The sequence below is a fragment of the Papaver somniferum genome, unplaced genomic scaffold, assembly GCF_003573695.1.
Source record: "Papaver somniferum cultivar HN1 unplaced genomic scaffold, ASM357369v1 unplaced-scaffold_114, whole genome shotgun sequence".
NCBI classification, from domain to species: Eukaryota; Viridiplantae; Streptophyta; class Magnoliopsida; order Ranunculales; family Papaveraceae; genus Papaver; species Papaver somniferum.
In genome coordinates this window covers 4,596,974-4,669,062 of record NW_020620381.1, presented here as the reverse complement: position 1 = coordinate 4,669,062, position 72,089 = coordinate 4,596,974, and the positions used below count along the sequence as shown (strand labels likewise).

The following is a 72,089-nucleotide window of genomic DNA, read 5'->3' as shown; positions in this document are numbered from 1 at the left end:
ATGTAATTTGTAGGATGAGACGTTGGATCATCTGTTTGTTTTTTTCCCTGTGACTTGGAATATTTCTTTACCCTATATGAATATTTCTCTGGCTGGTATGCTGAATACTCGTTTCTTTTCTGGTATTAGTGATATTTTACCTTGGTCGTCTACTTTGTATCCTATATTCTTTGGTATATTCGGAAACTCAATTTCTTTGATATGTTGCGATTGCATCAAATTGAATGATTAAAATCAAAATTTGGTACTTAATAGCAATAATTTTGAAAGCAATATAGAAATTCTTAAAGAAAACGGAAAATGGGTCATTCATCCAAATATTTTTAAAACATGGTTCAAATGGACGAGTAAAAATTATTACGGGTAAAATGGACAAAAAAATTAGTAAGGATGAAACTGGATTCATCCTGGCTTAAATTTAAAAAATAGCGAGGATGAAACCGGATACATCCTGATGTAAATTAAAAATAAGGAAAAGTTTTTGAAATGGGTAGGATGAAACTGGTTACAACCTGGCTATTTTAACATTTTTGTCCATTTAAACAGTATCAAAACCTAGATGTCTTTTTCACCCAGGAATTGTTGATTTTGGTCTTTTTAACCAATTTTGTGTAAATAAAAATCAACTGAATTTGATGAAATTAAAAAAAAAAGGTGTTGGTCATGGAATACTTTTTTGTCGACATACAAGATGATAGCACTTTCGCAGCGCTGGATAGAAGATAAACCCAAGCTGGTCAAGTAAATGTAATTATGTGGTGCATTGGATGAACTTATGGCGAAACAGACTATTAATGCAAGGGATAAACTAAGAACCCAAATAGGACAAATCAATAGTATGTAGTGGATTGGATGTTTTTGGTGAAATTGTTGGATTAAGAAAAAACGACATCAAAGTTTAACGAGTTCGAGTAAAAATTAAAGAAATTAGAAATTCAGTCCTTTTGAGTTGTTGTGATTGCATCAAATTGAATAACTGCAACTAGAATTTGATACTTTGATAACAACAAGTTGAAAGCAGCTTCAAATTTTTTAAAGAGAAATAAATCGAGTATAATGAAATAGACAAACAAATTCTTTAAAGGCGTTAGTACATATGGATTTTAGTAATAGTAATCGTATTAGATTACCGCTTTCGAGGTGGGTGACAGATGAAGAACCCAGATTGGACAAATCAATGTCGTTATGTGTTGAGATTGGACGTCTACTGTGAAATTGTATGATTAAGAATACCTGATATCGAATTTGAACAAGTTCGAGTAAAAGATGAAAAAATTGAGTAAAAGTGAAGAAATTGGAAGTTAACTTTGAATATGCAATTGTCTACCCGATATCTCTGTAACTAGTTTTGCCTTGTTTTCTTTACTTAGTATATTTTTTTCTTCGAAAAAAGAAAAGAAGACTCAACCCATCTGATTGTCCCTCATTTTTCAATCTGATACCAATGTCAATATGTGTAGGAGACCCTTTTATTATTGTTAAACACGACTAAAAATATGTGTTGTCTCCAATTTACTTGAATTTGTTTATATTTGATCGATGTTTTATCTAATATTTTAAAATTGATTTTTGTTTATCACAAATCAAACATATGTGTTTGATTACAATCACTTAATTTGATGCAATCGCCTCAATTCACTCATTTGCGCTCGTCTTTGAACCTTGACATATAATAATTGGACAAAAACCCTGTAAAGGAAGTCATTTTTCCCGAGGCACTGGCCTTCCTATGAACACTATCATCTTTTAAAAAATTTTGGAAAACTTTTTCTTCTGTTCTACCTAATCAAATCCCTTGGGGGCAGTTTCCCTTACATAATTTTGAATGTATATAGTTGATTAACACTAGTACACTTATGGATTGAATAAAATATCTTACCCAACAAAATTACATCTACAACAGACAGAGTGACGCAAAAGTCAAAAACAAAGTTGTAAGCAAATAACAGACACACGGACAGACAAACACATTTATTACCCAACTAAAACATCTTACCCAACAAAAAGTACATCAATAACAGACAAAATGACACGAAAGCTCATAATGTCATGGAAATCACATATACCAGTGGTATACGCAAATAAAAATCATGGACACATGGACGGAAGAACACGAATAGGGTTGAGTTAGGTATGGTTCTGTAGACAGAGTGACACGGAAGCCACAAATATGAGTGGTGTGCACATATTATACGCAAACCAAAATCATGGAGACGTAAACGGACAAACACATATAGCGTTTGAGCGGAATCTGATCTGACTCTGATACAGTGATTAAAATTCAGGAATCTAACTAACCTCGAAAACCGATTTACAAATATATAATTGTCGAAGATTTATTAACCATCCAAGCTAAGCTAGATTGGCCAAGTCAATGTGGGATCATTGAACAAGAGGCAGGTGCCCTTACGTAATTTTATATACATATGTCTAACTAGCACAAGATATGCATTAAGTACTTGTACGACCTCTAAAACATATAGCCCAGCAAATGTTTTTTTCTCCGACAATAACAAAGACATTATTGCTACGTGTAGCATTGTGAATGGGCCACGTCTAAAATCCTTCTTGTTAATAACGACATTTGACATTTAGAATTCAAATTTGTTTACACTCCTCTAACGAGTGTATATTTCACATGTTCTTATGATTGGTTGATTATATAACTGATGGCCCCATTACCCTCCATGTTTAAAATCACGACCCTCATTACATAACTCCCTAAATTAAATCAATGGTACAGATTGAAATGTGAAATATACATTCGCTAAGGAGTGTGCATGAATTCGTACTCCGACATTTATGTCTTAAACAGTATACGTGTCAGCTTCTCCACTTCCATATGCTCGGTGTAAGTAATGTTTAGTACAGGGAGAAATAATCAACTACAATTAAAATTAAGAATCCAAAAACAATGGAAGTCCGAGAGATCGAGAAGTAGAGAAAGTGAGAGATGCACCACCAACGAATTTTTTTTAGCAAGACTTCTCTGTTGATCTAATCAACAACAACAAATTACAAGCCCTAATAAAATCACCATCAAAACCACAGTTTCCGAAGAAGACGATTCAGCTGGTCTCGCTCCCATTAACTGAATTCATCGAACGATTCTTTACCCTCTTAACTCATTACTTCTTTCTCAATCGTCTAATTTCCCTATTTCAAGGTTTCTCTATGTTTCTCTTCGAAAGGTAAGTGATACAGAGTTGTTGATTATTATTGTTTCCCTTTATTTTGATTGAATTGAAGCTGTTCGGTGGTTGTATTTTTCTTTTATTTGTATTTAAATTGATTAAATTTTGATATCTTGCAGGTTGGGATGAAATTAACTATCAAAAATCAATCAAATTTTAGTCAATTCAAATTTGTATTCAATCAAAATTCGCAGGTTGGGATTTTTCTTTTATTTGTATTCAGTAGACGTGGTAATGCTTTTGTGAGTGATGTTTTCTATTGAACGCACTAATAGTGTTTGATAAAATTACTCATCCAACTGATTTTTCTTTGATGTGTAAAATATTTTAAGTGAATTGCTCATCTGAATTACAATTAAAATGGCTCTTTATGCCTAAAGTAGCATCATTGTTTTTTTTTCTTTCTTCGTAGTGGTGTTTGAAAGATTATCAGTTGAGTAGATGTTACCGTTTTTGTTTTCTTTGTCTAAACTAGCTAGTAGATTTTGAAATTTATGTTTCTAAGGATGAAGTAGTGCAACATAGTGGGTCATCTAATTTTGGAGAGCTCTGCTTAGATGACAGACATTATATCATGACAGTAAGATGGTTCTATCGTTTGTCCTAAAGCCAATGCCAATGGGACTTCTTGGACAGACAATTACAACTTAAATTATAATTGCAGTTATATCTCCTTTTCAACATTATCTAAAACTTCCATCCATGCTTATTTATGACTCCTGTGGTGTATGATACAGTTGGAATCATCCGAGAGCTGATCAAGATCTGAAAAGTGGACACTGAATGTTGCTTCTGTGTTTTTCCTAGTCTTGGCACATGATAAAGTGAATTTAAAGGCTCTTTTTGGAAAGAGACAAGCTTAACGTATGGATTCACGTGACCATAAATGTTGAAATGTTTAGCTAATGTCTACATATTGCATCCATCTGATTATCTAAGTTCCAAAACTACAATCACCATATCTTGGTTAGTACATGAGTCGCCTAGTGGATTCTAAAGTTTCTCAGCTTAATATGGTTTTGCATATTACCTCTATTTGACTAAAAAGAGGTTGCGGTCTATTAGTTTATGTTGTTGCAGAATGCAGACACATCGGCTGATATCTATTTGTTTATTACTTGTTATTTAACAGGTCATTTCAGAATATTTCACAAGTTGATCTCGACAGTCTGGTGGCTTTGGGTGGTTCAAGTGCCAAAGGTGTGTTACTAGACATGATTAAGACTGCCTCAAGCATGATTGGCCAGATATCACCCGAAGAGCTTTAGAAGATAACCCAACTGGCTACCTCATTTCAAGGTAAAGTTCCATTTCCATCTGTTACTTCATCTCAAGCCAAATCCAATGCCAACAAATACTTCGACCACCCTCTTAGATAGACAGAAAAAAGTGATCTTTGCATTTCAAAATTTTAAGACAGAGTAAGGTTTAGTAAGGAACTCATGTGTCTATTATTGCCCTTAGGACTTCCGATGTTCTTTTAGTAGGTAATCTCCTTTTTATGTTTTGTACTGCCAATTTTTTTTTTTTTGCAGGTGCAAATTTTTTTTTTTCCAAGCCACCCCCGGTCTTCAATCCTGGTTCTGCCCCTGTGGGCGTATATTTTTTCAGGTCTCTTTACTATTTCAGTTTCCCTGTAGTTTCTTTCTTGTCGAACAGAGCTACGTAAATTTGGGTTATGAATGCAAATAGACTCTTGAGAGCATGGGCTTAGGTTTGACTTTGTTGATCTGCTTAGCTCTAACTTGACTACAACTTGGCATCTAAATCTGTAATGTGAATATCATCTAAGAAACAATCAATCAATTGGAAAGGTATAGAATAAATTAAAAAAAAAACGCCTTCTCAATTTCATATGGGTCATAAGGTGATCTGTTAAACTTGAACATTTGTATTTGATGTCCCTCTTCAAGCTACAAAAGATGAACCTCTTTTCATTTTCTTTTTTTATGTTTAGTTTAATTCTTTATGTATCATACATTTGAGCTATCAACAGTGTTTGTCATTTGGTTCGAAGACACTATCTCATGAACAGTCCTACTCATGTGATGTCTCTGTTGGAAATCGAATGAGTCTCTGTTACTTGGCGAGCCTGTAACGTCTGCATTTTAAGTTGCCACTTTTAATGATACCATGTTGCTGGTTGGCTAATTTGACTATCATCTTCAAGCTAAAAATGGATAATCATTATGTTTTGCTTTAGTACTCTCGGATTTTGTAACAAAAAGTTATATAAGACCGTTTAACCGGTACCTTTCGCGTCGTGTATAACACAATATTCATGAGGATATTTTGTGTGTTGCATTGATGTTTTAGCCTCAAGTTACATGCATCAATAAGTTCATGTTTGTTTTCTTTTCATATAATATAAAATAGGTGCAACACATGTTTCCTATCCCGTTAGGTTTAGCTAATATTTTCCAAAATAAGCTCAAATTCCTAACTGAGATGCACGTACCTACACAACTTTTGTCATGGGAGAAGATGATGATTACAACATGCCACCAGAGGATGACCAATGGGATAATGAGGTGGATTTTGAGGAAGAAACGATGGAGTTGAACGAGAGTCAATATGACATTGTAATTCAGATGGTGGTGATGATGAAGATATGGTCCGCACTGATGGATTTGTAGAATTAACAGGTAATGTTCGAAATCTTGTACTTACTTGTTTCTACTTAAATATCACATGGTTTCATATTTTTCCTCGGTTATTTCCAGAGACAGACGAATCTGAAAATGAAGATCTCGAAGTGTTAGAAGAAAAAGAATTGGAAAATGCTCCAGAAGAAGAAAAGCAGCGACAACATGAAGACTCTACAGAAGTTATCAGAAAAGAGAGGGGAATGACAAGAATGTTGAAGCTGCATAGAGACTTCTCGAAAAAAGAAACTGAAAAGGGATATTGAATTTGACAAAATGTTCCGGCCTATTGGTGGCCATAGAATTGAATTCAGTAGTTACCTAGGCTATTTGGCCCGTGATATGGTTGGCATAAAACATTTATGTTGGAAGGAAGTCCCTGCAACAACAAGACAAAATATGTGGGAGAAAATTCGGGAATGCATATGCGGTTATCAATTCGTCGTTTCCGTTGTTGAACAGTGAGTCTGTGATGAACATACATTAGTTGTTATTGCAGTTTCATTATGAGGTGCCCCATGAATATAAGCGAGCGGTCATGAAGCGTCTACCTGTTCATCTGTGGGACTTCAGAAGGAAACCTTACAATAATCATGTAAAACCCTTCCTGGAAAGACCGGACAAACTAAAAACTTTCCCCAAAAAGTACGAAACAGTATTAAACCAAGAAGGGTGGGACAAATACCTTAAGCATGTACTAAAATCGCCTATATTTAAGGTATGGAATACACATTGCTTTTTCTAATTTGTGTTTCGTTCATATTGTCTATCCCAGCATACTAATGAAATTATTTTTATTTCCTCTGCAAGTCGAATTCGGAGAAGGGTAAAGAGGCAATCTTAAAATCCAAGTTCCCACATCGGACGGGACGAGGAGGATACTCGGGATTAAAACTAAAATTAGTAAGTCTGTTGTCTTATTTATTATACACTGCACAGTAAAACCGGGCATATCAGATACTTGTTTTTTGTATGTCGTGTTGCATTAGATGCTTTGGAATAGGTTTTCTGTTTTACACAGTTAATATCTGTGCGGATGTAAATCCTTACTTGTTTCTGGTAACTACTAGGTCAACGATGGAAAGGTTGCCGAAGAAGATCTTGAAGACCGGTGCTTCATGTGGGCAAAAGCACGCGAAAACAAAAAGAAATTATACCAGACGAATTTGTCAGGGAGAAGACAATTGAAGTTGTGAGAAAACAGAAACTTTATAGTCCTCATGTTTTTAACCAAAGTAAATGCGCAAGGTTTATATCAGAAATTAACACATTATTTGAACAGGTAGAGAAGGAAGATGATTCAAGGGGAACTCTATAGGTTGGTGATAACGATGATGCCCTAACAGTTGTGATCGGCCCGGATAAGGGTGGACGTGTCAAGGGGACTGGCTTTGGAGTGACGGAAAAACTTTACTTTACAAATGGAAGAAAACCAAGACACTCGAAAGAGAATGATGAACTGCGTGAAAATCTGAAAGCTAAGGAGAAAGAATTAGAGTCTACTAAAAATGCGTATCAGAGATTAACAGATAACTTGTTATCTCAAGGTCACGACATTGCTAAAATTGTGGGCAACAGTATCAGCAAGTCTGGAGGAGAGGTAAGTGAACTGAGTTTTGATTAGATTGTTTAATTTTTTTTTAAAAACTGGCAGACAGTATCTGATTTTTTCAAACAATGTGTTCAACTACAGTCACGGGATGCAGGACCTAGCAACGCCTCCAATCCATCTAAGAATAACATAGATCAAGAATCAGTTAAGCAACTTCCAAAAAAACATGGGAAATCCGGTCCACAAAAGTCATCTGAAAGCATCAAAGGGTCGGCGAAGCGGGACTCTCCTTGTACTAAAATGCCGACCATTTCTACCGAATCCCCGGTGTCTTTAGTATCAAAAAAGAAGTCTATGTCTCCTCCATCCACTGGGAATCTCAGAATGCGCCATCTGAAAAAGTTACCATTGATGTATGGTTTTCCAACGCATTTAAATTTTTAATCTTCCATTTACTATCTCTCATGCGCCTAGTGTTTCTGCAGGGCATATGATGCAAACTTTGGTCTGGAGTGAAGGACAACATTGTTTCCATTAGTAGAGCTTACTCTTTAAAGAAGGTATCTTATAACATGAAGTCAGGAATGAGGGCTGAGGTTACATGCTATAGCGTCCGGGTTAGTGAAGTACTAAATGAAACCATCAAATTACCCTTAGGCACATCTTCTCGGATAAAAACTTTAAAAGATGTTGGTGATGCTGAAATTCTTTGGCCATCAAATCAAACCATCTTGGATCAAAAGGTTGGTTGCTATGCTTGTTTTCTTTATTAACTCATTGGATATGTTTTTACACAAACCAGTTGAACCTTATAGAACGAGATATGTGTTTAGCTACTTGATTGTGAGTCAGTTGTGCATTGTGCTTAAATGGTTTCACTGCAAAAAGAAGGTACAACTTTCATTTCAATTAAGACCATATGAGTCTGAAATATGCTATCAACTATATGGATCACGGGCGCTAGGGTATATTTTGGAGAACCTTGTATATTTGTTACCTATTCAATTCATCAGTGTTTTCGCATTCACGGTAGAATTTGATATATTTGAATATTACTCTACTGCTGCAGGTAACTCAACAAAATTTGGGGGAACATACTCTGGATGTGACATCAAAAGCTACATCTAATCGGAGCAAATCTGAGATCACGACAACTGCAGCAGTTCATCCGGTATCTGTTTTATTTTTACATGCATTTTAAATCTCAAATTTGCTTTGAAGTTTTCGCTTGAAGATGTTCATATGCCATATATTTCCGCAGGGTAGAAGGTGTTACCTTTTTGACGAGCTGTCTATGGCGAATGTCCTTGTTAGAGGTAGAGCTTTTCTGTTAGCAGGAAAACAAAAATTACATGGAAAGGACGGGGGGAGGTTGATTGCCATAAAATCCTGATTGAGGAAGTAATAAAACCGAATTATTGTCTACCCGTACGATTTGATGGTATGGAAATTTTAGGACAAACTCTTGGAAAAGCGATTCCTTGGCCAAAGGATGGTGTTAAGCTTACCGAGCCTGCTAACAAGGTTAGTTACTTAGCTTGTTTGATTGGTAAGTCGAATATACATAAACCAGTCTATCAATTATATGAATCACCGATCCAAGTGTAAATTAGAGAACCTAGAAAAATAGAAATATGTGTAACTTTCAGAATTAACTAATAACTCTTTAATCTTATGCGGAACCCTACCAGTAATTCACAACCAATTACTTCTCTGCGGAAGTCTCTTTCACATAGCAACCCTTCTGATGAATATAAGAAGCAGACTCCTAATCTTATGCAGAACTTTACCAGTAATTCCCACCAAATCTTTCAATATCTCTAGAGATGTCGTGCACATCTATGGCAGAACCTCTGGCTAAGACATCTAATGGAGTATGTTTTTTTTTTTGATTTTTTTCCTTCGTAAATCTATATTGCTAATTCTAGCATCTTCTTTTTATATGATGTTCATATGACGTATCTCCGAAGAAAGCAAAATACGACTTTTGGAATGGATCTAGGGGAAACGTCGTTGCTAGAGGCAGTATTTTACCTACGCTGCCTAACCTGAAAATACATGGACAAGATCTTCCTAAAAACTGTAATGTTGTCAACATTCTGGAGGTTATAGTTCCATCGTTCGTGTTAACCGAACCAAGTGGTGAGTTTAAGTTATTAGGGGAAGCTAAAGATGGTTTTGTGGCATGGCCGAAAGATAACTGTTCCATCTCTGATGACAAGGTTAGTTTCTTAGCTCTTTTGCTTTGTTAATCAAGTATATAATTTTTTTTACGTAAATCAATTGTGTATTCAGTTTGATTAAAGAATAAGTATGAAATATAAATATATTAACACCTAAATGGAACATGAATGCCAGTGTAAAATAGAAAATTGATATTTGCTTACCGATTTTATTATGGGCATCAGCTGTGAAACATGGCGCGGCCTTCAGTGAAGTTGGCTTTATCACATTGTTGGAAAATGACTTTTGTCTGTCTCTTGTTGAGAATTCACATGACAGTCGAATTCTACTTGGATTTAGAATATATATAATACATTTAATCTCTTGCTGCAGGAAACTCCACAACATGGAAAACCTCATGAGCAACCAAAACCAGTTTTAGATTCTGAGAAGAAATTGGACAGTGAAAAACTGAATGAGGAGCACCTAGCAGTCAATCCACATTCGGGGAGTCATATGCAGCCTCTGAAAAGCTTTCTCATAACACTAACAAGACGCGGAGAAGGTTATATGCACCAACTGTGCAGAAGGCATTGCAACTTTCAGCTGCGCAACATAGGAAGACAAGGTCTGGCGCGCCGAGAATGTCACAACCTGATCCATTGCAAGCAGAGACACCACCATCAAAAAAGTTGAAGAAAAACTGATGATTTTTGGAAAATTGCTCTTTAATTTATTTTTTTGCGTATACTTTGAAAGTTGTTTCATTTCTTGTTTCGTTTGCTAATTTTGTCATTTAGAAGAAGGTGATGTTTAAGAATTCTTTTATTACTTAGGTATTGGAATCATGAAATAAATCAGATAATTATTTACAAGTTCACAGACTTTAAGAATGCAATATACTCTTGCAAATTTATTTATTTATGAGGTGTGCATTCTTTAGGAAAAATAAATATAATTAGCTGAAATAATGAAGGAAATGTAGAAACATACAGTTGTTCCCCCTGTTAAGAATCAATTTATCACTTTAGGTCCGATCTTATTATCTCCTTGCCAATACTTTTAACAAAAATACGATTTTGAACAAGTAAAGTGCTATACGAGGATGTTAATGATAATGATCTTTGCGTGGATTTGGATGAGAATGAGAAACCAGACTAATCTGACAAAGAACCTGACTCATCTAACAAGTTCTTTACTTTTTTAAACTGGGTTTTTGATGTGTGAACTTTTAGTTTACGTATTTTTAAATATAAAGCATTTCGTCTGACCATTTTGTTTTCAATGGTGGTTGTATTTATTTATTAAGTACTGAACTAGATACATGCTTTTTACGCTGATAGATAGGTTGACATTTATGTGATGAATGATTCACGCTGAACTTTTATGTTTTCTGGAAATGATGAACATGAAAATGGATGGATTTAGAATAATATGTTTCCTGCATAGGTGCCACTAATAATTCATACGTTTCCTCCCTAAACTAAGAATACTGGAGACAACCCAGCTTAAAATTATTAAGGAAAATATTATTCGAAATAGGAAAGTACTATGGCCTCTTCACGAGTTGGTTAGAGATAGAAACTAAATTTCGAAAATTTTGGGAAACAATTTTATCATAACTGTCTACGATATATTCTCTCATAAAATAACGAAACTAACCATATTGGTTACACATCAAAAATTTGGAAATAAAAAAAGAAAACACCAAAAATCTTTTGTTTGGCGGGCGATGAAAATGAATTTTACTGGGCGGGATGATTTCAAAAGGAAAATCAATTCCCGCGCTGATGGTTTGGTTAAATTCCAAAAAGAAAAAGAAAGTTGAGTTCGATCTACTTTTTCAGTTTTTATTACTCGATTCCTTCTCTCTTGGAAATCATAATTCTGCTACTATCTCTAATCTTTACAAGGAACTTACCTCTTCAGACTCGATCTTTGTTGTTGATATTATTTCTACAACCAATTATCGAATGAATATTAAATTGATGTTAGATTTTTTATTCGATCTCATGGAATCAGATGTTAGATCTTATAGGTTTACTAGTTAAAGCATGATTAAGATTTTTATTCGGCTGTATCAAAGAAAAAGTTAATGACAATCATGGGTTGTACGATGAGATGTGATTTTATTTTGTTACAACAATACTGTTTCAGGCTTAAGTTACATGCATGAACTATTATAAGATTTAGGTAAGGATCTTTCTTTCATGTATAGGCTTTACTAGTTAGTTAGGTTTTACAAAACTTAACGATGATACTTGTTTTCTCTGGTTTTTGCTATTGTTTGGGTTGGATTTAGATATAACTCTAATTTGATCGACGATGTTGTGTCAATCATATATATATATATATATAAGGCTTCTCAAGATTTAATAATTTGAGTCTCTGTTACTTGGTTAGCCTGTAACATCTGCATTTTAAGTTGCCACTTTTAAGGATACCATGTTGCTGGTTGGCCAATTTGACTATCATCTTCAAGCTAAAAATGGATAATCATTATATGGTGCTTTAGTACTCTTGGATTTTGTAATTGTATAAGACCGTTTAACCGGTACCTTTCGCTTTGTGGATAACACAATATTCATGAGGATATTTTGTGAGTTGCAGTGATGTTTTAGCCTCAAGTTACATGCATCAATGAGTTCATGTTTGTTTTCTTTTCATATAATATAAAATAGGTGCAACACATGTTTCCTATCCCGTTAGGTTTAGCTAATATTTTCCAAAATAAGCTCAAATTCCTAACTGAGATGCACGTACCTACACAACTTTTGTCATGGGAGAAGATGATGATTACAACATGCCACCAGAGGATGACCAATGGGATAATGAGGTGGATTCTGATGGTGGCCATAAAATTGAATTCAGTATTTACCTAGGCTATTTGGCACGTGATATGGTTGGCATAAAACATTTTTGTTGGAAGGAAGTCCCTGCAACAACAAAACAAAATATGTGGGATGCAATTCTGGTATGCATATGCGGTTATCAATTCGTCGTTTTTGTTGCCGAACTGTGAGTCTGTGATGAACATACATTAGTTGTTGTTGCAGTTTCATTATGAGGTGCCCCATGAATATAAGTGCGCAGTCATGAAGCGTCTAGCTGTTCAGCTGCGGGACTTGAGAAGGAAATTGTACAATAATCATGCAAAACCCTTCCTGGAAAGACCGGACAAACTAAAAACTTTCCCCAAAAAGTACCAAACGGTAATGGACCAAGAAGACTGGGACGAATACCTTAAGTATGTACTAGAATCGCCTATATTTAAGGTATGGAATACACATTTCTTTTTCTAATTTGTGTTTCGTTCTTATTGTCTTTCCCAGCTTACTAATGAAACTATTTTTATTTCCTATGCAAGAAAAATTTGGAGAAGGGAAAAGAGGCAATATCAGAATCCAAGTACCCTCATCAGACGGCATGAGGAGGATACTCGGGATTAAAACTAAAATTAGTAAGTCTGTTGTCTTAAACCAGTTACATGATCTTAAGACCATATGAGTCAGAAATATGCTATCAACTATATGAATCACGGATGCTAGGGTATATTTTGGAGAACCTTGTATATTTGTTACCTATTCAATTCATCAGTGTCGTCGCATTCACGGTGGAATTTGGTATATTTGTTACCTGAATATGGTCTAAGAAGCAATCTCCTAATCTTATGCAGAACTCTACTAGTAATTCCCAAACAAATCCTTCAATATCTTTAGAGAAGTCGTGCACATCTATGGCAGAACCTCTGGCTAAGGCATCTAATGGAGTATGTTTTTTTTTTTGATTTTTTTTTCTTCGTAAATCTATATTGCTAATCCTAGCATCTTCTTTTTATATGATGTTCATATGTCGTATCTCTGCAGAAAGAAAAATACGACTTTTGGAATGGATCTAGGGGAAATTAACGTTGTTGCTAGAGGCAGTATTTTTCCTATGGTGCCTAAACAGAAAATACATCGACAAGAGCTTCCTGAACACTGCTATGCTGCCAATATTCTGGAGGTCATAGATCCATCATTCGTGTTAACGGAACCAAGTGGTGAGTTTACGTTATTAGGGGAAGATAAAGATGGTTTTGTGGCATGGACGAAAGATAACTGTTCCATCTCTGATGACAAGGTTAGTTTCTTAGCTCTTTTGCTTTTATATAAACTGTTATACATAAATCGTGTATTCAGTTTGATCAAACAATAAGTACCAGACATAAATATATTAACACCTAAATGGAACATGAATTCTAGTGTAAATTAGAAAATTGATATTTGGTTACGGATTTTATTATGGGCGTTAGCTGTGAAAAATGGCGCGGCCTTCAGTGAAGTTGGCTTTATCACATTGTTGGAAAAATGAATGTTGTCTGTCTCTTGTTGAGAATTCACATGACAGACGAATTCGCCTTGGATTTAGAATATATATATATAATACATTTAATCCCTTGCTGCAGAAAACTCCACAGCATGGAAAACCTGATGAGAAACCAGAACCAGTTTTAGATTTTGAGAAGAAATTGGACAGTGATAAACTGAATGAGGAGCACCTAGCAGTCAATCCACATTCGGGGAGTCATGCATGCAGCCTCTGAAAAGCTTTCTCAGAAGACTAAAAAGGCGCAGAGAAGGTTATATGCACAAACTGTGCAGAAGGCATACCAACTATCAGATGGGAAATAGAGGAAGACAAGGTTTGGCGCGTCAAGAATGTCACAACCTTATCCATTGCATGCAGAGACACCACCATCAAAAAAGTTGAAGAAAATATGATGATTTTTGGATAAATGCTCTTTAATATTATTTTTTTGCAAACTGTTAGACCAAAGCTCAACATTTTTTACTTTGTTATTAATAATAATATGAATTTTTGGCATATATGAATTTCAGATTTAACCACAATTTATAAAGTATATAAGATAATTTGGATAGTGCCAGGTGGATGGTTTAGATGCGCCATATCTGAACGGCTTAGAGGCATCACACGCGTAATACACACGCTTCGAGATTAATTGGCGTGGCTAAACATAACATAAAGACACATTAAGAAGATATAAATTGGCTTGGCTAAATATCATATAAATCCACGCTATATGGCGTGTCTATAGGTTCTCCGATGAACGGCTCCCAACGTTACACGTGGACGGTCAACGTTATATCTGAACGGTCAATATTGCATCATCTTAAACGAGATCCAATGGTACCTAATACATCCACGTGGATGAAGGTACTTGTAAATTGGCGTGGCAAAATATCACATATAGCCACGCTATATGGCGTGTCTATAGGTTCTTCAATGAACGGCTCACGACGTTACATGTGGACGGCGTAGGATGCATATAATTCAACGGTCAATATTGCATCATCTAAAATGAGATCCAACAATTCCTAATACGGCCACGTGGATCAAGGTAATTGTAAATTGGCCTGGATAAATATCACATATAGCCACGCTCTTTGGGGCGTGTCTATAGGATATCCAGTGAACGGCTCACAACGTTACATGTGGACTGTGAATGATGCATATAATTGAAAGGTCAATATTGCATCATCTTAAATGAGATCCAACGATTCCTAATACGACCACGTGGATCAAGGTAATTGTAAATTGGCGTGGCTAAATAGCATATATAGCCACGCTATATGGGGCGTGTCTATAGGATATCCAATCAACGGCTTACAACATTACATGTGGATGGTATTCAACGGTCCCTAATGCAACCACGTGGATGAAATTAAGTGAAATTGGCGTGACTAAAACATAACATATAACCACGTTAAACCTATATGGCGTATCTATCGAATAACCAATGGCTACGCCAAAAAGCAATTTGTGTGTCTAAAGTGAACCAAATAGCCATGCCAAAAAGCAATTTGCGTGTCTATAGTGAATCAAATAGCCACCCCAAAAGCAATTTGTGTGTCTAAAGTGAACCAAATAGCCACGCCAAAAAGAAATTTGCGTGTCTAAAGTGAACTAAATAGCCACACCAAAAAGAAATTTGCGTGTCTATAGTGAATCAAATAGCCACGCCAAAAGCAATTTGCGTGTCTATAGTGAACCAAATAGCCATGCCAAAACAATAAATCATGTGTCTATAGAGTACCAGTACTTAAGGTTTTAGGTAGCTTATAGCAACGCCTATATGGCTCTGGCGTGTCTATTTCATGCAGAAATAGACACGCGTGGAAGGCGTGGCTATAAGCTACCTAAAACCACGCCTTGCTACCTAAAACCACGCAAGCAGAAGTCACGCCAAGTCCAAACCAAAGTGGCGTGTCAAAACCCCTATGGACAAGCCAATTTAGCGTGGCAAAAGGGTCTCTGTGTACTAGTGCCAATATCCAACAAGTTAGCCACATGAACACTTTCCTATCAACCATATTAATCTTAACCATAATTAGTTCAAAGGACTCAAATGAAACCAGTTCTAGAGTTGTTCAATTGTTTATATTCTCAGAGAAGTATACAAGACACAATTGAAGCAAAATCGATTTTGATTCACTCGAATCAATTCATGAACATTATAGTCACGGTTTGAAAAAGATTGCATTCCTTGATATATAAATGTATTAGTTCACGAACAAAGCGATTTTAGAACATAACCTAATCAAGTATGCAAAAGGGTATGCATAGTTAAGTGGCCGGACTAAGTTTGGGTTCGCCAGTATGCGAACGGGTATGCATACCTTCCAAACTCAGTTGAATCCCGGAACTTGAACCTCACGCCAATACGCATACTGGTATGCTTACTAAGTTCTCGGACTTTCATTAACCAACCAGTACTCATACGGGTATGCATACTATGGTTCCTGGACTTGGAATAACACGCAACAGTTTAGCATACAAGTACGCATACTGTGTAATATCCAATCATGGTTAATTGTTCTGAACTCTCTTTCCAATCATTGAAACATTCTTGGAAGACAACAGTAGCTGTCTCACACAAACTATTACCTCCAATTAAAGCAATTTTCATGTGATATATTCACTGACTAAGCTTGATTCTTTTAATTAACAAATAATGGTGAGATTGAAATTGTAATTACTTACGCGGCTAATGATTTTTTAATCAATCAATCATTAATAATTATTAACCAAATTATTTACTTTTATTAAAAACAACAACACATTAAATACCTGATCCGATAAATAATCGGTAAAAATGTGATTTACATGTTTTTTTCTTCATATGATACTCTAAATTATTGATGTTGTAGATGTCATATTTAAAAAAATTCAAGATTTAGTTATATTCTTTGTGTAATTAGTGTCGTAATTATTAGAGCATAGCTCGGTTGAACCCACCAAGCATTGATATGTCAAGTTTGGTTGTCATATTTTAGTAACTCAAAACTCATCTAAAGTCGTTTGATTGTATACTAGAGTCAACTTCGTTTAGGTTAAACTAGAAAGTTTAGGAATGTTGAGACATATAAGCATTAATACGAAGACCTGAAGAAAGTGAAGAAGAAGCGAACTACAACGACAACATCATCCTTCCTTCTGAGGTTATTAATATTGACTTGAACTATTTCATTCCTAACGTATCTTCGAAGTCGTGCTATATCAAAAACATAAATGCGAAGCTTATATACTGTACATATTGTATGATACTCCAGTCATGTGACATGGTCATGATTGTATGATCATTGTATTAGGGAATTAGACTACGAAGTATAACGCTTATTTTTTGAACTTCGTACACATGACATCGACATAATCTCGTATATATTGTTATGATTATGTGAATGGGTTATGTTGAAGATTTCATCCTAGGAAACAATGTTTTACATTTGTTTAAACGAAGTACATTTTAAACTTATTTTATGAATCGAAAGGGAAATCATTAGGTTTATTGGTATGGCTATTCATTGCAAATCTTTGGATTACCAATATGTGTGAGATGGTAAAACCGATCGTAACTTTGTTATGTATCTTGGTATAACTAATCACAATGTATGAATTATGATTTGGTATGACTAGTTTTTATTAATTGGTGTAACCTATCCTAAGTAATCACCATGAGATGATATAATAAATATTTCGATTGTTTATATTCTCACAGAAGTATACAAGACACAATTGAAGAAAAATCGATTTTGATTCTCTCGAATCAATTCATGAACATTATAGCCATGATTTTCAAAAGATTGCATTCCTTAATATATAAATGCATTAATTCATGAACAAAACGAGTTTATAACATAACCTACTCAAGTATGCAAATGGGTATGGATACCTAAGTGGCCGGACTAAGTTTGGATTCGCCAGTATGCGAACGGGTACGTATACCTTCCAAACTCAATTGAATCCCGGAACTTGAACCTCACGCCAGTACACATACCGTTATGCATATTAAGTTCTCGGACTTTCATTAACCAACCAGTTCGCATACGAGTATGCATACTATGGTTCCCGAACTTGGAATAACATGCAACAGTTTAGCATAAAAGTATGCATACTGTTAAATATCCAATCATGGTTAATTGTTCTAAAATCTCATTCCAATCATTGAAACATTTTTGGAAGACGACAATAGCTATCTCACACAAACTATTACCTTCAAAACAATTTTCAAGTGATCGAATGATCAATACGACACATTCTGAGTCTATATCAAATGATTGTCTCACACAAATCATGTAAGATGTTACAAGGAGATTTTCACATGATCATATTTTGACTTTCGTCTAGAATATAAGATGAACTTGGTTAAAGCGGAAGATTACCAACACATATTTCGAGAAATATGTAAGCGAGTTAAACTCAACTCGAAATATCAAATGTGTATAATCGAAGTTGTTATAGCATTTCTCGATCGAACTCGCATGCGTTTCTATCTCAAGCATGTTTGTCAATGTTAGTGATCAAAATTATAAGTCTTGATTTCTAGCCTATTTATAGATGTCTCGGACTAGGACATAGATAGTGTGGTTGAGCTTAGATCTCTCGGCGTTCGTCTCTTGAAGATGAAGAACTACTTAGGGTAGCTTGTGGAACTTCTTCGAAAAAAAGTATGAGGAGACTTGAACTCATCTATCAATTGTAAATATTTGAGATTTCGAGCTGAGTATATCTCACTTACATATTTCTCGAAATATGTGTTGGTAAGCTTTCTCTTTGACCATGTTCATCTTATATCATGTGAAAATTTCCGAGTAATATCTTATTGTTTGTGTGATACAATCATTTAATTTAGGCTTGGAATCGATAATGATTATTTCAATATGTTGAAAATTGCTTTGATGATAATAGTGTCTGAAAAACGCCTATTGTCATTATAGAAGAATGTTTCAATGATTGAAAATAAAGAGTTGATAATGTAACCATCTTGGATATAAGCATATGTAGTGTGTTCGCACATTAGTGTATAAATCCATAAACCGAGAGCCAAGAGTATGCATATTTGTGTATACGAAATTGGTGAAGGAGACATGTTAAGTATGCATACCCATACGCATACTGGTGGAAGTTCTTGAACCGAGAATTTCTAATGAGTTTGGTTTTTGGAAAACTCTTAACTGGTCACCTTAAGTATGCGTATGGGTACGCATACTGGCGGAATTTTTCGAACCGAAAATTTCTGCTGAGTTTGGAAACTTAACAAACTCAAATCCAGTTACTTAAGCTGATTACTTTGTCAAGTCGGTCAGTTCATGGACTTAAACAATTAAATCATAAGGAATGCAATCTTCGCAAACCGTAGATATAATGTCCATGTTTGATTCAAGTGAATCAAACCGATTTGATTTCAATTGTGTTTTCTAAACAATTGAATAACTCTTTAACTAGTTTCATTTGAGTTATTTGAACTAGTTAAGGTTAAGATGAATAAGGTTGATATGAGAGTAATCATATAGCTGACCTCGGTTAACTATTTGTGAACCAACATGGTGTACACATTTAGGTACGGTTACATAAACCTAAATGAGGGTACAATTCATTTGTGTGTAACAAGCTAAGTTCGATCTAACGATTGAAATATATTAGCTTGGTTGAATCAGGTTTTTCATCTAACAGTGATTATTGAATGTTTTGTTACCAAGGTAACTTAGATTTCAAACCCTAATTTGAAGACTATATAAAGGAGAACTCTAGCAACTGGGGAGACTAATCCCCACACCTACTGTTACTAGTTGCATAACTAGAGTCGATTCTCCTTTAACCTTAGGTTTCTTCTCGAGACCCTGTAGGTTAACGACCTGAAGACTTCATTGAGATTATGAAGCCAGACCCAGCTATTATCTTTGTAGTTGCGTGATCTGATCTTGTTGTTCCTATCGTGTTGAGTGCAATTGAAATAATTGACTTGAGATTTTATATCTCCGATAGGCAAGATAGAAAAGTAATCACAAACAAACTTCGTCTCATCGTTTGTGATTCCGAAATAACTTGTTTCACTAGACGATTAAGTTTATTTTTAGGTGATTGATAATACTAGGTTGTTCTTTGGGAATATAAGTCCGTTTTATCAATTGGTTCCTGTTCACCTTGATTTATCAAAAGACGGAACAAAAACTCTTGGGTACTTCTGTGGGAGACATATTTATTCAATCCTATAGACTTTTGTGTGTGAGACAGATTTTTCTATCAAGTCTTCAACTTTGAGTCGTAGAAACTCTTAGTTGTGGATGAGATCAGGTAAGGGAATCAAGTGCGTAGTATCCTGATGGGATCAGAGACATAAGGAGCGCAACTGTACCTTGAATCAGTGTGAGATTGATTAGGGTCAACTACAATCTAGTCCGAAGTTAATTCGTAGTAGGTTAGTGTCTGTAGCGGCTTGATACAATGTGGTGTTCAATCTGGACTAGGTCCCGGGTTTTTTACATTTGCGGTTTCCTCGTTAACAAAATTCTGGTGTCTGTGTTCTTTTCCACATTATATTTTGTTATATAATTGAAATATCACAGGTTGTGCGTTAAGATCAATAAATTAGAATACCTAAACTTTGGTTGTTGATTTACATTGGTTTACACTTGAACGTTGGTCTTTGGTACAGTTCAAGTAACGCCTCTTATATATAATCGGGCTCGCAGATTTCTATTTGCTGATTGCGGATTGAATTAAGAGTTAGAGATATTAAATTATTTGATATAGTTTATTCTAGATTGAGTCTGACTGTCTAGTTGATTCTTTAGAAAGTGTATCGTAGTAAGCCCTCTCATATTTCCAAACGAATTTTTGGGTGTTGTAAAAACCCTCAGGCTCGTCAACGCTATTAGACTAGTCAAGGGATGATTAAGAAACGACTTAGCCGCTAATGACTCGATTAGTTTAACACGAACATTAATTTATAGGAATTAATCTAACAAAGAACTAGATACGAAAATAGCATCACTAGGTAGATCTCGAAAAGTTATGTGGAATAGACTACTCGCACGCGTTATTCGGACACTGGGTGAAGAAGATTCATCAATTTGTTTTTGGAGGGTAAAATAGTAATTTTGGATATTACCTTGGTGGCTGAACGTGTCAAACAAATGGGTGTCTTAGTGTCTCCTTGGTCTTATCTTATAAACCGATCGAGAGAAGGATCATTTTAGTTCTTTTCTACTCTTTCCTCTCCTTCTTTTTCCGTCCCTCTCATGTTCTTCTTCTGTTAATGATTTCGAGAATTATTTCTTGATTCTGAGTTGATATAAAGCTAGTAGAGATCGAAGGTTAATTGATGGTGTTGTTGTTGGTCGATCTGGTGAAATTAAATCTAAGAGGAAAGGTAAAACAAAAATTTGAATTAGGGTTTATAGGATTGATTGACGTTCTGAAGAATTAGAGGATTAATGATTGAGGTATTATTGATGAAGAGTCATGGGTAGTTGTTTAATTGAAGTCTTGAAGTTGATTCCGTGACGAATCAGTGAGGAGATTAGAACTAGGGTTTCGAGAGATGAAGTCGACTGAGGATTTATGTGATTCTGAGGATGATGTTAAGTAATTGGTGATGGATATTTTGAGTTAAGAGAAAGTAAGAAGAATTAACAACTGATTTTCATTTCACAGTGAATAATCAAAGAATTAGGGTTGCAAGATGAACTCACAGAAGATGTGGATTAATCTTTAGAAGTTAAATTAGAAGATGGGTTTTCTTGGGTTGAGGATTTGAATTGATGCCGTGAACTAGAATTAAAGAAAGAAAGGAATTGGAAATTGGTTTTAGGGTTTCAGAGAATCAAGGTTGGTGATGAAGATTATTAGGTTGATGATTAGTCTTGATACAAGATGCTGAATCGAATTCAATTGTTTGAGTACGTCTAGTATGAAGTAATGATTCTTCTTAGTTAACTGGGTAAAGTTTTTATGTGCAGTTTTGAGTATATATGTGTGTGATTGAAATTGAGGCTGAGACGACTAACTAATGGAACTGTGGTTGTAGTTAGAAGTGGAGATGATAATAAATGGTGGTTGAGTTTGTATTATTGTTGAAACTGATATGTAATGAATTACAGGTGAGAATTATATGTTTGAGATATAGAAGTTGATGTCCTGTGTTGGAATGGATGTGTGGTTGAAAATATGAAATGATTGTGAAGCTAAGAACTGAATGGTCATGAGGTGGCTTGTTATTGATTATGAGAATTGGTCGTAATAGTGAATCTGAAGTGGAATATGATTCACAAATGGAGTCTGGTGTTATGGTTGTTGTATGCGATGGTTGAAGTTGTTTGGGAGTGAGCCAGTTGATCGGTGTATCTTGGAATTGAACCATATCTTGTAGTAATAAAATGAATTGGTGGTGGTATTAATCTGGTGGAGAGGTTTATGTTGTACTGTGAGTCTTGGTGGTGCTGTGTAATGGTGGTGAAACTGAAATGAGAATATTTGAGGTTGAGGATTATATGTTTTCGGTGGAGGTTTATGTAATCGGAACTGCAAGTGGCATTGTCTTATTGTGCAACTGTTGATGTTAAAGTTTAAGATGGAAGTTGAAACTATGTTGGTTATGGTTGATTACTGAGTTTGAATATCAGTGGAGAAGTGTGTGTGGATTACATGAACTATTGGTGGGTTCTGCTGAGTGTGGAGTTGGGAATGATGCTGAACTCAGCTTAGATATTTGGTGGTATTGTTGCAGTTGAGTTGCTGTTGAAGTTAACTAAAATTGTGCAGGTAGAAGTGTTGAACTGAGATGAACTGAGGCTGATGTGGGTTGGTTATGAAGTGTATATAAAAAGATGAAGTTAGATTGAACTTAGTTGGGTAGTGGTTTTAGAGTTGTAGATAGTGTTCCTGTGAAAGCTTGGAACTGCGATTCCAGGTAAATTTAGTTTGTGTTTGTAATTGAATTTCAAAGTTTATATTGAATGAATGAATTGAAGTTGAAACGATTTAAGAAGAAGATGTTATTGTATGAAGTAGAGTTAGGTTGTTGGTTGTAGTCTTGGTATGCTTTGTGTTGCACAGTGTTTGTGCATTAGTGCTCTTTGGCCTGAGCAATGGCTCTGGCCTGTGCAAGAATTGTGACCTTGTGCCATTCAGCCTAGTCAGAATCTGACTCTAGCTGACTTAGTCCATCTGACTGAGTCGAATTGGGTTGAATCGGGTTTGACCCTTTGAGTCAATAGTCTTGGCTCGTTGACCATTGACCCTGGACTTTGACCTGACCTTGACTCCGTTGACTTACGTTTACTGTTAGTTGACCTCGACGGTTGGTTGACTTAGTTGGGCTAGGCCTTAAATTAAGGGGCCAGTTTAGTGGACTTGGGCTTAGACCTAGTATTCATATATTTAGGGGTGAGCATAAAAACCGGAACCGCGGATTTGACCCGTATACGTCCGCAAAATTGCGGATTTCACCCAAAACACAAAACGTATGGGCCGGACACGGATGAGATTCTCAAATCCGCACGTTTTAGCGGTTTGGGTGCGGTTGAATATTGAAAACCGTGGATTCACCCGCACCGCATCTGACTCTGCTCCATTATCTATAAGCCACTAAGCCCAGCTAATTGAATGTGATGTCACTAAGTCTATATCAAAAATGGATTGCTTATTTGCTTCTTTAGCTTGATGTCACTAAGCAAGCAGGCCCAACATGGGAACTGGATCGAACCAAAGAGCCGAGACTCCGCTGCTCAATGAGCAGAGATGTGATGATGAGTTGGGAATTTGAGTTTTCTTCTTTTCTTGCTTGACAGTTTTTTTTACCAAATCCGCGGTTAATCTGCAACCGGCCCGTACAATCCGCGGATGATTGGGCCGGTCACGGTTTGATTTTTCAAATACGCAACTTGGACGGTTTGGTTGCGAGTGACCCCTAATCCGCAACCGTCCGTCCGTTGCACACCCCTATATATATTGAATAATTGGACCACTTACGGTCCGAATTAGCTTTCAGTTTCTTATACAAAGTTGTAGACATTTATAAGACTTAGTTAATAGACTATAGAATCAACCTAACTGAATTAGTAAACTTTTAGATATGCAAGAAATGGATAATGAAGATGTGTTAAACCACAAATGGGCTTAGAAACATTAGATAGACTTGTATGATTCTTGTATGAGCCTCTTGGATAGATTCTTAGACTTCTTGTGTGATTAACAGTTAGTCTATTAACAATGATCGATTCAAAGGATGAACCAGTGGATTGTGGATCTCGAGGTAGGCGCGGATTGTCATCAAAAGAGGTGGGAGTACATTTGACTCTTTTGTAATCATTGTTGTTTCTTTTACGAAAGTCTTTGTTTAATAAACTCATGTATTGTCTAATTGTGCATTCCATGCTTTGTTTAAATTGCATTACGATTATTCTGTTAATCTTTCCATGCTTTGGAAAGGACTTGTAATGTTTGTTGTCGTCATGAATTGTTATGGAAAATAAGAATTTCCACCTGCGGTATATAGGATACACTCCTTCACATTTATACCTAGAGCTTTTATGATATATTGGTCGGAAGTTTGCGAGTTCGGAATTGTCGACATCCATATTTACGATTAGGTGTGGATCTGCGAGTTCGGGATTGCACAACCATATTAGTACATTGTTTGAAGAAGGAGTTTGTCCATTTACATGTTTGTTATTTGAGTGACTTGGTCACTTTTTAATGCTTGGGTAAAACATTGTTGTTTTCAAAATCTTGCTATGATTACTTAGAAGTTAAATGTTAATTATTCCCACTTTCAGTTTCAGAGACAGACCTGAGTTGCGCAGCGAAATCTCCGAGAAGTTGATTTCTTTAGTTGATTATGATCTAATATGTTTATTATGTTTGTATATTTTATTTGTAAACCAAATGACTACTGTATATGTATTATCTGAGAGGAGTTCTTGTATATATATTTCTGAGTGGGGTTAGTTTTTGGGTTAAGCTTTTGTAGCAGATTTCTTAATTGAAAGTTTAAGTATTTGATTTAGAATCGTAGTGTCTCTTTATTTAGTTAATCCCTTAGATTATTCAGCTGCTAGCTGAGGGGGCGCCACAAGTGTGGTTGTTAGACCCCTTCATTTATCTTGTCATTGGAATTGATTTACTCTTCATGCATTGAATTTACCCAATAGGGATCACCAAGATCTTTATCAATATTCCTTGGTTCTACTTGCGATAGATAACAACCAAGATTGCAAATATTTTGAAGTTGACCTGTCGTCTTAGCAGTAGACTCCCTACCTCCAATGATATTGTTAGTATCATGATTCCTTTGAACCCAAAGATGTTGCGAAGGGTCACTTTCTTGTTCATCAGGAATAGCCTGACTAGAGCTTTTCTCTTCATCGCTAGAGACATCAGGATCAGCAACCGTTGGAACAACTTCTTCTGATTTTGAAGTTTCTTTGATTTTCTCATTGTCTCGGGTTGAGGCAATTCAGCCGGAGAGTTATCATGACGAAAATTACTTAAATCATCAATGATAACATTTGATGATTCCATCATGACTCGTGTTCTGATATTAAAGACTCGAAAACCACGACTGTCAGATGCATAGCCAAGAAAAATACCTTCATCACTTTTTGAATCAAATTTTCCCTTTCTGTTCACGATCCTTTAGGATGTAGCATTTACTTCCGAACACTTTAAGATAGTGTAAGTTGGGTTTCTTACCATACCACAACTCATAGGGAGTGTTTAGGGTCTTTGACCGCAAATAAACACCATTGATCAAATAGCAAGCCGTAAAAACAGCCTCACCCCAAAACCTTAATGCATGGTAAGTTTTTTCTATGGAGCATTACCCTTTCCATTTCCTGAATATTTTTATTCTTCCTTTCTGGTGAGATGTGTACACACATGATTTTTCTTCTTCCTTGCACATTAATCAAATAAAGTTTGTTAAATAAGATTTGGAGGATTAAAAATGAAATTTAAGTAAAAATTTTTACCTTTAACTTTTTGTAGTGACCCACACCCATACGCAAAAGTGAAATAAGAACTATATATAGAATGACCTAGCTAGAACTTTTGTATTGGAGATGCTCTTAACACTCAAGGTCATAAAGACACTCCTTTATCCCATTTAGCCATGTCATCTTTTTTATGACCTCCACCTTTGCATTGAAGATGAAACTTGAAACTTCGACAAAAAAAAAGAAAGTCTTGAATCTTTGGTGTCATGCAATTAAAACCTCGACAACTTACATATAGATGCTCTAAATCGCGAAACCGTTTGAACATCAATAAGTCCTGAGAAACAACAATGAGATGAGCGACACGTATTGAAGGAAAACCTTCGAGGTCTGTGAATTTTTATAATGAACTGTTGTCCAATTCTAACTGAAACGAAAAAAATAAAATGCCAAGTAATCAGTGGATATCTTTGCAGAATATGTTACGACACTTCACATTGACTTCCAATATCGTGGAATTCACGACATTTTGATGCTAATTACACGGGTAAGTATAAATAAATCTTACAATTCTTCTTTTTAATATAACGTCAATTACAATATGACTCTAGAATGTTTCCCTTTGGCTTGGTTAATAATTTCTAATGATTTGGTTGACAAATCATAAGCTGCTTAATTAATTACAATATCAATCTCGAATTAACCATCACTAATAAAGAATTTATTTGTTAATCAAAAGAGTCAAGCTTAGTCAACCTATAAACAAGGACATTAAGCAGAAAAATAGATACTAAAAGGAACATGTGGCTGTGAGGCGTACACATATGATTTTTCTCACTCCTTTAGGTTTTAGATCAATTTTTCATTCCGTCCGGCGGGTTGGATCATCAGAGAGAGTGAGTTTTATTTCTTCAATTATTAGTATTTTACAAGCTTGAGATCAATTTAACATATTATTATTTGTAGATCTGCTGGTATTTCATTAACCTGACTGATTATTTGTTTGTTTTCATTTAGGTTTTCTCCAGTCCAATAGTTACTGCTACTACTTTGTTTAGAGGAGGATTAGTTGGCATCATGGTTAGACGTGATGTAAGGTTTCTTTGATGATCTGTTTTTCCTTTGAAATGTCGGTTTAGTTTTTTATTTTGTTGTTGTTTGACTCCTACGCATTTCAACCAGAATGGAAGGAGACAACCTATTCCGGGAAATTCTTCTAAACATGGTTTAGGAGGAAACGAGCAAGCGAGTGAAAGACTAAGGCTGTTGTTAGCTCAAAGAGTAAGCTCCTTTGTTTTTTTAATTCATCAATTTCAGGTCTTACTGTTTGATTCTTTTACTTTGCTTCAAATTTTGTAGAAAGGACAAGAGCTAACTTCAACACCAATCTATGATGACGAAATTCACCCAGTAAGTTACAATTAATCATCTCTTTTGCTTTTAATTGATGTCATGTAATTATCAATTTCGGGTTCTTTTTGTTTTTTGATTCTTTTGCTTTGGTTCTAACTTTCTAGGAACAAGAAGAGATAGCCATAACCGTAATCGACAAAGAAACTCATACAGTAAGCTACTATTTTTGCTTCTGCTATGATCTTCCCAGTTAGTTCATTTAGGAGCTATTGCTGGCTTTTAATTTATGTTGAGTGATCATCAATTGCAGCTGCTATTTTTGATTCTCTTACTTGGCTTCGAAATTTGCAGGAACAACCAGAGCCAACCTCAACGACAGTGGATGACGGAACAAATTCAGTAAGTCACAATTAATCATCTATTCTCTTTTAGATTGATGTTGTGAGTTCCTCAATTTGATGCTTGGTTTTGGTGTGCGTTTCACAAACTTCATGCTTTCTATTGGTTTTTTAACCCTACACTTCACGACATGCATGAGATGGACGAATTGCACATTGCCTCATGTGCATTATATTCTGGTCATCTAGAGCGATACTTATTGAATTATTATTACCATTATCATTCCTTTTCTAGTGTTGCCAAACCAGTAAAATCTCCTGGGGTTTCTGACCATCAAAACCTAAGTGTATTACTGATGGCTTTATATTTTGTGTCATTCAGAAATATGGTAGGCTACTGCTTAACTGCTTTATAATCAGACTTGTCTGAATGATGAAGTAATTTGGAAGTAGACATGTCGCTGAATCACAGCGATTCTTTGTGTTCTTGTTTGATTTGTATTTTATTGTTTTTGATACAAAGTCTTGGGGTGTTTGTGAAGTAGCTAATCATAAGAAAAACATTGTCAAAGCGATGTTGCAGCATTCTCAATTTTGTAGTTGCCTTTGGTTTTTTAACACCAACACTTCAAACATCTTTTGCAGGAAAAATCTGCCCCGGGACAGCAGAAAAAGGCTCGTGTAAGTTTCTATTTATCATCTGTTTCTGTTTTATGTTAAGATTGTGAGAAATTAGATTTTACAGGTTTTGTATTTTTATTCATATATGTACCTTGGAACCACCTTTCAGAAACGTAGACAGAAGAAGAAGAAGAAGAGTCTGGAAAGTAACATGAGTACGGATCATTCCCAAGCTCATCCAGTAAGCTCCTGCTCTATCTTCTGATTTAGTTTTATGTGTATGGTGAGCATTCGTAAGATCTGTTTCTGTTTTTGTTTCTTATATGTCTGAACAAATTTGCAGGAACAGCAAGAGTCTACAATAATAATTGAGAAAGCAGCTCACCCTGTAAGCTACTACCTATCTTCTGTTTTTTCTATCATTTAGTAAGCTACTATTTATTATCTGTATTGCTTTTAATTATCAATTTCAGGTTCTTTTTCTTATTCTTTTACTTCGGTTCAAACATTGCAGAAACAAGAAGTGCTAACCTTAACAACAGTCGATGGCGGAACTAATTCAGTAAGTTGCAATTAATCGTCTATTTTGCTTTTAGATTGTTATTGTGAGTTCCTCGATTTGATGCTTGGATTTGGTTTACTCTTCGCAACATGCATGAGATGATGGGATTATTCCGCCTTGCCTCATATTCAATATAACCTGGTCATGTCTTTAAATTTTCCTCCAAAGGAGGCGTTTTATTTTGTGGAAATGGAATGAGTCTAGGGCGATACTTATTGAATTACCCTTAAAATTCCTTCTCTAGTTTTGCTAAACCAGTAAAAAACTTTTGGGGTTTCCGACAATCAAAACCTAAGTGCGTTAGTGATGGTTTGATATCTTGTGTCATTTAGAAACATGATAGGACTGCTTAATTAGTGGGCTTGTTCAGACTATGAAGTAATTTGTTCATTTCACAGATTTAGCTGTTTCTTTGCTCTTGCAAGTTTCGGTGCAGGCTTTCGTGACACAACCCGTAGTTTTTTATTCTTTTACCGTGCAGTTAATTTAGCAGGAACACCAAAAACCAACTGCCACAATCTTGGGAACTATTTCTATAATTTTATCCGTTCGATGTTAGCTCGGTTTTAGGAAACATCAAACCGATTTCCAAAATCAGTTTCTGACTCCCGCTTAAGTTTGTTTTGGTAATCTTATTTCTAGTTTTATTTGGAATTTGTTCTCTATTAATTAAGACTTCTATTTCTGGGCAGATTCTAATAATCATCTAAACCTATAAATTGGAGCCATAACCCTTTAGTTTTAGCATCATGTGAATTCGTAGAGGTATGGGAAGAACTTAAAGTTGTGTACTTTCTATTTTGAATGAGATTTTTCTCTGAACGTTGAGTAGGCACGTCGCCAAACCACGGTGATCCTTTGTGTCCCTTTTTAATTTCTCCACTGTTTTTATTGTATCTGATATAGTCTTGTGTTGTTTGTGAAGTAGCTAGCGGTAAGGGCAATATTATCAAAACGATGTTGTAACATTCCCAATTTTATTGTTGGTTTTGGTTTATGAAAGTTAATATTTTAAACATCTTTTGCAGGAAAAATCTGTCATAGAACAGCAGAGGAAGCCTCGTGTAAGCTTTTGCTTATCATCTAGTTTTGTTCATGGTTAAGGTTGTGAAAAAAGTTTTTATCTGGTTCTGTATTTTGATTCACATATGTACACCTTGGAATCGTCTTTGCAGAAACATAGACAGAAGAAGAAGAGTCTGGAAAGTACCATGAGCACAGATCAGTGCCAAACTCATCCAGTAAGCTCATGTTATATCTTTTTCTTTGGTTTATGCATATGGTGAGCAATCGTAAATTCAATTTCTGTTCTTGACTCCTATACGATGGCAAAAAAAATTACACGAACAGCAGGGATGCCAGGGAAAGCCCTCGTGGAAGCTTCTGTATTTGTCATCTGGCATTGTTATTAAGTTAGGGTTGTGAAAAATTAATTTCAACCAGTTATGTATTTTGATTCCTTTTTGTACTTTTGTTTGAGCTTTCTATGTTTACCATGTTCTTTTGTTTTAGTTCTTTTATATGATTGTTTGATTCTAGCATCGTGTGAATTCTAAGAGGTGTGATTAGGAAGTTTATTTGGCTGCACGTGTAGTAGGCACATCGCTGAACCACAGTAATTCTTTGTGTGGATGCTAAGAGGTGTGATTAGGAAGTTTATTTTGCTGCTTGTGAAGTAGGCACGTCGCCGAACCTCAGTGATTCCTTGTGTTCCTGTTTAATTTCCTCATAGTTTTTATTGTTTCTGACATAAAGTCTTGGTATATTTGGGATGTAGCTAATCTTAAGCACACCATTTTATCAACTATAACGATGTAGTGAGATTCTCAATTTTGTTCTTGGTTTTTGTTTTTGAAAACTAATTCTTCAAATATTTTTTGCAGGAACAGCAGCAGCAGCGAAAGCTGAGTGTAAGCTTCTGTTTATCATACGCTTTTGTTTTTACTTAAGGTTGTCGAAAACTAATTTTAACTGGTTTAGTATTTTGATTCATATATGTACACCTTGGAACCGTCTTTGCAGAAACGTGGACAGAAAAAGAAGAGTCTGCTAGCTACCATGAGTACAGATCAGGGCCAAGTTCGTCCAGTAAGCTCCGTTGTTTCTTTTTCTTTAGTTTAATGAATGGTGAGCCATAGTCACATTCAGTTTCTGTTTTTTATTCCTATATGTCTTTGCAGGAACAACAAGAGTCTACAACAATAATTGAGAAAACTGATCACTCTGTAAGCTACTACCTATCTCTTGTTTTTCTGTCATTTAGTAAGCGACTATTAATCATCTGTTTTGCTTTTAATTGATGTCAAGTAATTATCAATTTCAGGTTTTTTAATTAATTCTTTTACTTCGTTTCTAACTTTGTAGGAACAACAAGAGATAGCCTTAACATTAATCGACAAAGAAACTCATTCAGTAAGCTACTACTATATTTGCTTCTGCTATGATCTTCCCAGTTGGTTCATATATGAGCTATTGCTGGTTTCTAACTCATGTTGAGTACTCATCAATTTCAGCTCCTAATTTTGATTCTTTTACTTCGCTTCAAACTTTGTAGGAACAACTAGAGTTGACCTCAACAACAGTTGATGGCGGCACTAATCCAGTAAGTTGCAATTAATCATCTATTTTGCTTTTAGATTGTTGTTGTGAGTTCCCCAATTTGATGCTTGGTTTTGATGTACACTTCACAAACTCCATGCTTTGTATTGTTTTTTTTTTTGACCCTATACTTCAGAACATGGATGAGATGGACCAATTGTGCATTGCCTCAGGGGAATGAAACAGTTTGCTAAAGTGATATTGAAAAATTTCCTTATGATTCCTTCTCCAGTACCCAGTACAATTTTTGGGGTTTCTGACCATTAAAAACCAAGTGTATTTTTGTGATGGCTTGATATTTTGTGTCATTTAGAAACATGATAGGATACTGCTCAACTGCTTAATTCGTAGACTTGTTTGGGTTATGAAGTAAGTTTTCATTGCTATATGTGCAGTTTTCATTGCTATATGTGCTGGAACAGCAAGAGTCGACAACAATAATTGAGAAAACAGATCACCCTGTAAGCTACTACCTATCTTTTGCTTTTCTGCAACTATTAGAAATTTAGTTTCATGATCGTATGATTCCCTTACTTACAACAAGCTTGTGCAGGACGAATCTCCCATAAATTCTACTCAGCCCACACGGGAGGGTCAGGTGCCTGAGAAGTCAAGGTATATATATTGTTCTCTTTTTGGTCTGGTATGCTCGTTCATATTTATCAGTTGCCCGCTCTAATCATCCGCATCCTGTTTTTTTTGTTGTTTTTAACAGTGGGGGTCTTCTAGATTTTATTAGGGTTCCTAAATTGAGGTAATTATCTGCACACATGTTATAAGCCTTTCTGAAACTACTTAGATTTTTTTCCTTGCATGTAGTATACATTCTGTGTCTTGTGTTCATGGATTTTGCGAACATGACACTAATCTTCATGTGATACTGAATTTTAGTTCCTTGTCTGAAAACTTATTTATTATTAATCTTTGACAGTGAGTATGGAACTGTAGAGTACATTGTTATTCCAACACGTTCTTATTGGTTGGAGATCATTCGCGAGGATTGGGGAGCCACTGATGAGGAAATTAAAGCTTGTATTAAAGCTGCCCCTCAGCGATCACGATTCAAAATTGAAGTGTGTGGTTCCTATCTGGGACACGGGGTTATTGTGCGTGCTAATAGTAGGAGAAATCCAATAGTTGTTAAATGTACGGTTGTTGATGATCGTATTTCTCCGTTCTATCACGAGTTACTAGGAGTGTCTCTGGGTATGAAGCTCGCCATGAAATACAAAATTGTCTATTTTGATTTGAATTGCGTGTCTGAGGTTGTTGCAGAGTATGTTATGCGGACTTGGGATATGAAGAATGAATGTGGTTGCCCACCAAGAGATAAAAAGGACTATTGTGTCAAATGTTCAGAAAGTATGTTGGATGCTATTGGTGAAAGGCAGAACGCAGATAAAATTTCCGCTGTAGTTGATGAAATTTTTTATGATGCTTTAGAGTTTGGAGAGGAAGGTTTTCTAGACTTTTATCTATATCCTATTAAATTATCAAGAGCTAAAGCTGTTTGTCATTTAGCGAACTCAGGAGTAGACCGGGAGTTGAGAATTCATGAAATTGAAGAGGATGCAGAACTAGCGGAGATTCTTTATAAAGAAGTTTTTGGTCATGGATCTGAGGAGGAGGTGGGATTACAGAAACAACAGCTGATTTTGCGGAAACAAGAACGGAAATTGCAGAAACAAAAGAATTTGGCTGCAGAGCGTGCTTACCAAGAGAGCCTTTGGGGACAGTAAAACCTAATTGATCTGTCAGCTGCATTCTTGGAAGATGTCAACGACTCATTTTGTGATAGTTTAACCAATGTTAGGTCCAACTACATTAGTAGAAAGGATAACTTATAAGCTTGCTACTTAGTTATAGTGTGGGCTGGAGACTGTATTTATTTCACTCTGGCATTGCTTAGGAGTCTCTAATTTTGTGTAACTCTTTCTGAAGGTTATTCTGTTTGAATATTTAGGATTACGCAGATTGATATTTAGGGTTACGCAGAAAATCAATCGCAAGTTTAAATTCTGAAGCCAAATTTGGTTTCAATTTATGAGTAGTTTTTACTTGTTTTACTTTTGTGTGCTGTTGTGGCAGACGTTACAACGTTTGCATATGGCTTATTAATTTTCCACTTGCACTAAAAGCAGGAGGGAAGTTAAGGTTCTAACTTCAAACCTGGCGCTGGTATTGTAGTTTGTATGAGTGCAGACTAGAGCCACACCTGTTTTATATTTTTTTTTTGGTTTTACGTGTATGGTGAGCAATCGTCAATCCAATTTCTATACAATTTACAGGAACCGCAGCGAGCTTCTGTATTTGTCATCTGGTTTTGTATCTAAGTTAGGTTGCTTGGTGTACTTCCTTCTAATCATAAATCAATTTGTGCCAGCACGAAACGAGGCGTCCTTAGGACTTTTCTCTAGTAACGGAGGTGACTTGAAACCGGCTGACATTTTCGTATACAATTGGGACGTTGGACGTGATTTTTGTCTAGATGTCACCGGTGTTTCTCCTTTCGCTGGAGATGGAGTCCGGACTTTTCGTCCTGGTCTTGCTGTGAGGAATGCTGTTATACGCAAGCGCAAAAAATATCTAAAAATATGCACAGTCAACGGTTACAATTTTGGTGTCCTTGCATTTTCGACATTAGGCGAGCTAGGTGAAGAAACAGTTGATTTTTTGAAAAGATTGACTAATTTCCATCGTAGGCATGATGTTTACATCAAAGGGGAGAACTATCTATTTCATAGAATTGGGGCAGTTATTCAAAAAGGTGTCGGAGCCCAGCTTGTGGCAAGGCTCCCGACTAGTTTTTTGCGATCTTTTGTATAAATATAATTTGTTGTATAAATTTTGAAATGGAAAGGATATATGGAAAGAAAAAAGACAGATTAAATCAATAAAAATAAATACTTGAAAATCTTCGTTAAATCATTCTTTTTGAGATGGTCGAAAATTTTTAGCAAATGGGAAGCAAAACATAAGGTCTGAAATCTGTTAGAGTAAGAACGCCAGCCGATGAACGTGAGAAAAAAATAGAATCCCACAAGCAATGGAAAAAGGAAATGCCAACCAAATTGGGATTCACGTCAGGAATATGGTTCGTATGAGACACCAAATGGGTTGGTTTAAACTCCCAAAAAAGATTACAACTCATATTAGTACAATTTAATGTGATTTTTGGAGGGGTAATGAGTCTAATACTAAAGGATACTACATAAAATCCTGGAAGTACATGTGCAAACCCATTTCCATGGGAGGTCTAGGTTTTAGGGATGCTGAAAAGATGAACCAAGCAATATTGGCTAAGATTGCCTGGAGAATCATCTCAGAACCTAATTCCTAGTGGATTAAAATGTTTTAAAAAAAATATTTCAAATATTTTTTTTTTTGGCTATTAAGAAAGTTCCAAGATCTTCTTGGACGTGGAATTGTATTGTGCAAGGAACTACTATAATTCATAAGTATACATGTTGGGAGGTAGGAGGTGGGCAGTCCATTAACATTTGAACTGACCAGTGGATACCTGATTTAAAAACTACTTTAGATCAATTTGTTCCGAAAGGAATACTCAGTTAACACTTGTATCGAATTTGATTAATCCTGATACTAACAGGTGGAACCAAGAAATCATCACAGACTCTTTTCCTCGTATAATTGTTCAATCCATCATGAATATTAATCTATTTTTAGATAGGAATGGTACCTTAGATCCGGATAAACCTACATGGAAAAAGAATGGCATATTGGCAGTTAGATCTTTGTACGATAGATTATGTGGAAAAGAAGACGATGCTTTGTTACTAAGTTAACATTGATTGCAAACCGTGATTTGAAAACTATATAAATGAGAACTCTAGCAACTGGGAAAACTAATCCCCACACCTCCTGTGTGATACTAGTTGGTACCTTAGGTTTCTTCTCGAGATCCTGAAGGTTAACGACTTAAAGACTTCATTGGGGAGTATATGTCAAATCGACGAAACTACTTCTATTGTAATTGAGTGATATGATCTTGGCATTTCTATCGTACGAGTTCAATTGAAAGATTGACTTGAGATTATATCTCCGATAGGGAAAGATGAAAAGAAATCACAAACATCTTCGTCTCATCGTTTGTGATTTCACAATATCTTGTTTCGCTACCATGCGATTAAGATTATTGTGAAGTGATTGATAATTATAGGTTGTTCTTCGGAATATAAGTTCGGGTTATCGATTGGTTCCTTTTCACCTTGATTTTATCAAAACTCTTAGGTTTATCTGTGGGAGACAGATTTATCTATTATCGTAGATTTTTCTATGTGATACAGATTTGTTTATTCAAGTCTTCGACTTTGGGTCGTAGAAACTCTTGGTTGTGGGTGAGATCATCTAAGGGAAACAAGTGCGTAGCATCCTGCTGGGATCAGAGACGTAAGGAGCGCAAATGTACCTTGAATCAGTGTGAGATTGATTGGGGTTCAAGTACAGTCCAGATTGAAGTTAGTTTGTAGTAGTCTAGTGTCTGTAGCGGCTTAATACAATGTGGTGTTCAATCTGAACTAGGTCGCGGGGTTTTTCTGCATTTGTGGTTTCCTCGATAACAAAACTTCTGGTGTCTGTGTTATTTCCATTCCGCATTTTATTTTGTTATATAATTGAAATATCACAGGTTGTGTGTTGTATCGATCAATCGTGAAATCCAACCTTTGGTTGTTGATTGGAAATTGATTGATACTTGGATATTAGTCTTTGGTACCATCCAAGTTTATATCTCTTGTATTTGATAAAGACTCACATATATCTACTTGTTTGAGTATATATCAAATCGAGAGATCGAGATATTAACTCTCTGATATACTTTTTATTAATATTGAGTCTGACTGTCTAGTTGATTCTCTTAAAAGTATATTCGAGTTAGTCCATACAGATTGCCAATTGAAATATTGGGTGAGGTTTTTAGACCCCCAGCAATTTCATATCTCACCCACAACCAAGAGTTGCTACGACCCAAGGTCGAAGACTTGATAAACGAATCTGTCTCAGACAGAAAAGTCTATAGGATTTAATAAATCTGTCTCCCACAGAAATACCCAAGATTTTGTGTTCCGTCTTTTGATAACTCAAGGTGAACATGAACCAATTGATAAACCACTCTTATATTCCCGAAGAACAGCCTAGTATTATCAATCACCTCACGATAATCTTAATCGACTGGAGAAACAAGATATTAATTGTGGAATCACAAACGATGAGACGAAGATGTTTGTGACTACTTTTTAATGTTTATTATCAGAGATATAAATCTCAAGCCTATTATACAATTGTACTCGTACGATAAATACAACAAGGTCAGATCACTTAACTACAAGAGAAGTAGTTCGGCCTGGATTCACAATCCAAATGAATACTTTAAGTCGTTAACCAACAAGGTCTCGAGAAGAAACCTAAGGTTAAAGAAGAAATCGACTCTAGCAATACAACTAGTATCACACAGGAGGTGTGGGGATTAAGTTTACAAGTTGTTAGAGTTCTCCTTTATATAGTTTTCAAATCAGGGTTTGTAATCTAAGTTACCTTGGTAACAAAGCATTCAACATTCGTTAGATGAAAAACCTGATTCAACCAAGATAATATCTTTCAACCGTTAGATCGAACTTAGCTTTTTACACGCAAATGAAATGTACCCTCATTTAGGTTTATGTAACCGTACCTAAACGTGTATACCATGTTGGTTCACAAATAGTTAACCGAGGTTAGCCATATGATTACTCTCATATTAACCTTATTCATCTTAACCATAACTAGTTCAAATGACTTCAAATGAAACTAGTTAATGAGTTGTTCAATTGCATAGAAGACACAATTCGAAACGAAAACGGTTTGATTCACTTGAATCAATCATGAACATTATAGCCACGGTTTGCAAAGATTGCATTCCTTATGATTAAAATTTTTAAGTTCATGAAAAGACCGATTTGATAAAATATCCAGCTTAAGTATGTGTACGGGTATGTGTAATTAAGCAACCGGATTTTGAGTTTGTTAAGATTCGGTCTGAAAACTTCCGCCAGTATGTGTACGAATACACATACTTAAGGTGACTAGTTTAGGGGTTTGTAATTCCCAAACTCAGCAGATTTTTTCGGTTCGAAAACTTCCTCCAGTATGTGTACGGATACGCATACTTAAGGTGACTAGGTTAAGATTTTGTAATTCTCAAACCCAACAGATATTTTCGGTTCAAAAGCTTATACCAGTATGCGTACGGGTACCCTTAATTATCTTGTCTCTTCACTAATTCAATATACACATATATGGATACACTTGGTTCCCGGTTTATGAATTTATACACTAATGTGCGAACACACTATATATGCGTATATCCAAAGATGGTTACATTATCAACTCTTCATTTCAACCATTGAAACATTCTTAGAGGATGACAATAGCCGTTTTCACACACTATTAGCATCAAAGGAATTTTCAAGATATTGAAATGTCAACATGACTTTCGTCACGAGTAAAGATGAACATGGATAAAGCGAAAGCTTGCCAACACATATTTCGAGAAATATGTAAGCGAGATATACTCAGCTCAAAATCTCAAATATGTATAGTTGAAAACTATATCGTAAATACGACTTATGTATCAATATAGGAGATAGAGTAGAAATATACTTTCCTAGTGACAAATGAGTTTATGTCTCCACATAACTTTTGTCGATGAAGTTCCACAAGCTCCCCTTAGTAGTTCTTCTTCTTCAAATGATGAACGCCGAGAAATATAAGCTCAACTACACTATCTATGTCCTAGTATGAGGCATCTATAAATAAGCTAGAAACCAAGAATTAAAGTTCTGATCACTAACATTGACAAACGTGCTTGAGATAGAAACGCATGCGAGTTCAACCGAGAAATGCTCTATCAAAAAACCAAAGGTTAAAGGAGAACTGACTCTAGCTTATGCAACTAATAACACACATGAGGTGTGAGATTAGGTTTACCTATTTCTAGAGTTCTCCTTTAAATAGTTTTCAAATCATGGTTTGCAATCTAAGTTACCTTGGTAACCAAGCATTCAATATTCACCGTTAGATGAAAAGCTGATTCAATTCAAGCTAATATATTTCAACCGTCAGATCGAACTTAGCTTGTTATACACAAATGATATACACTTTTCGTTTAGGTTTGAGTAACGATACCTAGACATTTACACCGGGTTGGCTCAACAATAGTTAACTAAATTTAGCTATATGAACACTTTCATATCAACCTTACTCATCTTAATCACAACTAGTTCAACTGACTTCAAATGAACTAGTTATGGATTTGTTCAATTGTTATATTCTCATAGAAGTATACAAGAACACAATTGAAGCAAAATAGGATTGATTCACTTGAATCAATTCATGAACATTATAGCCACAGTTTGCAAAGATTGCATTCCTTATTGTATAAATGTATTAGTTCATGAACAAATCGATTGTAGAACAATAACCACTCAAGTATGCAAACGGGTACACATACTTAAGTAGCCGTTATGCGAATGGGTACGCATACCACAAAACACAACAGAAAATTATGTACCAATACCTTTCGCAAGTACGCATAACGGTATGTGTACTTAGGTACCCGGACTTTCACAACCAATAGGTACCCATACTGGTATGCATACTTTGGTTCCCGGTCATGGATTTACATATATACAAGTACACATACTATTCTTATATACACTTGTTTCAAAGTCTATTTCAATCATTGAAATTTTCTTAGAGGATGACAATAGTCGTTTTCACACACTATTATCATCAAAGCGATTTTCAAGTTATTGAAATAATTATAACGAAACATTCCAAGTCTACACCAAATGATTGTATCACACAAACCATATAAGATGTTACTCGATAATTTCACATGATCATCTTTTGACTTTCATCAATAATATAAGATTGGTTGAAGCGAAAGCTTACCAAAACATATTTCGAGAAATAGATAAGCGAGTTAAACTCAGCTCGAAATATCAAATGTGTATAAACGAAAACTATCGTATTACGACTTTTGTCTCAATATAGGAGATATATTAAAGATAGACTTTCCAAATGATAGATGAGTTTCAGTCTCCACATACCTTTTGTTGATGAAGTTCCACAATCTCTCCTTAGTAGTTCTTTGTCTTCAAATGATAAACGTCGTGAAGTCTAATGCTCAACCACACAAAACTATCCTAGTATGAGACATCACTATAAGTATATTATATAACAATACTTAGATTTATCTTGTCTAAAGGGAAAGGTCTAAGTTATTTTCTGAAAAAGTTAGAGTCTTATAAGAGAAATAAATTTAATTCTGATCTCTATTTGACTCTTGTCGAAATAAGCAATTATACATACACAATCGGTTCGACAAAAGAATTAAGTATCTTAGTCGATTTGTCGGACTAAAGATAAAATTGCTTCGGAAAATTGTTTCCTTGATAACATATTCAAACTCATTTACTTTTATGGTTTCAGTATTAATATTGGTTATTTAAAATGGTATGTGAAACCTTCACGCTTAAACGCTTATAAGTTTTACAAGTCTTATTTTTGTGACTCTTTCACAAGTCTTATAAGTTGTTGATGGTGGTTTCTAGCTAAGGGTTAAAATCGTAAAACCTTACATCTGACATGACGTCACTACTTCCACTAGCACATTTATTGAGTCATTCAACATGCCTACGTAAAAATTGTTGGGGTACCTTTTTTTTTTATATATATACGAGTATATTCCACGGCAAAGCCTTTAGTACTGACTGGTGTCATCAATGCACATTCCAGCCACGCATGCAAACCAAGCGTGTCAATCACACATACCACATATTTAATTAGGGTTTCAACACACTAAACCCTAATTCCACATCTCCGCGCCAAGGCATGCTAACTATGCCAGCGGCACCACAATGCCAATGGCATACCGTGCCAGCCACATCTCCGCGCCAAGGCATGCCTACCATGCCAGCCGCACCATAGTGCCAATTTCATACTGTGCCATCTATATTTCCGCGCCAAGGCATGCCAACCATGCCAATATCATACCGTGCAATCCATATCTCCGCGCCAAGCCATGCCAACCATGCCAGCCGCACCACAGTGCCAATGATCGTGTCAGCCATATCTCCGCGCCAAGGCATGCCAACCATGCCAGCCGCATCTTAGTGCCAATTTCATACCGTGCCAGCCACATCACCACGCCAAGGCATGCCAACCATGCCATCCGCACCACAGTGCCAATGTCATACCATGCAAGCCACATCTCCGTGCCAAGGCATGCCAACCACGAAAGCCGCATCTCAGTGCCAATGGCATGCCGTGCCAGCCACATCTCTGCGCCAAGGCATGCCTACCATGCCAGCCGCACCACAGTGCCAATGACATGCTGTTCCAACCACATCTCCGCGCCAAGGCATGCCAACCATGCTAGCAGCACCACAGTGCCAATGACATACCGTGCCAGCCACATCTTCGCGCCAAGGAATGCCAACCATGCCAGCCGCATCTCAGTGACAATGGCATACTGTGCCAGCCACATCTCCGCTCCAAGGCATGCCAACCATGCCAGCCGCATCTCAGTGCCAATGGCATACCGTGCCAGCCACATCTCCGCGCCAAGGCATGCCAACCATGCCAGCCGCACCACGGTGCCATTGGCATACCATGCCAGCCGCACCACGGTGCCATTGGCATACCATGCCAGTCGCACCACGGTGTCATTGGCATACCATGCCAGCCACGTCTCCGCGCCAAGCCATGCCGGCCATGTCTTCATGCCGCTGGCTGCCAAAACGAAGGGTTGCAATAATCAACGGCTATCCTTCCTCCTGAGATGCAAATCTTAGCCGTACTAGATTGCCACTAAAACGCATGGCAACCTTTGGCCCAATGCCAAGCCCTAATTTTGGCCGCGCCTAACTATGCCAAAACCCTAGTTTTGGCCGCGCCTAAACTACGCCAAAATCCTAGCTTGACCGCGCCTAAACCATGCCACTGGATGCAAACGAAGGGTTGCAACAATCAACGGCTACCCTTCCTCCTGAGATGCAAATCTCAGCCGTACAAGATTGCCACCAAACGCATGGAAACATTTGCCCCAATGCGAAGCCCTAATTTTGGCCGCGCCTAAACTATGCCAAAATCCTAGCTTGGCCGCGCCTAAACCATGCCACTTGATGCAAACAAAGGGTTGCAACAATAAACAGCTACCCTTCCTCCTGAGATGCAAATTTCAACCGTACAAGATTGCCACTAAACGCATGGCAACCTTTGGCTCAATGCCAATCCCTAATTTTGGCCGCGCCTAAACTATTTCAAAACCCTAGTTTTGGCCGCGCCTAAACTACGCCAAAATCCTAGCTTGGTCGCACCTAAACCATGCTACTGGCTGCAAACGAAAGGTTGCAACAATCAATGGCTACCCTTCCTCCTGAGATGCAAAATCTTGACCGTCGAAGGTCACCACCGAGCCGGCAAACCTCCCAAGCTCAACTTTCCAAACAACAACAACAACATGCTACACGTTTTCCACAAAAACACTCGAGACATCAACACATGTCACAAACTGGGGGATGCTCATCAGGGTATTGGTCTTGCGGTTTACAGCGTGCGGCGTACAATACGCCCGTTACAAGAAAGTGTTATAAGAGTGAGGAGGTTAGTAAATACAAATAGTAATGGTGAACCGTTTCCTTCATTATGGAAACATCAATTCCAGGCGTTACCCGTTACCACTTTCTTCCATTTACTCAACCTTTCCACTTTTTACGATACTAGGGTACGTTTCGTTGCGACTTGTATAAATAGGTCTCACCTATTTCCACCAAAGGACAAGTTTTGATCAAGAGCATACAACACTCAGAAATCACATGTTAGCTTTCACATGTGTTAGCTTTCCACTTTCTGATAAAAGTCGTCAAACAACTACTCTTCCATAATCAACTATTCTGGTCTCAACACTTTCTTCGCTTCCCTCCCCAAAACAAACCTTTCTCATTCACTTTGTGACCGAAGCAAGTCTGTAACGACCATTTCTTGGTTTAGGCCGGATTTGTACAGATTGATCTCTTGAATCAAAGTACTCCCTTGCAGTACATTGTTTAGGTTTTAGACTCGTTTCTCACCCACACACCCGAAATTACCAAAATCAGCATAAACTGTTTTCACCCTCAAACAATTGGCGACCACAGTGGGAGTTCAATCTATCGGTTGCAATATCGACTTTCAATTTCCAGTTTCACCTGTCAATTCCAATTTCAACATGGTAGAACTCAGATCTGGGTCAACAACGATCCCTGAGAACACCATCACGGAACCCGTCCCTGGTACTAACACTCCCTCCAGTGACATCAATACGCCACCTACTAATCCCAGCAGCATAGAAAGCGCCCCTTCAGGTGTTACACCACCAATCACCAAGTCCAGAGCTGCTGCCGCCCCTAATGTTTCTACGCATCCTACAAATCCCAGCAGCATGTAAAGCGCTCCTTCAGGTGTTACACCACCAGTCACCAGGGCCAGAGCTGCTGCTGTTGCCCCTAATGTTTCGTCGAGTATGGAACCCCCGACTGTTACTAGGACTATAATTACTCCACCATCAGGACGAGAAACTGGAGGAGCCAGAGAAAGCCGACCCTATATCACCATCGCTGATCTGATGGAAAGGCAGGAGGTTCTTGCTAGAGCCCAGACAGACATGGATTCGACTCAGAAAGAAGTACTCGTCTTTCTAAAGACCCTAACATAGTGGCTACCACACGAGCCACGCCATCCAGAGTCGATGCGGAACACCTCCATTACCCCTGGTGACGGCACCTGGGCTGAGCGTGCCTCTGCAAACGAAGAGACTCGCACCAGAACCCGTTGGAAACAAATCAATCGTCCAATTTTGTCACAAGAGAATATTTAGATCAACTCCTTCGGAATCGAGTAAAAAGTGATGATGTAGACATGCATCAACATCAACCCCCTTATCCGCCTAAAATACAAAGAATTCCTCTTCCAAGAGGATACTCTTCTCCTCAATTCACTCTATACGACGGCACCGGGAACGCGCGTGAACATGTCTCTCGGTTCCTGGAATCCTTTGGCGAACACAAATACAATCACGTTCTCTGTCCGAGGGAGTTCTCGAAGTCACTTACCGGAAGAGCTTACACGTGGTACAACAGCATCGCACCAAACAACATCCCCAACTGGGGTGACATGGTTACGAATTTTTACAAGAAGTACTTCTTCGTATCTTAACAAGTTACTTTCTCGGATCTAGGAAGGATGTTTCAACGAACATCCAAATGATTTTGTCAAGAGATTCAGGATTCAAGCGCTAGATTGTCATGACCCGAGCGTGACTGAACATTAATTGGTGAACTCCTGCATCAACGGTATGGCTCCCATCTATCGCGTCTTGCTAGAGAACCTGCTTTTCCAGACGTTCTCTGAACTCCATGAGACTGCTAAACGATCGGCCACGACAGCACCAACGCTGTTAGAAAGAACCAGGACAATCAGAGGCGAAGACGCACGTGAAACACGAGGAAGTAGATGTCTCTTCAACAAACAATACAATGCTGGTCCCTCCTCTGTGAGGGTAGTGGACGAAGGAGGAAAAAGGAAGGCCCTAATGGCATATAAAAAACCCAAGCGCGCGGCACCATCCCAACAGGCGGCTCCACCACAGAGGACCGCCGCTAAGACTCCCATGCGTCATCGCGAAGCTAGAGAAGACACCATGGATTTTCCGTTCCTGATCGAGGAAGTGATAGAACTCTTAGAGGCATGGGTCCAGGACGATAACATCAGGCTACCACCTCCCAGGCGCCCACCAACCGAAGCAGAGATGGAGAACCCCAAGTACTGCCGCTACCACCAGTTTTTTCACCACCCAACCAGCGACTGCAACAGACTAAAGCATATCTTCAAGGAGAAAGTAGAGTCAGGAGAGCTTCAACTGGGTAATGAGGGAGTGCATAGAGATCCGCTTCCAGTCAGAAATTGCGGGGGCTCTGGCGACTCCATACGCGAAACCGTACAATCCATGATGCAACATGTGTGCGAAATTCTCTACCTTTCCAAGACACAACGTCAAGATATCTTCATGGCCCTCAATCGTGTTGTGTCGGGAAAACAGATTTTTCCCGTTACGAAGGACATGCTAGAAGCCCCGGCTCTTTCAGGGAACAACACTGAAAAACACAACTGGGGACTGCTAACCACGTCCCATATAAGAGGCACTAATATCGACAACACATTGATCGATGTAGCCTCCGACTTCAATATCATCACCATCAAGACTCTGAGAGGTGCGGGGATTTTGAAGCAAAAGGCTACCCACTCCCCATCCGTGGTCAATAATTCGGAAGGGGAAGCGATGAACGTACACGGCTACATTGACCTCGAAATAAAGGTGGGAGATGCTATAACGCGTAGCAGATTTCATATTGTCAAAGAACTTTCAAATTATGACATCCTGGGGCGATCTTGGGTATTAGACAACAAAGCCAAGCTGGGAGCATCCCCTCTGCCAGTATCGACACCTGAAAGAGTTTCTAACAAGCCGTCCAACCCGCTGCCGTATCAACAACTTACCAGTGGAACCCGATTACCCGAGGAAACCCCGTCGGCACTTGCTTACAGACTCCAAACGCAAGTATGTATGGTCGAACAACCTTATCCATAAACATTTACTTCATCTCTCAAACCATCATGGGGACTTGATCCGATTACCAGCACGGATGCATTTAAAAGATGTGAGTGGGGCATTGGGCCTTTCAAACGCTTCACCAAGAATTTGGAAGCTGCAGTCAAAGATGATGGGACCAAGAATCAAACAGTTGTGCAACACTCAAACTCATTTCATATTCGAGACGTGGTAATCAAGGCGACCTCATTCCAATTCGGAAACATAACAGTGAAGATGGCTGTCCGAACCGGTTCGCCTAAAAAAAAGGAAGTTGAGCCATATCTGGTAGCATACGTCCTCCTAGGCGGTTATTGCAAACTCATCAATGCTTACAAGTTAGAAGGCGTGACGGTTCACTCAAGAGTCTCAAGCCCTTCAATACCTAAACACCGTGCTACTCTCTCCTCCGACGCTCTTCCTTTAGTGTTTTCTTCAGCAATTTCCTTTAGGAGAATGGGCTGTGCATAATGGTTTTAGAGAGCTTGTATTTAGGATAGATTCTCAAGAAGTTAAGAATGCTTTACAAGGTGATAATCTTCCATGGTTTGCTATAACAAGATGGCAGAAAATCAGTTCAGTTGTTCTATCTTGGAGTTTCACTCACAGTTACAGAGAAGTTAACTTCTCTGCTGACAACATGGCTAAAAGGGGAGCTGCTCTTAGTTGTGGAGAAAAAAGAATATATGAAATTAAACCAGCATTCTTGGGCTACCTGGAAAGCCCAGGAAAACTCTATTTCAGACTTTGTTAAAAGCCATATGGACTTTCTTTTTGTATTCTTTACTTTTACCTTTCTTGGGTTGTAATTTTTGAACTCCTTTGGTTTTAATAAAATTTGATTGTTAAGCAAATTTTTTTTTCCCTTTCCACTCAATATTTTTATTCCCTTCAAGATGAATACACCGCTTGCATTCTTAATTAGGTTTCCAATTTCTATTTAAATCATACCTTTCCTTTCAAGCGAGTTTTTCTGGATCTCAAAGAAAAAGAAAAAAACACACCAAATAAATCCTGAATCATCGTGAAACCATTACCTATCAAATCACGACCAGAAAAAGCCGAAACCCAAATACATTATTCGAAAATCTAAAGGGAAGAATATACAAGAAACCATCAGACGACAAGAAAGATATGAAATGTCAAACAACTTATCCTGATGGATGGATTAGATATTTCAAATAAAAAGTTTTATTTGTTCAAAGATGTGAAACCTATATGAACAAAATACTACTTGACGAAGCCCTGGCTTTGCTATGAATGCAAAGAAAATAAAAACGAGTTTGTGAAACATCAAAACGGCTATGCGCCAAAGAGAAACAAAAAAAAGGGAAGCTGGTCATCGAAAGAAGATGCACAGATCGCCAATGCCTCTGTCAGATCCCTTTCAAGCACTTTCCCCAACAATCTCTCGGGCAGCAAAGGTTTCATCCAAAAGCCGCCTCAGCAACAACGACTCCAACATCCCAATGCCTCTGTCAAATCCCTTTCAAGAACTTTCCCCAACAATCTCTAGGTAATAAAAGGTTCCATCCAACATCCGCCTCAGCAACAGTAATTCCAGCATCCCGCCCAGAAGCCTCCTCATCAACAACAACCTCGGCATCCCACCCGGAAGCCGCCTCAGCGGCGACAGTTTTCGCCTCCTGCCCGACATCCACTTCAACAGTCGTCCCAGCATATCCCACAATGACTTATCCAACATCACCGATAACAGTTTCAGCTTCCACTCCAAAAGTTGCTTCAGTTTCATCAACCTTAGCGTTGTTTTCCTCGGAAGCCCTTTCAGCAAACTTTCGAGGATACCCTGGTTCATACGCATCAGAATCAAGGATTATGACACCGTCTTGGACAGGGAAATTAAGCTGACTCTTTCCTAGAAGATTCACGGACTCAGTCTTCCACCGCTTCAACCGAGAGGCGAATCGTTCAGCCCTAGAACTGGACTGTGGAGAAGATTCGTTGCTCTGAGGTGCCTCAACGCACTGGAATGCTTTGTCACCTCCCCTTTTTCCTCCATATTCACCAAAGCCATGAAAGCCTGAGCACGCATCTTCACTTCACGCAAATAGATGGGAGACATGTCCTAAATAATTTCGCCGGCTTCCTGAAACAGAGAGTCAATCCTATCCAATGCCTCCTCATGAGAAGGATACTGGTTTCATCGTTTCCAAAGCTTGTCTCCGAAGAGTCAGAGGTACGGTTGTCATTGGAAGATCTCATTATATACTACAAAACTGAAAAATGAGATAAGTTTTCGCCTTTTCTACACCAGCAACTCACATAAGCAGGAAAACGAATGAGGAACCAGGAGAAAACACGAGATGATACATGTAAAGAGGATGGACGCGATTTCAGGGAGATCTGTACAAATGAAGATCGCTTCTTATATTCAGCTGTTGATGGTGGTTTTTAGCTTATGGTTAAAATCGTAAAACCGCACATCTGACATGACGTCACTATGACCATTAGCACATTTATTGAATCAACCAGCATGTCTACGCAAGAATTACTGGGGTACCTTTTTTTACATGAGTCATGTTTCACGGAAGAACCCTTAACATCGACTGACGTCATCTATGTCAAACCCTAATTCTCATGCTACCGCGCCAAGGCATGCCAACCATGCCAGCCACACCACTGTGCCAATGGCAAACCATGCCAGCCACATCTTCGCGCCAAGGCATGCCAACCATGCCAGCCGCACCACTGTGCCAATGACAAACCATGGAAGCCACATCTCCGCGCAAAGGCATGCCAACCATGCCAGCCGCACCACTGTGCCAATGGAAAACCAAGCCAACCGCACCTTGCCTTGGCCCTAGCCATGCTAGACGCACCATGCGCCAATGGCATCCCAAACCCTTGGCCCCACCATGCAAAGCCAACCGTACCTTGCCTTGGCCATAGCCATGCTAGCCGCACCATGCGCCAATGGCATGCCAAACCCTTGTCCCCACCATGCCAATCAAACTGCACCTTTCCTTGGCCCTAGCCATGCTAGGCGCACCATGCTTCAATGGCATGTCAAACCCTTGGCGGCCCTACCATGCCAAGCCAACCGCACCTTGGCCCTAGCCATGCTAGCCGCACCATGCGCCAATGGCATGCCAAACCCTTGGCCCCACCATGCCAAGCCAACCGCACCTTGCCTTGGCCCTAGCCATGCTAGCCGCACCATGCGCCAATGGCACGCCAAACCCTTGGCCCCACCATGCCAAGCCAACTGCACCTTGCCTTGGCCCTAGCCATGCTAGTCGCACCATGCGCCAATGGCATGCCAAACCATTTTCCTCACCATGCCAAGCCAACCGCACCTTGCCTTGGCCCTAGATATGCTAGCCGCACTATGCGCCAATGGCATGCCAAACCCTTGGCCCCACCATGCCAATCCAACCGCACATTGCATTGGCCCTAGCCATGCTAGCCGCACCATGCGCCAATGGCATGCCAAACCCTTGGCCCCACCATCCCAAGCCGTCCGCACCATTATGCCTTGGCCCCACTATGCCAAACCTTTCGTACCATTCTGCCTTGGCCCGCTATGCCAAGCCGTCCGCGCCATTTTCCTTTGCCATACCATGCCGGCCTTCCCTATGCGGATACCAAAACGAAGGCGTGCGACGATTAACAGCCACCCTTTAATCCCAGATGAAAATCCTAGCTGTCCAAGGTCGCCAGAAAATGCATGGTAACCTTTGGCCCAAAACCCTAGTTTTGGCTAAGCCAAACCGCGCCAAGGCATGCCATACCACATGTGCCAATGGCATGCCAACCACCTTTCCGCGCCATTCCATGCCGGCCTTCCCTATGCGGCTACCAAAACGAAGGCGTGCGACGATCAACGACCACCCTTTCATCTAAGATGCATATCTTAGCCGCCCAAGGTTACCAACTAACGCATGGCAACTTTAGGCCCTAGTTTGGTCGCACCTAAACCAGGCCATATTAAAGTCATACTTAGCATGCTTTCGTGCCACTGGCTACCAAACGAAAGGTTGCAATAATCAACGGCCACCTTTCCTCTTAAGATGCAAAATCTCGACCGTCGAAGGTCACCGAGCCGGCAAGTCTCCTAAGCTCGACTTTCCAGACGACAAGAATATCCTACATGTTTTCCACGAAAACACTCGAGACATCAACGCATATCACAAACTGGGGGATACTCATTCGGTATTGGTTTGGCGGTTTACAACGTGTGGCGTACACTACGTCCGTTATAAGAAAGTGTCATAAGGATGAGGCGGTTAGTAAATACGGGAGTAATGGTGAAACGCTTTCTTTTATGGAATATCAATTCCAGGCGTTACCGGTTACCACCTCCTCCCACTTACTCACCCGTTTTCTATTTCTTAATGAGACCAGAGTACGTTTAACTTCGACTTGTATAAATAGGCATTACCTATTTCCACCGAACAACAAGTTCAGGTCAGGAGCATACAACACTCGGAAAACATTTGATAGCTTTCCCATATGTTAGCTTCCCACTTTATGATACAATTCGTAAAACAACTACTCTTCCAGAATCAACTACTCTGGTCTCAACACTCTTTTCGCTTCCTTCCCCAAAACTAACCCTTCTCTTTCACTTTGTGACCGAAGCAAGTATGGAACGACCATTTCTTGGTTTAGGACGGATTTGTACAGATTGATCTCTCGAATTTAAAGTACTCCCTTGCAGTACATTGTTTAGGGTTTAAATGTTTCTCACCCACACACCCGAAATTACCAAAATCAGCAGAAATCGTTTTCACCCTCAAACAATTGGCGACCACAGTGGGAGATTGATGTTTCGGTTACAATGTCAATTTTCGACCATCGATCTCATGCTTTGACCCAAACATCAAGACGGTAGAAGCAGGCGATCCGCTCAGGGATCGACGACTCAGTTACCAGAAGACCCGATTATCAGTCTTGACACGGAAAGGGATGACTGGGGACTGCCTAGAGGTTAAAAGCGAACGATCCGACCATGGATCGACGACTCGATTATCAGATGACTCAGAGACGACCGGGGACTCTCTACAATCACGGCGGTGCTTCCCACAAACCTCGGTCTTATACCCGTAAGATTCCTTTTTCATCAGGAGATCTGAAAAACCGAGTAAGTCGTGCCTAGACAAAATACATAGTTTAATTGATACGTATTGATATTTGTACCTTGGCGACTATTATTATAGAGGAGGAATTCAGAATAATAATAGACGAAAACTGGAAAACAGAACACAAAGTAAGAATTCAAAGAAATATATCTTCTCTAGATTATGAACAAGAAAACTGTTACAATTCTCTCTTTGTTACGCTCACAATCTCTCTAAACAGTGGATCAACCTTAAGCTGTTTTTCTAAGCTTGGTTTTACAATAATAAATTGCCTCACAAACTTATCTATCTGATCTAGGTTGTATGTATCACAAACCACACTCTAGATGTCTTAGCTTCAACTCACTATTATAGAAGTTACCATTCATTATCTCAATTATTAAAACACCGAGTCGATCTCTGAGGATCGGCGACAACTCGGCGAATTTTTTTTCTCTCGCTTCTTGTATTCAGTGCATCATCAATACTGTTCAGGTGATTTCAGTGATTAATTCTTACATCTTAATGGTTTCGAGTAGTATTTCAGGTGTTTTTAATGATCATATCATCAGAAAAAACGAATAATTCTGGAAAAAAAATTGGGGTAGAAATGAATAACCCTATTTTTGGATCTACTTCTGGGAATGGTAACAATCAATCTGATGATGATACTGTAAGTAAAACTCCACCGTTATACATCTATGATGAGGAAATAGATGAAAGTATTAATGAATGAAAGTTTAGTTTGATTGGTAGATTTTTGATTTAGTGAAATTAAAATTTGCTGCTGCTATAGCTTCACTTAAGAATCAATAGAAACTTGCTGGCAATTGTCAAATGATTCCTTTGGGTAAAGTTTTTTTCATTATTAAACTGGATAATGAAATTGATATGAAATATTGGAACGGGTATTGGATTGTGGAAACTCATGTTTTAAAATTGAGGGATTGGGAAACTAATTTCAACCCTGCAGCCCAGAAAATAACTACTGATTTTGTGTGGATTAATTTTCCTGGACTGGGAATAGAGTACTGGAAAGAAAAGATTATCATGCATTTGGGTGAAAGATTTGGAAGACCTATCAAGGTTGATGAAACAACTTTGAAAAGGTAGGCAGGATATTATGCAAGTGTGCTTGTGGAGGTTGACCTGTCAAGACATATTCCAAACCAGATTGAGATTAAATCAAAGTGCGGGAGCTTTATTCAAGAACTGCAAATTCCTTATGTACCTAAATTCTGTAACCATTGTAAGGTGGTTGGTCATTGGGTAACAGAATGTAGATCAAACAGTGATAATACACAACACTTTAAATAGAAAGTGAGAAAGGAGAGAAAACAATGGAGACCTAAAACTAAAGCTGCCGAAGGTTTTGATATTTGCTACACTGAGGCTGAAAAAGCAATGCAGCAGAATGTGGACAAACTGTTATTTGGTGAAGATGGAACCAATGAGGTTGTAATACCTCCAATAATTTCTTCAGAGGAGCAGCTGGATAGTGAATGGATAAACGATTCACTCTTGACATCCAAAAGGATTTTCCTTTTTTTATCTAATGAAAAATCAGTTAATGCAGCTTCTTTGACATTTCAGAATATTCAAGAGCCAGTAATTTCAGGTAACAGTGCAGAGGGGACTGAGGTGGTTAAAGAGATAATTACAGGTGGAGATCAAAGTACTAATAATAATGGTAAAATGCAATTATTTGCAAACAAATTTCAAATATTAAGGAATGTGGCAGAGGAACTACAAATTGATATTGGACCAAGTACTTCTATAACTGGTAATGGAAAAAACAAGAACATTGGAAAAACTACTAAAGGTAAGAATACAAAGCCTATTCCTAATGTAACAACAAGGAAACATGCAGCTTCAAGTAATTCAGTAAACATTCAAGGTGTGAGAGGTCCTGTAACTTCTCAACCAAATCATCATCAATGATAGTACTGTTTTGGAATCTCAGGGGCATTAAAAGACTAAGGGCCAGAGATAAATTGAAGAGTTTAGTAAATCAGTTTTGTCCATCTTTGGTGTGGATTGCTGAGCCCAAAGTAAGAGTAAAATGCAACTCCATCAATGATCTAAAATTACCTGGTATGTGTAAAACAATAATTCATAATTCTGCTAATGGTGAAAAAGCAAATATTTGGTTATTCTGGCATGTTTCTTTAGCTGCTCCAACTGTGGTGTCTATTACTAAACAAGCAATAACAGTGGCAATTGGAGATGTTTATGGTAACTGGTGTTCATTCTGATTGTTTGACAATTAATAGGAGAGAGATATGGGAAGAATTAGCTGCTTTAAGTAATAAAGACTGTCCTTGGTTAGTAATTGGTGATTTTAATGTGGTTATTACAAATGATGAGAAGAAGGTAGGTCGAAGGCCTTTAAGAGTTTCCATTAAGTACTTTAGAGAATGTTTGGATATATGCAAGTTGATGCAAGCTTCAAGATCAGGAATTCAGTTTTCTTGGTGTAATAATAGAGCGGGAAAAAAAAGGATTTTATGTGATTTAGATAAAGCTTTTGTTAATGTTAAGTGGTTGGAATTTCATGGATGATGGAGCTATAAGGTTGGAAATAGAGGAGTTTCAGATCATGGAGATTTATTAGGTTCTATGGTGGGAATTCCAAAACCGCATAATGTTCCTTTTAGGTACCAAAATGTTTGGACTTCTCATCCAGATTTCTTTCAAATAATTAAGCAGTCATGGGAACAACCTTGTGAAGGTAATCCAGCTTTTATATTTATGTATAAACTTAAAAGATTCAAGCAAAGTGTGAAGTTGTGGAATTGGAATGTCTTTGGTGATCTGAGGAAAAAAGTCCAAACTGCTGAGAAGGATGTTTTAAATGCCTCATTATTATCTGATGCAGATCCTGAGAATATTACACTCTTAGATGAATTGGTTACTGCAATAGGAAGACAAGAGATAGTTGAACAACAATATAATAAACTGATGCAAGCAAAATCTAGAGTTAAATGGGTCAAAGGTGGTGGAGCTAATACAATATTATTTCATGTTAATTTGAAAATAAGACAAGCCCAAAATACTATTGTTGAATTGGAAGATAAGAATGGCACTGTGGTTACTGATCAAAGGGTTTTAGCTAACATGCTTGTTGAAAATTTTCAGAACAAGTTCAAGAAACAAACAGTGGAACTTACAGGTAACATATTCAATGTGATCCCAAAGATACTTACTGAAGAAGATAATGCAGTCTTAGATGTTGTTCCTGCAAACATAGAGATTAAAAAAGATGTATTTGGAATGGATGCAAATTCTTCACCTAGTCCAGATGGATTTCCTGGAAGTTTCTTTAAATTTGCTTGGGAAATAGTGGGAGAGGATATGATAAAATCAATACAACATTGTTGGAGATGTAGATTTATCCCTAAGGGTCTTAATTCAAACTTCTTGTTTTTACTACCTAAAGTGAAGGGGGCAAAAAGAGTGGATCAGTTTAGACCAATTGGATTAGCTAATTTTAGCTTCAAAGTAATAACCAGAATCATAACTACAAGACTAAGCAATGTAGTGAATCAATTGGTATCCATCCAGCAAGGGGCCTTTATTAAAGGTGGGACTATACATGAAAAAATAGTTATGGCTTCTGAGTTAATAAATGAGATGAACATAAAGAGGAGAGGTAGTAATGTGGGTATGAAACTAGATATATCCCAGGCATATGATTCCTTAAGATGGAAATTCCTTTTTGAAGTTTTAAGAAGATTTGGTTTCTCAGAAATGGTAATTAACTGGCTAAAGATTTTGTTTACTTCAGCAAGAATCTCAGTGTTGGTAAATGGAGGCCCTTGTGGTTTTTTTGAAGTGAGTATAGGATTGAGACAAGGATATCCGCTTTCTCCCATTCTCTTTGTGATTGCTGAGGAGGTGTTGAGCATAAGCTTAACTCAAATGGTACAAGAAGGTAAAATTCAGGCAATGGTACAAAGACATGGAGTACAACCATCTCATTTATTGTTTGCAAATGATATTTTTGTGTTCTGCAATGGACATAAGAAATCCTTAGACAAATTAATGGGATTATTGATGAATTATCATAATGCTTCTGGTCAGGTGATACACAAGCAAAAAAGTAAATACTTTATTGGAGGCACAGATGATATTAGAAGGAAAAAGATTGCAGAGCATCTGCAAATGGAATTATCTGAATTTCCAGATAAATATCTTGGTGTAATCCTCAATCCTGGAAGAGTGAAAGTGCATCAAGTTTGGGGTGTTGTGGAGATGATGCAAGAGATGCTTGCAAGTTGGAAAGGTACACTATTGGTATTTCCTTCAAGACTTATACTTGTTAAGTTTGTTTTGAGTAGTTATCCAATTTACACAATGTCTATGTATAAATGGCCAAAAATAGTTATCCATGAATGTGAAAGAATTATCAGGAATTTATTGTGGACTGGGGATCCTTCTGAAAAGAAGTTAGTAACTGTAAAATGGGAGGAGATAAATGCTCCAACTGATGAAGGAGGATTAGGTCTTAGAAGGCTGAAAGTAATAAACAGGGCACTGTTGATGAAAATTTCATGGAGGATTTTGACTGAGGATGAGGAATAGACAAGATTCATGAAAGCTAAATTTACAAATAAGAATGGTGAATGGATCCAATCCTACAAACAATCTTCTATATGGCCTGGATTGAAATGGGTAATCCAAGATGTTAAGGAATGCACTAGATGGTTGGTGGGGAATGAAAAAGATATATCAGTGTGGAAGGATAAATGGATTTATGAATATGCGTTAGCTGAAAGATATCCAGATAACACTTTCATCCAGCAACATAAGGAATGGAAAGTTTATAAATTGATACAGAATGGTAAATGGATGATTCCAAATGCTTTATATCAGTTTTGATGATTGAAGATTTACCTCAAATAGGGGATGGAAATGATAGAAGAATATGGAGTGCTGATCTTACAGGAAAATTTTCAGTAGCCAATGCAACTCAGCAAGTTAGAATCAAATTTCCTACAGTACCTTGGGCAAAAAAGGTATGGGCTCCTTGCTTACATCCTTACATATCCTTGAATGTGTGGAAAATACTAAAGAGAGCCTGTGCAACTGAAGAATCAATTAGGAAAAAAGGATTTAGCACTGTCTCTAAATGTTACTTACGTGGGAATGCTCAAGATAACATGGAGCATATATTGTGGCAATGGCGTTGGTTATGTGGGATTTTTAAATTTTTAATTCCTACAAGTTTTGAGGAAGTAATGAATATGGTGAAGAATAAAAGTTCAATCATTTAACAAGTGTGGCTGGTAAGTTCTAGTACTGCAATGGTAGAAATTTGGTTCAGTAGAAACCGGGAAATGTATGAAGATCAAGTTCCCAGTAGTGTACAAGTAAAGGGAAGGATACTGAATTTTACTAAGGAATGCAACATCAGACTTAAGGGGGAATGGAAAGGTGATCTATATGATTTCCAAGTACTATGTACATTTGGCATTAACAATATTCCAGTGAAAACTAATATGGTGAAGGAGTGTTTCTTTAAATTTCCTGAGTTAAATCAAGTTTTACTTTGTTGTGAGGGTGCTACTAGAGGAAATCCTGGTCAAGTAGGTGTGGGTTGTGTTGGAAGGGACAGTGAAGGAAGGTGCATTGGAGCTTTCTCAGGGGGGATTGGAATTGCTACTACCTACATAGCTGAAGTTATGGCTTTAGTTTTAGCTGGAGAATGGGCAATAAAAAGAGGTTATATAAACATCTTCTTCAGTTTGAACTCTAGGGCAGTCTTATCAGCTTTTGTGTCAGAAAGAATTCCTTGGATAGTCAATGTTAGATGGAAGATCATTAAAAAGAAACTGAGGGGGATTGATTTCAAAGATTTATACAAAGAGACTAACTTCTCTGCTACAAAAATGGCAAAGAAAGGAGCACTTATGGCAAGAGGAGAATGGGAACATTATGATTATAAGACAATTTTCTTAGGAGAAATGGAAACTGAAAATACATCTTACTTTAGATTCTGAATATGTAATGAGTCTCCTTGTGGGCTTATTTGTGTATGGGCTTTGATTGACCAATATCCTTTTAGTTTGCTTGTTTGATTTTGGTTCTTTTCTGGGCATGTCCAGATAGTTTGAGCTTGTACAGAAACAAAAACCTTTTTGTTTTCTTTGGTAATAAAATTCATATGATTTAGCAAAAAAAAAATAGTTTTAACGGTTTCCCATAACCTTCTAGGAATCTATTTCCTTATTTAGGAATAATATCTTTTCTAGGTATATTACCTTGTCTAGGAAGTATTCCTTTTCTAGGTATATTTCCTTATTTATGAATAGTACCTTGTTTAGGAATATTTCCTTATCTAAGAATACTGCCTAAAAATCAGTATTCCTTCCTTAAATTACAATTCTATCATCAATCCTTCTTGAGGATCACTAGTTCCCGGAGAGAGGAAGATACACATGTATCATGCGCCCCCACTGAAGAACTTGAACTCCTGTGAAAGTTAGATTTGGAGGTTAGGGAACCCGAGAGTTCTTTTATCCATGCTGAACCATCTCTCCTTGTTTGGAACTTGACTTCAACTTCCAATTAGAAAAGCGTCCTTATATTCTTGTCTTGACTTAGTCTCTCTTCGCTCCGTAATGCAATCCTCTTCGAATGGTTCCTCTCTGTCAAACCACAAGTCTTTCACATGTAGCAAGATCATATTGTCATCTTAATCATCATCTCGTAGCGATAGATCAAACAACTTCAATTGTTCGGCATTAACAACCGAGCAAATTCCTAGATTAGGTGGTAAATCAAGACTAATACCGATGTTACCGAAAATACGAAACGATCCACGTCTCAATCGCTTCAACTTCTTACCTTCGTCATACGAACGTTCCTTATCTAACTTCAACCATACCATGGTCATCTTTTTATTTTAACGTTTTTTTTAGCTTCTCGAGTAACTCACCAAGTTGTTTGTAGAGAGATATAGTGAAGACCATAAACCACAGGAATCTTCCCTAAAATAAACGAACCTTGCTCTGATACCAACTTGATACGTATTGATCTCTGTACCTTGGCAACTATTATTACAGAGGTGGAATTCAGAATAATAATAGACGAAAAACTTAGAAAACAGAACACAAGTAATGGTTCGAAGAAATATATCTTCTCTGGATTATGAACAAGAAAACTATTACAATTCTCTCTTTGTTACGCTCACAATCTCTCTAAACAATTAATAATATTTAACTGTTACGCTAAGCTTGCTTTTACAATAATTAATATTGCCTCACAAACTTATCTCTAGGTATGTGTGTTCAACCTCCTTTTCTAGGTGTCAAACGTCACTATCTAGGTGATCTAAGTGTGTCTGTATCACAAACCACACTCTAGATGTCTTAGCTATGAGCTAAACATCTCTATTTATAGCTTTAACGGTTTCCCAAAACCTTCTAGGAATCTATTTCCTTATCTAGGAATAATACCTTTTATAGGTATATTTCCTTATCTAGGTACATTACCTTGTCTAGGAAGTATTCCCTTTCTAGGTATATTTCCTTATTTATGAATAATACCTTGTTTAGGAATATTTCCTTATCTAAGAATACTGCCTAAAAATCAGTATTCCTTCCTTAAATTACAATTCTATCCTCAATCCTTGTTGAGAATCATTAGTTCCATGAGAGAGGAAGATACACATGTATCATTACTATTTCAAGTTTTCACGGGAATGATAAAACCGATAGCCATGTAATATTTCATCCCATGTCATCTACCGACACGCAACGTTCACGGTTCCATATCTTCCCTGGGATGTTTGTGTCAGTTGCAATCATAACCAAAAACGGCATCATCCTAAAACAGTTCATCTTGAATAATAATCCAAAACCCTCATAGGTAACACTTGTCTATCAACCCAAAAATACAGAAAATCAAACCATAAACCAGGCGCTTTGTTTGACTTACAAAAACCCTAACGCTCGGTTCTTCGTGGAATCAGTCACCTACCCGTATGTACCCACTTTCCATAATAATGATTACCCGTCACTGTTCATGAGGTATCCGACGTTACTACGGTGATATTCAAAGAGGAATTGTTTATGATGAATTATTTCTACAAGTTTATGAAAGGCATACCTATGTCTAGGGTTTACACCAGTTCGGAAGAACAATATTTCTACAGATTTGTGAAAGGCATACCTACTGCTAGAGTTTTCACTAACACAAGAAAAACAAGAAAACAAATTGAAAGAGAAACGTTAGAGTACATACCTGGAATATGCTTTCCTACTTTATTGCTATCGTTCCACGCCAAGCTAGCACCATGCCAAGTTAGCGCCTTGCCAAGCCAGCGCCCACGCTAAGCTAGCGCCCATTCCAAGCCGATCTAGCGCTAACATCTTGCATCTTTCCAGCGCCAACAACTTGCATCTCTCCCAGCGCTGACAACTTGCATCCTTCCAGCGCTAACAACTTGCATCTTTCCAGCGCCAGCAACTTGCATCTCTTCTAGCGCTGACAGCTTGCATCCTTCCAGCGCTAACATCTTGTGTTTTCCCAGCACCAGCAGCTTGCATCCTTCCAGCGTTTCTCTTGAACACTCAGTAGAAGGGAATCAACAATCCAATTTCATCACACGTAGAGATCAGGAACGACTTTTTCAAAATCGAGGCAAGGAGATCAGCAACCCCCTGAGTTCACAAATACACTCTTCCCCTCAGGAGATGCATGATTTCAGGGGACTTCACCCACAAAATTATGCAGTCTATGGTGGAACATTTATAAGAGATTTTATATTTTACCAAGGCGCAACGTCAGGACATATTTGCAGCCCTCAACCATGCTGTGTCAGGAAAACATCTATTTCCAGCCAAGAATCCGTTCCCAAACCCCTACCTCTCTTGGAAAGCACGATAGATGGCACTGGGGACTCCTAACCACTGTTCGCTTGAAGGGTGTCTACACTAGTACACAGAGACCCTTTTGCCACGCCAAATTGGCATGTCCATAGGGGTTTTGACACGTTACTTTGGTTTGGACTTGGCGTGACTTCTGCTTGCGCAATTTTAGGTAGCAAGGCGTGGTTTTAGGTAGCTTATAGCCAGGCCTGCCATGCGTGTCTATTTCTGCATGAAATAGACACGCCAGAGCCATATAGGCGTTGCTATAAGCTACCTAAAACCTTAAGTACTAGTACTCTATAGACACACGATTTATTGTTTTGGCGTGGATATTTGGTTCACTATAGACATGCAAATTTCTTTTGGCGTGGCTATTTGATTCGCTATAGACACGCAAATTGCTTTTTGGCGTAGCTATTTAGTTCACTTTAGACGCGAAAATTTCTTTTTGGCGTGGCTATTTGGTTCACTTTAGACACACAAATTGCTTTTGGCGTGGCTATTTGATTCACTATATACACGCAAATTGCTTTTTGGCGTGGCTATTTGGTTCATTTTAGACACGCAAATTTCTTTTTGGCGTAGCCATTGGTTATTCGATAGACACGCCATATAGGTTTAATGTGGTTATATGTTATGTTTTAGCCACGCCAATTTCACTTACTTTCATCCACGTGTTTGCATTAGGAACCGTTGAATACCATCCACATGTAATGTTGTAAACCGTTGATTGGATATCCTATAGACACGCCCCATATAGCGTGGCTATATCTGCTATTTATCCACGCCAATTTACAATTACCTTGATCCACGTGGCCGTATTAGGAATCATTGGATCTCATTTAAGATGATACAATATTGATCGTTCAATTATATGCATCCTTCACCGTCCACATGTAACGTTGTGAGCCGTTCACTGGATATCCTATAGACACGCCCCAAAAAGCGTGGCTATATGTGATATTTATCCAAGCCAATTTACAATTACCTTGATCCACGTGGCCGTGTTAGGAATCGTTGGATCTCATTTTAGATGATGCAATATTGACCGTTAAATTATATGCATCCTACTTCGTCCACATGTAACGTAGTGAGCTTTTCATTTGAAGAACCTATAGACACGCCATATAGCGTGGATATATGTGATATTTTGCCACGCCAATTTACAGTTACCTTCATCCACGTGGATGTATTAGGTACCATTGGATCTCGTTTAAGATGATGCAATATTGACCGTTCAGATGTAACGTTGACCGTCCACGTGTAACGTTGGGAGCCGTTCATCGGAGAACCTATAGACACGCCATATAGCGTGGCTTTATATGATATTTAGCCACGCCAATTTATATCTGCTTAATGTGTCTTTATGTTATGTTTAGCGACGCCAATTAATCTCGAAGCGTGTGTATTACGCGTGTGACGCCTCTAAGCCGTTCAGATATGGCGCATCTAAACCATCCACCTGGCATTATCCAAATTCTCTTATATACTTTATAAATTGTGGTTAAATATGAAATTCATATATGCCAAAAGTTCATATTATTATTAATAACACAATAAAAAATGTTGATCTTTGGTCTAACAGTTTGCAAAAAGAAATATTAAAGAGCATTTATCCAAAAATCATCAGTTTTTCTTCAACTTTTTTGATGGTGGTGTCTCTGCATACAATGGATGTGACATTCTTGATGCGCCAAACCTTGTCTTCCTCTGTTCCCCATCTGATAGTTGGCATGCCTTCTGCACAGTTGGTTCTTATAACCTTCTCTGCGCCCTTCTAGTCTTCCGAGAAATATTTTCAGAGGCTGCATGCATGACTCCCCGAATGTGGATTGATTGCTAGGTGCTCCTCATTCAGTTTATCACTGTCAAATTTCTTCTCAAAATCTAAAACTTGTTCTGGTTTCTCATGAGGTTTTCCATGTTGTGGAGTTTCCTGCAACAAGAGATTAAATGTATTATATATATATATTCTAAATCCAAGGAGAATTCGTCTGTCATGTGAATTCTCAACAAGAGACAGACAAAAAACATTTTTCCAACAATGTGATAAAGCCAACTTCACTGAAGGCCGCGCCATTTTTCACAGCTGACGCCCATAATAAAATATGTAACCAAATATCAATTTTCTAATTTACACTGGCATTCATGTTCCATTTAGGTGTTAATATATTTATGTATGGTACTTATTGTTTGATCAAACTGAATACACGTTTTATGTAAAACAGTTTAAAACAGTTTATATATTTGATTAAAAAAGCAAAAGAGCTAAGAAACTAACCTTGTCATCGGAGATGGAACAGTTATCTTTCGGCCATGCCACAAAACCATCTTTATCTTCCCTTAATAACTTAAACTCACCACTTGGTTCCGTTAACACGAATGACGGATCTATGACCTCCAGAATATTGGCAGCATAACAGTGTTCAGGAAGCTCTTGTCGATGTATTTTATGGTTAGGCACCATAGGAAAAATACTTCCTCTAGCAACGACGTTTCCCCTAGATCCATTCTAAAAGTTGTATTTTTCTTTCTGCAGAGATACGTCATATGAACATCATATAAAAAGAAGATGCTAGGATTAGCAATATAGATTTACGAAGAACAAAAAAAAAACATACTCTATTAGATGTCTTAGCCAGAGGTTCTGCCATAGAAGCGCACGACTTCTCTAGAGATATTGAAGGATTTGTTTGGGAATTACTGGTAGAGTTCTCCATAAGATTAGGAGACGGCTTCTTAGACCATATTCGGGTAACAAATATACCAAATTCCACCGTGAATGCGAAGACACTGATGAATTGAATAGGTAACAAATGGGATGATGAGGGAATTTGGATTGTGACAAGATTAATATAGTTGATAACAAGGTTCTCCAAAATATACCCTAGCATCCGTGATTCATATATTTGATAGCATATTTCTGACTCATATGGTCTTAAGATCATGTAACTGATTTAAGACAACAGACTTACTAATTTTAGTTTTAATCCCGAGTATCCTCCTCGTCCTGTCTGATGTGGGAACTTGGATTGTGATATTTCCTCTTTTCCCTTCTCCGAATTTTTATTGTAGAGGAAATAAAAATAAGTTCATTAGTATGCTTGGATAGACAATAAGAACGAAACACAAATTATAAAAAGCAATGTGTATTCCATACCTTAAATATAGGCGATTCTAGTACATATTTAAGGTATTCGTCCGAGTCTTCTTGGTCCATTACCGTTTCGTACTTTCTGGGGAAAGTTTTTAGTTTGTCCGGTCTTTCCAGGAAGGGTTTTACATGATTATTGTACAATTTCCTTTTGAAGTCCCGCAGCTGAACAACCATACGCTTCATGACCGCTCGCTTATATTCATGAGGCACCTCATAATGAAAATGCAATAACAACTAATGTATGTTCATCACAGACTCACAGTTCGACAACAAAAACGACGAATTGATAACCGCATATGCATACCAGAATTGCATCCCACATATTTTGTTTTGTTGTTGCAGGGACTTCCTTCCAACATAAATGTTTTATGCCAACCATATCACGGGCCAAATAGCCTAGGTAACTACTGAATTCAATTTTATGGCCACCATCAGAATCCACCTCATCATCCCATTGGTCCTCCTCTGGGGGCACGTTGTAATCATTTTCATCCATGACAAAAGCTGTGTAAGTACGTGCATCTCAGTTAGGAATTTGAGCTTATTTTGGAAAATATTAGCTAAACCTAACAGGATAGGCAACATGTGTGGGTAAAATACCCGATGACAACGTGTCAACATCCCAAGGGATGAATACACAAGATGATGATGAGATAGGAGTATCGAATCATCCTCCAAAAAGGAGAGTTTGTCTCAGTCGAGGCACCTGCTACAAACGTCACATGAATGACGCGTGTAGATTGCGGTCTTATCCGCTCAGACGGTCAAGTCTAAAAAGGATAACCGCATTTAATGAAGGATAAGAACGAGGGTTGAACAGGTCCACATCGAGAAGGAGGACTCGGACGATCTATACTACTACCCAGAGGTGATAGAGCACGAGGTATCCCCAAGAAGGGCAGCACGAGAAAGGAGAGAAGTGAACACGACTCGGGGAAGAACCAAGAGAGCCATCACGAGGGAGAGTATAAAGCACGTCCGAAGTAACGAGAACGGTGGAGGACATCTCACCAAGCTCGGAAGAATAAGCCACCACGAGTTTATTTCGTCTATAAATACCAGTCCATGTAGAAGGAGATGGACAAAATGTAATATGCTATGTTAGAGTAGATGGTCTTTCTACAGAGAATTCCTGAGAAAGACTTAGATAGAGAGAAAGTGAGGAATATAGAAGAGATTTGTAACACTTTCAAGGGTAAGACCTTATAATCTAATTAGAAAACATCTTCTTGTCCGTGGACGTAGGTCTATAAGGCCGAACCACGTTATATGCTTGTGTCAATCTTTACATACTATGTTCTTTACATCTTGTCTATCTGTTAATCTTACATAGTTTGATAGATCTTTAGTCTTTAATTTCACTTGGATGTAGTCATCAGAAAAGATGCGGCTACACAACATGTGTTACACCTATTTTATATTATATGAAAAGAAAAAAAACATGAACTCATTGATGCATGTAACTTGAGGCTAAAACATCAATGCAACACACAAAATATCCTCATGAATATTGTGTTATACACGAAGCGAAAGGTACCGGTTAAACGGTCTTATATAACTTTTTGTTACAAAATCCAAGAGTACTAAAACACCAAATAATGATTATCCATTTTTAGCTTGAAGATGATAGTCAAATTAGCCAACCAGCAACATGGTATCATTAAAAGTGGCAACTTAAAATGCAGACGTTACAGGCTCGCCAAGTAACAGAGACTCATTCGATAATGGGTTGTATAAATAATACCAACAACAAAGATCGAGTACAGAGATCGAGTCTGAAGAGGTAGGTTCCGTGTAAAAATTAGAGATAGTAAAAATCAAATAAAAATCCTAATCATGCTTTAACTAGTAAACCTATAAGAAGTAATAGAATAAAAATCCTAATCATGCTTTAACTTGTAAACCTATAAGATCTAACATCTGATTCCATGAGATCGAATAAAAAATCTAACATCAATTTAATATTCATTCGATAATGGGTTGTAGAAATAATACCAACAACAAAGATCGAGTCTGAAGAGGTAGGTTCCTTGTAAAGATTAAAGACGGTAGCAGATTTATGATTTCAAAGAGAGAATGAATCGAGTAATAAAAACTGAAAAAAGTAAATCGAACTCATCTTTCTTTTTCTTTTTGGTATTTAACCAAACCATCAGGCGGGAATTGATTTTCCTTTTGAAATCATCCCTCCCAGTAAAATTCATTTTCATTACCCGCCAAACAAAAGATTTTTGGTGTTTTTTTTTTTTTTTTTATTTCCAAATTTTTGATGTGTAACCAATATGGTTAGTTTCCTTATTTTATGAGAGAATATATCGTAGAAAGTTATGTACCCGTCTATAACCAATTCAATCACCATTGCGTTGTTCTGTTGCCATGAACCATCATGAGAACGACGAGACTCCATACCAATTTCTCGACTTGCAGATAAATCCCAACAGACTGCAACGTCTTTGTTTACTCTTCAGATTACATCAAAACCCCCGATTAAATTCCTTGGTTGCTGTTTGAAGAAGTCCTGTATAGGAACGGTAGGCATCCACCATTTGATACTAGCACTGCCTCAATCGACCAAGACTCAGCAGAGAACGGCATCCCAATTTATTCAACTCCACGAACTCAAACCATTGCTTCAAATTAAAATCGACCCACCAATCACAACAGCTCAATTCATGTTTAAATCCCGATTCAAACCATCTGCCACACTTGTAAATCCCAATTCAAAAAATTGAAATCAACCATTGTTTCAAATTGAATCGGGATTTAAACATGAATCGACCCACCAATCACAACAACTCAATTCATGTTTTTTCTGTGGATACAGCTCAATTCTTCAAATTAATACTCAAACCATTGCTTCAAATTGAAATCGACCCACCAATCGGGATTCAAATCAAAGACATCCTAAGTTATATTTTCTCCACAGAAAAAACCCTAGCTCTTCGATTTATCTTCAAAATGGTTTCAGAACATTAACTAAACTTCAACCCCTTTGTTCTACATCTGACAGCAACCCTAACTTCAGAACTCCTATGTTCGATCTACAGCAGCAACTCCATCCTCTTCATCCCGTGCTCAAACAATCACAGCAGCATCACCGACAATCAACTCTTAACATTTCTCTTAAGTTTCTGATATCATAATCACAAAATCTTCTCATGGAAACACGAGAAGAGAAGAACAGGGTAAAGAGGAAGAAGAAAGAAATGACGGGGAAAGATGGTGAACCCATGACTAGTATAATAGGGTTTTCAAGGGTAAATATGTAAATCGCGACAGATTATTTTGACCGAGTCAGCGAAAAAGACCAAGTGTGTGGGTCCTGACGGAAAAACTAACGGTTGTGGCATTTAATAAACTCTAAAAAAAACGGTGGCATTTTCTTGAATCGGGATTTGCAAGTGTGGCAGTTTGTTAAAATTCCCAAGATAAATAAACTAAACCCATCCATTTTCATGTTCATCATTTCCAAAAAACATAAAAATTCAGCGTGAATCATTCATCACATAAATGTCAACCTATCTATCAGCGTAAGAAGCATGCATCTAGTGCAGTACTTTAAAAATACGTAAACTAAAAGTTCACAAATCAAAAACCCTGTTTAAAAAAGCAAAGAACTTGTTAGACGAGTCAGGTTCTTTGTCAGATTAGTCTGGTTCCTCATTCTCATTCAAATCCACGCAAAGATCATTATCATGAACATCGTCGTATAGCAGTACTTTACTTTCAATAGCACTTTACTTGTTCAAACTCGTATTTTTGTTAAAATTATTGGCAAGGAGATAATAATATCGGACCTAAATTGATTCTTATTGTTTACAGGGGGTACAACTGTATGTTTCTACATTTCCTCCGTTATTTCAGCTAATTATATTTATTTTTCCTAAAGAATGTACACCTCGTAAATAAATAAATTTGTAAGAGTATATTGCATTCTGTAAAGTCTGTGAACTTGTAAATAATTATCTGATTTATTTCATGATTCCAATACCTAAATAATAAAAGAATTCTTAAACATCACCTTCTTCTAAATGACAAAATTAGCAAACGAAACAAGAAATGAAAACAACTTTCAAAGAGTCCACAAAAATAAATCCATAAATCAAACCCTATCATCAAAAAAAAAACATATCAAATGAACCATCCCCCATCTTCAAACAGTTCTTCTCGCAATTCTGAGGTGAACTTCATCACTCCAACCAGCAGGCTTGGGCGGCTTGTCATCCTCAGATTTGGCATTTTCTGCTTCATCAGGATCCACATGCTTGTTAAGATCATGCTTGTTAACTTTTGTATCCTCTGCCATGTCCGGAACATTGGGATCTTCATCAATAATAGAAGCAGGAGCATCATCGTTCACAGTAGGAACATCAGCATAAGCAGGAACATCGGCATTCTCAATACTACTGGTTACAGCGTCCAGAGGAACACCATGAATAACATCAGCATAAATAGGAACATCATCAATGTCAACACTACTGACAACAGAACTAATTACAGCGTCGAGAGGAACACCAGGAACATTAGTTACTCCGTCCACAGTAATGATAATCCTCAATTTACGAGGACCAACCATCAGTCGAGGACATTTTTGGATCCTCTCTTCAGTTTCATCTCTACAATCCCTCTTAACAGAACTCATTTTCCTCTTAATACTCTATGTTAATTTTTTTCTATGCTTGGTGGAATTTATATATATTTGTAAGGAAAACCCTATTTTTTTAGTTTTCCATCATTATCTTAAAACACCTATTCTTTGGTATTTACACCGAATATTTTAGTATGCAACGAATATTTTCATGTTTATCTAATTACCTTTTTAATCTAATAGTATACATTACGAACATAACAAATAATATACGCGATCTCATGAGATATGGAATGATTATTTTCATGTTTATCTAATTTGATCTCTTAGGAAATACCCAAATAATTTTTCTACTTTTCAACTAAAGGAATCGTCTTGCTAGTCATGATGTTACTACTATAATAAACAATTTTATTTTTCATAGGCTTGGTGTAGCGATTCAAAAAGGTGCTGGTGCGCAGCTTGTCGCTAGGATACCAACCATTTTCCTGTGTGCCGATTGATTATTTTGAAGTTTCCCCGTGTGGCCTTTTGTTTAATAGAAGAAAAAAAAGTGATAACCCAAGTAATAAATTGTACATTTCAGCATAGAAAAAAGTCCTAATACCAAAATAAATAAATAAATAAAATCATAACTACAAGAAAAAAATCTACATAGATAAGCCAAGGAATGTGTTAGCGGCATGGACATCATGAGTACACGTTTCCGATTGTCCACCAAAATTCTTCAACGAGACAGCGCTCCTCATGTGAGGAATAATTGCGACCCTTGTTTCCCACCGCAGTGCCCCCCAAATTTCCGTCCAAGTTCTGGTGAGTGTATTGTAACGCCATAAACGCCTATTCTTCCAAAATAAGAGGTCCTTGTTATTTACAAAGGCTATCGGGTTATAAGCCGACCATTCATCATCTTCAAAGTAAATGCTCATCTTATAATTCCAATTCCATTTCGCGTCAGGTGCCCATGTATGAATATTTTCTTCGGAAATGGGAGCCCAAAAATCTATCCGAGGCCGATCAATCCCCTCATGGATGTAGTAAAATAAAATGCGAACTCCGAACATGACCATCCCAAGTGATGGGTAAGCATTTGTCCAAAATTCACTCCCAGGAATATGATGCGGGGTGGCGAATGTTTATGGAACGTCTCAGTGTCCAAATTGAAAGATATTATGCCAATATCCTGCTGACAGCAATCCTTCCAAAAAATATAGCCATGTGCGTACACACCTGAACTCTGAAAAGTATAAGGAATCTCCTTTGCTATGTTCCTCCATCCCCTCTTATCTCCTAGAGTGTGTATTTGAACTTTACCATCCATGTGAATTCGAACTACCTTGTACTCATTGGTACGTTGACAGTAGCCGAAACCCCCTATTATGTTGTATCGTGGATACCACGAACATACTGGATCCGGCGCAATTGGGATGCATAGTTCTGGGAGATGTAGGTGTTCACCAGTTTCTGGATTCATAATATATGCAGGATCTTGTATGCCGTGGTGTGAAACATAAAAACATACCAGACTATTGCAAGATCCAACTATTGGGTGCAACATAGTCCAATCAACATGGGTTCCATCATTCCGGGCGTCGTGATTGTTGGATGTTACGATCCGGCTGAAATCTTCCTCTCTATAAAAGAGTTGGGTAACTTTATCATTCCACACTATTGGTGTGACACCAAAAAGTAATCCAATTCTTTTGCCCCCAAGGATAGTATTTCATTCTTTGCATACACATTTGCTTGCTAAAACGCTTTCTGCAGTTTGGATGCGCTGAAGTGTCTAGGTAGTTAATTCCGGAAACATATCCATCACTATTATACTCATGAAAGATTATCAAAAAAATTCTTACAAGCTTATAGGATTTTGTTATTGTAGAATGCTACAAGCTTATATATATATATATACTGCTAATTTTTTTTAGGTTCTCCATCTTAAATCACTATTCTTTGGTATTTACACAGAATATTTCAATTTCCATATTACTAAAAAATGAGATATTATAGAAATATCTATATTATAAGGGATAATGGTGTTTTTCTTGATCGACGGTCAACAACATTTTGGACATATAAAGGATGGACAAGATTGAGTTGTAAATATGCGTTTATATTCTCTTCCTCGCTTTTACACGTTGGATGGAGATCAATAGTTTGGGCATATAAAGGACGGTGGTGATCGAGGGTATTCTCTTATCTGCACATGCAAAAGAAACGAACCAAATCAATGTCACAGACGAATCAATGGAATTGACCACCTCACAGACCGTTTTTCTTCTTGACAATGAGTAGGATTGAATCTCAGTTATAAAGGATACACAAAGATGAAAGAATTCATCAATTTCATGTATAAATTTCTATCTCATTTGGGTTACCTCAGATTAGGTTTCTTATTTCTTTCGATAATTTTAATTTCTCTCATTTCGTTATTGTTAAGTTGAACTTTTTGATTCTCCGTTTAATGAGCATAACGAAGTTGAATAGGGTTTATGCTTCTTTGATGCGGATGAGTTATGGCTAATTAGTTTGCTGTTTTCCTCTGTAGATTCATTTTGATTAACATTTTTTCTTCTTCTTTTTCATTAGTTGATCATCACACGTTTTAAAGGGTTGTGGTTTGTGGACTTTGCAATCGGTGGCTAATGCTCAAAATGGTAAGATGTAATTTTCTTACTTTAGAATGATTTCCCTTACACTTTATTGTTTGATTCAAATCTTCCTTTTCTTTAAGCAGACTAATGCATATGCCTGTCGGTCTTTCTGTTGTTTAACAGATTCAATGATATTCGACAGGAGATCCGATTATCTATTTTTGTTTAGATTTAATTATCTCTTTCAAAGATAGGAAACAATGATTTGTTGCAGGTTTCCTGGAACTGGAAGTGGTCCAGAGCAGCCACTAGGTAATAACACTTTTTATTGCTGAAATTCTATCCATGACGTCCTTATTACAGTACAAGATGAGAAATACTATTCCGCCAAATTTAATATCATTTTTTTTTACTTTCATTTCTACCATTGCTTAGGATAACTATTTACCTTATATAAACTCTCTCCATTCCAGCCAATCTTTGTACATCTTAAGCATGCTTACAGTGTACCTTCATACCATAGAACATATAAGGGTTTATGCCCTACAGTATATACTGAATTGATTGATCAGTGGCAGAATGTAATTTACAGGATGCAATCCTATAATAATGTAATCAAAATTAGGTTTTACTCTGACAGGGACTTGATTCTCTAGATGCTATGCTTATGGATGTTAAGAGAGTAACCACTTTAGTTTCATTTAGTACAATGACTTTCATGGTTGAGTTACTACGATTCAAATGGTCATTGTGTTAAGTACAACTGCTATTACATAGAGTATAGTATGTTACAAGATGGAAAATGATCGTGAGACTTGAGGCCTAACGGCCTTCATACTAGGAAATTGAAATGACCACTATTAACTGAAATGTGTTGGTGTTTGTACTTCCAATTTGATCTGTTCTAAGAGGCATATGATTAAAAATATGAATATTAACCCAACTTCTGTTACATATAATACGGAATAGCATAACACCAATACGGTTATCTGAAGCTAACAACAGGTAAATCAGTGGCAAATCATAGTTGCATTATATTTGTGTACTGGACTCTCTCGGGATGTGTTAAACTTGATTGAGAAATTTATTGAACAAGTGACCGTTCTTTCCAATGGAATTAATAAAAACTTTGGTGAAAATTATTGAAACATGTATAGGAATTTCCTTTGTCTAGACAGTTATTTTATATTTTGTATCTGCTGTCATTTTGCCGTTTTAGTCCCTAATTCTTCTTATTCTTTGTTCCTCCAAGTGTCGAGCTGACTAACCGATCCCTGCTGATCGTCAACTATGAGTAAAGTTTGTGTCATTCTAACTACAGAAGCGGATTTGTGTGGTTGCTTTTCTGGAGGTGGAGGTAAGGCAGTAGTGGCACTGAAAGTGGTGGTAAAATGGAGGTCAGGTCGTTGTTGAATGAGGACAATATACAAATTTTATAAAACTGCAAATATCTGGGTCATTTTAACTGTCATGGCAACTTCCTTTTTGGTGCTTTAATTGTATTACAAAGTCTTTGGTGCCTGTTTTTCCTTTGATGAATGATGGGATCTATAGAAGCAAGATTAAATCCAAAGAGTAAATTTTTAAAAACTGAGATTTTTTATTCCCAAATTCATCTTCATCACACCTCTTCCAAGAAATTTAGATCATAACAACCTCGATAAGTTATGAACTTCACTTTTTTCGATTTCATTTATACTGTACGGACAACAAATTAAGCTTTCAGAAAAGTACCATTTTTTCCATGTTACTTCACATGAAAAAATCAATTTTATTAGACTACTTCTATTAGAAACTGAACTTTGTGATAGCTTTAGATCCGATATTTTTGGTCTTCTGGCAAAAGACCACAATGCAAGAACAAGCTAAAAAATAAAATTTCTCTTTTATCAAAATATTTTTCAGTATTACATTAACTATTTGGAATCCTAACGAGCTAAGCTCCAACGAAGTACCACTACATTGATTGAACAGGACGCTGTGCTAGCCTATCAGCGTGTTTTATGGATAACCTAGCCAAGCGAGTCGAAGCCCGGGGTTGAGATTCTGTCACAAGCGGGCAAGCTAACTCTACCATCCATGTTAATCCCCGCAATGTTGCGCCATTGGAGACTCGAACCTGGAACCTCATGTGACAGAATGCAAAAATATCTTATAGGGACTGAAATTTATAAAACCATTATTTGAAAAAATAAATAAAAATGCACCGTATAAAAAATATAATATCATAGGAAAAACATCGTACTAAATGATGAGATGGGAGTTACCTATCCAAGAATTGTAACCAACTAAATAAATGAATTCCGGTTACGTTCAAAAAAAAAAAAACATTAAACAATAAGATCAGATTAACCCCATCACGGCACGAGTCATACCCTAGTAATAAGATATGGAATGAATATTTTCATGTTTATCTAATTTCCTTTTTAATCTAGTATACATTCCGAACATAACAAGCTAAAATAAATCATGATCTCTTAGGAAATACCCAAATAATTTTTCTACTTTTCGACTTATTACCTAAGTCGGTTGGGGTGGGCGCCCGGAGGCTGTACCATAGGTGTAACGCAAAAAAAAAAGGAAAAAACCAAAGGTTGGCCAGTTAAACAATGACCCAAACTAATTAAATTGTACATTTCAACATAGAAATAATCCAAAAACAAAAACAAAAAACAAAAAAAACACAACTATAAGTCTATAAGAGAAAAAAAAAAAGCTACATAGATAACCCAATGAATAAATTGTACATAGAATAAAATCCAAATACCAAAAAAAAAAAAAAAACACAACTACAAGAAAAAAA

The 72,089-nt window shown here is 37.4% G+C and overlaps 2 protein-coding genes and 1 long non-coding RNA gene across 3 annotated transcripts; all 3 read left to right on the top strand.

Annotated features, from left to right (window-relative positions):
* Positions 1-2,904: 2,904 nt before the first annotated feature.
* Positions 2,905-5,012, top strand: LOC113328677. Its single transcript, XR_003349524.1, has 5 exons — positions 2,905-3,191; positions 3,314-3,388; positions 3,932-4,160; positions 4,327-4,493; positions 4,730-5,012. It is a non-coding gene; the product is annotated as an uncharacterized LOC113328677 (long non-coding RNA).
* A 21,628-nt stretch (positions 5,013-26,640) lies between these two features.
* On the top strand, positions 26,641-33,347 carry LOC113328898. The gene is made up of 21 exons (XM_026575888.1): positions 26,641-26,727; positions 26,849-26,923; positions 27,014-27,112; positions 27,191-27,241; positions 27,349-27,396; positions 27,536-27,583; positions 28,168-28,203; positions 28,313-28,384; positions 28,487-28,531; positions 28,658-28,705; positions 29,734-29,769; positions 29,881-29,946; positions 30,589-30,615; positions 30,728-30,793; positions 30,886-30,930; positions 31,070-31,117; positions 31,260-31,307; positions 31,699-31,764; positions 31,857-31,918; positions 32,019-32,057; positions 32,235-33,347. The coding sequence occupies exons 1-21, from the start codon at positions 26,656-26,658 to the stop codon at positions 33,040-33,042; spliced, it is 1,905 nt and encodes a 634-aa protein (XP_026431673.1). The 5' UTR covers positions 26,641-26,655; the 3' UTR covers positions 33,043-33,347.
* Positions 33,348-55,377: 22,030 nt separating this feature from the next.
* On the top strand, positions 55,378-56,073 carry LOC113328879. The gene has a single exon (XM_026575871.1). The coding sequence runs from the start codon at positions 55,378-55,380 to the stop codon at positions 56,071-56,073; it is 696 nt and encodes a 231-aa protein (XP_026431656.1).
* The last annotated feature ends 16,016 nt before the right edge of the window (positions 56,074-72,089 follow it).

What these genes read in the sequence shown, in the direction of transcription:
- LOC113328879 (XM_026575871.1), top strand. Translation starts at nt 55,378, where the DNA reads ATGGTAGAAATTTGGTTCAGTAGAAACCGGGAAATGTATGAAGATCAA.
- LOC113328898 (XM_026575888.1), top strand. Translation starts at nt 26,656, where the DNA reads ATGATTTTTCTCACTCCTTTAGGTTTTAGATCAATTTTTCATTCCGTC. An exon ending in ATCATTCCCAAGCTCATCCA is followed by an intron (nt 28,385 to 28,486) that starts GTAAGCTCCTGC and finishes ACAAATTTGCAG; the next exon opens with GAACAGCAAGAGTCTACAAT. An exon ending in AACAGCAGAGGAAGCCTCGT is followed by an intron (nt 29,770 to 29,880) that starts GTAAGCTTTTGC and finishes TCGTCTTTGCAG; the next exon opens with AAACATAGACAGAAGAAGAA.